This window comes from Dermacentor silvarum, chromosome 8, assembly GCF_013339745.2.
Source record: "Dermacentor silvarum isolate Dsil-2018 chromosome 8, BIME_Dsil_1.4, whole genome shotgun sequence".
NCBI lineage: Eukaryota > Metazoa > Arthropoda > Arachnida > Ixodida > Ixodidae > Dermacentor > Dermacentor silvarum.
Window position 1 is genome coordinate 67,032,560 of NC_051161.1, and position 72,089 is coordinate 67,104,648.

The 72,089-nt window shown below is 46.2% G+C and overlaps 3 protein-coding genes across 3 annotated transcripts; all 3 read left to right on the forward strand.

Annotated features, from left to right (window-relative positions):
* Positions 1–8,057: 8,057 nt before the first annotated feature.
* Positions 8,058–32,169, forward strand: LOC119462179 (glutathione hydrolase 1 proenzyme-like). Its single transcript, XM_049672863.1, has 10 exons — positions 8,058–8,128; positions 9,075–9,275; positions 15,724–15,846; positions 19,328–19,422; positions 21,016–21,211; positions 22,750–22,997; positions 25,647–25,969; positions 26,571–26,758; positions 28,818–29,088; positions 32,164–32,169. Exons 1-10 carry the CDS (start codon positions 8,058–8,060, stop codon positions 32,167–32,169), a joined length of 1,722 nt encoding a protein of 573 aa, XP_049528820.1.
* Positions 32,170–38,766: 6,597 nt separating this feature from the next.
* On the forward strand, positions 38,767–40,855 carry LOC125947661 (scoloptoxin SSD20-like). The gene is made up of 2 exons (XM_049672864.1): positions 38,767–38,941; positions 40,622–40,855. Exons 1-2 carry the CDS (start codon positions 38,810–38,812, stop codon positions 40,853–40,855), a joined length of 366 nt encoding a protein of 121 aa, XP_049528821.1. The 5' UTR covers positions 38,767–38,809.
* Positions 40,856–45,943: 5,088 nt separating this feature from the next.
* Positions 45,944–56,257, forward strand: LOC125947502 (uncharacterized). The gene is made up of 3 exons (XM_049672327.1): positions 45,944–45,985; positions 53,380–53,517; positions 54,345–56,257. The coding sequence occupies exons 1-3, from the start codon at positions 45,956–45,958 to the stop codon at positions 54,726–54,728; spliced, it is 552 nt and encodes a 183-aa protein (XP_049528284.1). The 5' UTR covers positions 45,944–45,955; the 3' UTR covers positions 54,729–56,257.
* Positions 56,258–72,089: the final 15,832 nt, after the last annotated feature.

The window sequence follows — 72,089 nt, forward strand, 5'->3', positions numbered from 1 at the left end:
TATCGCTTACACGAGACCCTATTTATCAGAAATCTATTTTTCCGGACTCCAGCACGAAATTGTGTCCCACCTGTAGCGTTAACGAAAATTTACACCGTTTTATTTGTATTTGCAGACTCTTTTCAACTTCAAGGGCTGCCTTCAGAAATTATCTAGACATGCAAAACGACATGCCACTTTTAGCTGCGCCGTGTTCTCCTTGAACTGCGCCCCACTAGGGTGCTTGTAAATCCCTGTGAGGTACAGGCCTTAATGTGAATCCGTAAATAACTTCTGTGTTAGTACACTTGTGTTAGTGTATGGGTTAGTGTGTGTGCCTTGCTTTTGTTTTTATATCACTCTTTTTCGTTAATCGCCAACCATATCCCCTCGAGTAGCGTGCCAAGCCTGTCGCTAGGCTCAGCGAACGTGATCATTATCATTAAGCTTTCGCTCTCGCTATCTCTGTCTCTCTGTTGTTCTTCCGCGTTATGCACTGTGGATATCTCTCATCAGACGATTCACTGCTATCGATGCGTAAGGCGTACGTGAAGGTGTTAATTTTCATTAGGCATTACAGCAGGAAGCGCTGTGAGAACCTGTGTATTGGGCGTGGTACGACAGACAGCGACGATGACAACTCCACGTACTGCAACGGTGCAACCAATAGAGTCAAGGGCCGATTAACAACTATCGCTTAATAGAAAAAGCACGAATGTAGCGCATAGGTGTATATCGCAGGCTCAATGAGGGCAGAGAAAGAAGTCCTTCCTATACTCCTCAAAGATTTCCTTTCAGAGCCTTCTTATTTCCTTTATTTCCTTGTTTTTCTTTCGCGCATCTTGCATAGTTCTCAATTCGTGCTGCCCGATTTGTTTCTTTGTCGTACCTGTAGCGCGCAGTTTGGTCTTCCTCGCGGCGCTTGCTTTTCGGCAATGCTGGAACTTTACTAGTGAAATTTAATTTCTATGGTCATTTTGCTTTGTCCACCCGATTCTTGGCCCTTCCGGCACGGTGATTATGAGCCATGAGATGAAAGGACGACGACGACGACGACGACGACGACGACGACGACGACCACCACCACCACCACCACCACCACCACAACAACAACAACAACAACAACAACAACAACAACAACAACAACAACAACAACAACAACAACTTCATGACTAACCCCAATCTTTCCACAGCAACCCATGTTTAAGAGAACGTGTTGATGCACATGGTGACACAACTTACAGGCTTACAACTTCTGTCTTTAGTGTGCAGTGTTAGTTTCATTATTTTATTTCTGATTTACCATTTTTTTCTTCTTTGCACGAGTAGTGTATCGGCCTTCGGTGTAACTGGTCCTATGCAGAAATGCTTTCCCATATTTTTATTTAGATGTAGAAGCACGGGAAGGTGAGTTACGTCATAGCCGGCTATCCTATATACCGCATTCATTACGCAAAAAATAATAATAAAAAAAAGAATGATACACACACGAACACAAGCGCACAAGGATTGTCTGATCTGAGGGCACGAGCACCAAAAGCACAGTTCAGTGCATGGTCGCTCATTACACAAGAGTGAATGAGCCCACGAAAGTCGCTTTTTCTTCGCTTAATAATGAATCAACAAAAAACAACAAACAACAACGACGACGACGACAGCTCTTGACTTTCTTTCCTCCTCCCCCACATGCAGGGTAGCCAATCGGGAACGACTACGGTTAACCTCCCCGCCTTTTCTTCTCTCTCTGTCTCTCGTGGCAGTTCAAATTCCAAGGTTAAAATAAGCCTATCCAAAATGTGACAGAAGCGCGGGCTTTCGCCGTCGCTCTCTTATGCCCACACGCCACAGCTCCACAAAACTCACCTCGCCAGGGCATTTCCTGAATCCTTCAAGAGACGCGAAAGCGCCAGCCCCAAGGGTCAGAGAATACTTCCAAGTTCTTCCGCTTTCAGTGACACAAAGAGAAAAGCAAGCAGCGCGCCGAGCCGACTGTCAGCGTTTCTTAGATTCACCGCACGTGAAGTCCTGCAGGCGGCAGGAACGATTTCGCGCGGTGTTTTGTATGATTTCAAAGAAACGGAGGGACTCTGAACTTCCGCATTGTTCGGTGCAGCACAGGCGCCCCGTTAATGATCCACAGATCGGGTGAACTACCGGCATCAGTCGCCCGACCAGCGGGTACGATTTGAAGTGTGGATAAAATGCAAGAGGTGCAGAAGAAAAAAAAAAGATGCCTGACTCCACTACGCCAACATTGCTGCTATGCATGCAAACGGGGATCATCGGATAACCTCATGTTTTGAGTTTTGCACGTTAAAGAACCCCAGGTGGTCAAAATTAATCCGGAGCCCTCCACTACGGCGTGCCTCATAATCAGAACTGGTTGTGGCACGTAAAACCCCAGAAAGAAGAAGAGTGTTGTCATCAGCGCCCAGGGTAAATGTATCAACAGGAGCAACAGCACGCACGCACGCGCACATGCGCACGCACGCACGCACGCACGCACGCACACACACACACACACATTACTGGAACTTCCTCAGAATATCCCAGTGGGTCTCTAGTGTGTATAACCTCGAGTTATTTTCGATAACTAATTTTGTTCGGAAGATATATTTTTGTAGCGCTAGCTACACTGGCCTAGCCAAGCCCGTTTCGCGCGGCACATCAAGAGCCGCGCTGCGCATGCACAAGGATCAGTGATGTCACACGGCTTGCGCACCGGAGCCACCGGAGCCGGCACCTCTCGCGCACTCCGCCGCCGCCGCGCGCGACTCACCGCAGCCGGTCTGCGCATTCCAGAGGAGTGACGTCGTAGCCGTGGTAGACGCACTGGCACCGGCGCGCGCTCGCTATGCAGTCGCCGTCTGACACTGCGCTGGAGCCGCTGCGCTTCTGACTGGCGTTTGCCAGTGTGGTATAGCCATGGAGAAGGAGAGCGCAAATGCTGCTCAACAGCGCAGAAGAACGGAGAAGCTTGACTCATCGGATCCCGAAGTAGTTGCCTGGCAATTAGCGGTTGAGCGTAGGAGACAACCAGGAAAGCTAAGAATAATCAGCTGAACCTTTGCTAACGCTACGTATATCCTGGCATAGCCGAGCTAAGCCACTGCAACTTTTTTTTCGTTTGCTCCCCATTCAGTTACGGTGAGGCGCGCGGCCGAGAGATGGCGCTACATGTGCTTTTTTCCTTTTCTCCTTTGTTGCTGTTTCTTTCTTTCTTTTTTCTTAGTCGGCTAGGGCACGCATGTCGTCCAACCGGTACAATGGATAAATTGGCCATAAGACGTCGTCGTCATCATTATTATCACCATCACCTAAATCCTGGGGATAAGTTTCACTTCTCCTTTCATAGCACTTTGACATTGCAACTAAGGTTGTGCAAGAGAGGTTTTAGCTACGTTTTGAGAATAAGCGGGTAAAATAGCGTGCCCAATCTGACTTCATATAGGTTATTTTTCATAACTTATGCTCGAAGTGAAGATTAGTCGCCCCTCTGCATGACGTTCGAAGCGCCGTAAAAGAGCCCACCGAAACACGCCGTCAAATATACGTACAGCTATTTGGACAGGAGGAACAGAAGGAAATTGACGAAGCGGTGGCGTCTTTCTGTTCTCTGTCCCTTCTGTTGTTTTGTGCCATGAGCTGTTACTCTACTGAACTTCAACATGTACCAACAGGCTGAAGTTAGCCTTCTTTTGTTGTCAAATAAACCATTCGATTCCATAAGAATGCTGCGAGAGTTGCTCGAGTGCTGAAAGCTTGATTTCGTCCGCGACAGCTACACAAGTAAAAAAAAAATTAAATACTCGAGTTTTACGTGCGAAAACCATGATATAGTTATGAGACACGCCGTATATAGTGGGGGACTCCGGATTAATTTCGATCACCTGGGGTTCCTTGTGCACCCAATTCTCGGTGCACGGGTGTTTTCGCATTTCTCCCCCATCGAAACGCGGCCGCCGTGGCCGGGATTTGCTACAGAACTGATGTTTCTACTGCCCGAAAATGCGTTTGAGCTAACACCGTGCATGTAATCCGCGACGTCGAGCTCAAGAGCCGCACTTTGAGACAAACATGAGGCGTCTGTCCAGGCAGAAGAACGGAGCTCATACACTCGCTAGCAGCTAACTATATATACACATACACAGAGCGAAGCTCATCGGCGAACGCTGCAGTGCAGTGCCGACTGTGGGAGGCCAATAGGCCAGCCGGAACTCGAGCGCGACAGGAACTTCCAGGTCGTGCCGGGGAGGCGTGGGATCACGAGGTCGGCTCGCGCACGATTCAATTTTGAGAGCAGCACGCGGGGTCTCACACCCGCCACTGCACAGCTACACCCTTCGCAAATGACGATCCGCTGGCTCGCTGCAGAAGCAAGAGATTGTGAGCAGAGTTGGGAGCCTGGTGTGGCTAGGGAAGGGAGAGCGGAGGGAACCGGATCACGACAGCGTGCGTGCGTGCGTGCGTGCGTGCGTGCGTGTGCGCGAGTGCGTGTTCATTTATGTGTTGTGTGTGTGTGTGTGTGTGAATGCGTAAGAAGAATAGTGACCGAGGGGCTTGATTTTATTAGTCATAACCACATAAAACCAACAGACAACGAAGCCAAGGAAAGCATCGGGGAAATTAAGTGTAGTTGAAATTGGAATGTAGAAAATAATGAAGAAAAGGGAAATGAAAGTGGACGAAAAGATAACTTGTCGCCGGCGGGAGCCGAACCCGCAACCTCCGCATTACGCGTGCGTTCCACTACCAATTGTGCTGCGGCGACGGCCATCAATTCGTCCACTAACTTGGGTATTTATGTTTACTAGATCTAGCCCTAGGAGTGTTAGCCAGCGCCACTCAGAACCATGGTGGGCGGATGTGGAATATCCTTTTTTTAGCCCGATGGCGTCACGATACACGTGATCTTGGGAGAGCAGGCACGTGGCTAATAAACCCTCGCATGCTACCTAATGACATCAAGGCTGCCAGATTCGAGACCGCATTGGAGACAGCTGTGGAAGAAGACGACGAACGCGAGAGCTGTGGCACGAGCGCGAGGGGCAGTATGGGAACGCTGGCATGATGAGAGGCATTGGAGCCAGCTGTGGAAGAAGGCGACGACGAACGCGAGAGCGGTGATGGTGGTGGTGGTGGAAAACGTTTATTATCTATATTATTACAGTTCATGTAGCCGCATGAGTAGAAGAGGAAGGGGTGTGAGCGGAGAAGACGAGAAAGAGAACGTTTTTTTTGCCTCTCTGAGGCTCGCCCTGAAGCCTGTTTAATAAACCCCGTTTTTCTCGCGTCGTAACAGTTTTGGTGGAAGGTGCGGGGTACTTGAAGTAACGACGCCAGTTATTCTTCGCCGGTGTCGTCACCTCACCGGACTACCACTTTTGCCTGTTAACATGTCCAAGGAAGGAGACGCTCAGGGACCGATGCCAGCCGCTCCTGGATCATTGCCTGCTGGTGCGTGGCGCTACTACCGAGAACCGCGGGTTTTCGCCGGGAAAGCAGGTGAAGATGTAGAAGAGTGGCTCAGGCATTACCAACGAGTAAGCAAGTCCAACCACTGGGACACTACCGACCAACTAACCAACGTTGTCTTCGCACTCACTGACACTGCCCTGATGTGGTTTGAGAATCACGAAGAATTATTAACGACGTGGGAACGTTTCGTTCATGACCTAAAGATATGCTTTGGCAACTCTGACGCAAAAAAGAAACGCGCAGAGCACACCATGGTACAGAGAGCACAGCTACAAGGTGAGACTTGCACTGCCTACATCGAGGAGATCTTGAAATTGTGCAAGCGAGCCAACGCAAGAATGTCCGAGGAAGGCAAGGTCGGGCACCTGCTCAAAGGCATAGCAGAGGACGTGTACAATTTCCTGATCGGCAAGGACAGTCTCGATTCAGTGTCTGATGTCATGAAGCACTGCCGTACGTTCGAGGCACTGAAGATGCGCCGAATAACGCCAGAGTTTGGCCGATTGGCCAATGTTGCCACTGTGACCAGTATAGATATGAGCTCTTCATTTGACCTGACTGCGACCATAAGACTGGACAGGCACAACGAGATGACACGTCGCCTGCCTGATGTCTCTGGTGCCTTCCTTTCGCAGCCCCGGCTATTTCGCCACCTTTGAATGCATGGCAACCGTCGGTCAACGTCGCGGATTTATCAGAGTACCGACGCGCACCGGCATCGAGAGGCCACTATTCTTCGGATGCCCCACTTGAAACTCGCTCTTGTTACGCCCGTTCCTCTGGACGCCCCACCACTGGAAATGCTCCGCGTTACGACCCATTCATTCGTCCTAGGCGTGCAGACGTGTCTGACAGTTCTGAAGACTACCGCACAAGCCGTCCGCTTCCGACATGCTACATCTGCGGCGTTCTTGGTCATATATCCCGTTTTTGTCCTCATCACCAAAGGCCTCGGTACGATCAACCTGCTTCCCCAGCACCCAACACCCAATGGCCTTCTATGGCGCAATCGCCTTCTAGCAGCAACATTTGGCCAAGGAAACTTCCGGAACCGCTCACACGCCTTCCTCTTTTACTCATGCGGCTACATTTCCTGCAATAATATATAAAGAGAGAGAAGTGGGGTCGGCCTTAAGGGCCGGTCCCTTACAAAATGTAGGAGGGGCACGAGTGCGAGGGGGAGTATGGGAACGCTGGCATGATGGGCGGCATTGGAGCCAGCTGTGGAAGAAGACGACGATGAACGCGGCAGCATTGACACGAACGCGAGGTAAAGTGGCACGAACGCGAGGAACGCGAGGCAGGTGGTAAAGACTACCGACGCTGCTCGACGAGTGTCCCGTTCTGATCTCGTCGAAAACCTCCGAGCCGCCCCCAGAGGCACCGGCAACAGTCTGAGTCACCAACGACGAGCGCGTTCGGTGCGAACACGGGCAAAACGCCGACGGCGTCGACAACAGTTCTGCGCGTTGCTGGTGCTGCTACATGTCCAAGTTTATACAGCTGATAAAACTACTATCCTTACTCCGTATAGCTGCTCTCTTACTAAGTTGCTATCGCAATCGATACTTCGCCTTTCGGGTGAAACTGCGACACTTTTACCGCCTCCGGTTATTTAACGCGCCCGTAAATCTAAATACACGAGCGTTTCTCGACGTAGCGTACCCGTTTTAGGTACGTTGACACCATCCTATGCCTACAAATTTCTTAATTTCGCCATATACCACCATATACTCTGTCGTCCTCGACTGCGCTTCATTTCCATGGGCCACCATTGTGTTAGTCTACCAGACCACAAGTTACTTGCTCGACGCATTATGTGACCGGCGAAGCTACATTTCTCACTCTTAATCTCAACTAAAATATCAGCTACACCCGTGAACTCTGTAATCCGTACAGCTGTTTTCCCGTATACGTCTTAGCATCACGCATATTGCTCTCCCTTCGAACGCCTGTACCGCGGTGATATTTCGCTGTAATTTTTTTAGTACCGAAGCTTGGACGTTACGGTTTTACGGATGTTAACAGCGCGGATGTTTCTTGTCACTCTCACGTCCATGCTCGAAGGCGTTTCGATTCGAAGGGAATGACGCTTTCTCAAAAAATTTTTTCTTTGGCTCTCTGATCACAAATGACCAACAATATTAGCAGCAGATGTTCTTTAATATATCCCTAAATTCATAACAGAGTTCATATAGTTAAGCTACTTTACTATGATTCTTCATTAATGTATACATTTAATGTGTTATATTTAATATGCAAACTCCGTTTCTATAGTGTATGTTTTTTCCTACTACCGCCCGATTCATGGCCCCCGTATACTGGGTCAAGGTATACTGGGCCTTTTTAAAGGTGCACGTGCCATGGACAATGTGGAAAAGAAAGCGAAGAAGAAGACGTCACATACGACAGACACGGACGCGATCCTGCAAGCCTCCCATAAAGAGTAGGTATTCCGAAGAGGACAGACCACCTTCTTCGGTTCGCGGTTGCGACACGACGTAACAGGACGTTTAGCGCCGATAAACTGCCTGACCTCCGAGAACACCGGCACAGGGGAAGAACCTGCGCGCTGCAGGCTGTAGCATCCTCCCGTCAACATGCGGCCTGAAGATGACGAGCACCATGAGACAGGGGAGAACGCAGAAGATTCGTCCAGGATTATAGCAGAGTACGTGCATGCATTTCCGTCATCCTGTGGCATTAAGAACGCCTGCCTCAAGTATTTTCTTTTCTGAACCACCTGCTTAACGAGTCTGCTATGTAAGGCATGTATGGAGTGGCTTAGTAATAACGTGCTGCTGGGTTAGGTGGTTTATGATTTAAGCTTGAGTTTAGCGCAAAATAAGACATAACGAGGAGGACAGGACAGGTGTGTGTCCTATACTTTTCATTCGTGTCCTCTTGTTCTTAATTTTCTTCGCTTTCTTAGCTATTTTGTTCTAAAACGGCGTAGCTTATATTGAAACGAGGGGCTCTTGTCTAACCTCTTTGCGCGCGCGTGCCCATAATGTACAGTCAGTCACAAAAGTTTACTGACCACAGGATATCAGAAAACGTTCAATTCCCGAGCAGTCTGTAGCAGTAGCCAGTAAAACTGTATACGACAGTGTTCTACGCATATGTTAGTCGAGGCCCGAATTGCAAATACCAGGCTTCGTTGTGAGGCTGCGGAGATATTCAGCTTTTTCTCAGATTTCGTGGTCTGTAATATCTTGTGGTTGATTGTATGTGTGACGACTTGTTCTCTTTTGCGCCGCCATCTTCGGCTCTTACGCACGTTATTATATAGGTGATCTGTATAGCAAAGCAAATTGCCCGTCTGTAAGCACTGCCTGGCGTCTTCGACGCTGCAAGCATGGACGTATTTATCAATCTTGCTGAAAAACAGAACGATCGTGCTTGTAGTTCCATTTCCAACCACTCTGAAAAGGTAAGAAAATAAACTGATGACGTACGCGACAGAAGCGACGATACCCTGGTACCACGTCTATCTTTGCACAGAATTCAATTTAGACGTTTCGAGAAAGTATTGCTCAGGAATTGGATATTCCAACAAGCATGCTGGACCTGCCGTATACATTTTGTTAAATCGTCGCTGATCGCGTGTCACGCAGAGCCATCCGCGCCCGACGACAGTTTCTGTACGGAACGGGTTCGGTGGTCGCTACCTTGTTGGGCTTGGTGTCGCTTGTGCTGTTCGTATTCTACTTCGCCGGCGGCGGCGCCAGGGAGCCGGACCCATCACTGTCCAGCCTGGGACAGTACAGCCGCTGGGCCGTCATCACCGACGTACCTGCGTGCAAGCACATACCAAGGTTGTATACAGATAGACGTGACAAGATGGCGCGACGTGGGTTTTAAGCGCGAGAAAGAGAAATTTTAGGCCGTTTTTGTGTGTGTGTGTGTTTTTTTTTTTTTTTTTGCCTTGCAGCCAGTGAACGAGTATAACTTAAGAAAGCAGGAGGGGTCCCGCCCAGATTATAGTCCCGCTGACGCGACTCGGCCCAGATCGAAGCGCGGGCTGCCACGTTCTCAATCGGCGGAGTCACCGGCCGTCCGGCTCATGACGTCAATCTAGAGCACGCTCCTAGTGGTGGGGGCTCGTGTGCATCCGCCTTTGAGGGGCAAATGCCGCTGTCTTCTAAAGCTGTACCCGACTACAGCTGCGTTGGAATAGCGAGATTTCCGATTCGAATTGAATCCGAATATTCGCGAACAGTAATTTCTGAATATCGAATCGAATTTCGAATATTTTCTTGTTCTTAACAAAACGAAACGAAATATGAAGTTCATGTGGAGTTCTTTAGGATAAAAAAAAAGAAAAAAAAAGAGGCTTATTCACGTTATCTGATACATGCACGCAATGCCATTCACAACAGGACATCCATGTCAATTGAGGAGTTTGTAAATGGGAAACAACTGTTTTCTGTTATCTGCTTTCTGTTATCATGGCTCTTTCGCAGAAGAAGCATTGGAAACAGACTTCACCTGAATCGATCTCTCGCCCTCGAGATTGTAGAATTGTAACCCCTTACATTGGAACCGATGTGAATATTCGACAATTTAGAATAGCGATTTCTCGATTCCGATCGAGTAGCAAAGACTATATCATTCAGCTTTTTCTAGGATTGCCCGCCCCGTGAACTTGTGACGCCACACGTACAAGTGAAACGGCTGACACTGTCCCCCTTACGGAGGCTTTCAAAGCACTGGCCGCTATCGACACTATCCAAGAACAGTGTTGTGATGTTGCTGTACATTTTGTGTCCGACGTGGCCCTCAAAGGAACAGAGTACAACAAATTTTAAGTTGTATTACTAAATTACGTTTGTGTAATAAAAGCCCGCAGATCCCACGCCCTGTGGGAATCGATGTTATGCGGCGAAGCAGTGTGCGGGGAGCCTACCAAGTTAACGAAACGACCATGAAAGCACCAAGACGTAGGCGGCTGTCACGCATGTCATGACATTCATGTCACAAGTTCCTCAGGAGTCGCTTTAGCTAGGCCTAAGGGACCTTAAGTCGATAGTCTTAATCGTGCTCATGACTATGACTTCGACCATCAACCTTTAGCTTTTCCTTCACTTAGCAAACACGTCCGAACCCATTTCAGTGGTTTTTGAGTGTTAATGTTTTCTCGCTGAGTCATTGTCATTTTTGCTGAGTCATGCTCAGGACTATGACTTCTACCACTATCCTTTAGTGCTTCCTTCACTTAGTACCCACGCCAGAACCTATTTCATTGGGTTCTGAGTGTTAATGTTTTCTCGCTATTCATTGTCATTTTTTTCTGAGTCATGCTCATGATTAGGTCTTCTAGCACCATCCTTTAGTGTTTCCTTCCCTTGGTACCCACGTCCGAATCCCTTTCAGTGGTTTTTGAATGTTAATGTTTTTTTCGCTGGGTCATCGTCATTTTAGGCGGCTGTTTCATGACCTACATAACACTTATGTCATGACATTCATGTTATGACCTATGATTTATGTTCGTCATGCACTGCTGTCATACAACGCCAATTTGGGTACCTACCAAGTTAACGAAACGGCGATAAGAGCACCAAGACGTAGGCAGCTGTTTCATGAACTACAAGACACATGTCATAATATTCACGTCATGACCTATCATTTATGTTCATCATACACTCTTGTCATACTATGCCAATTTTGGTAAATACCAAGTTAACGAAACGACCATGAGAGCACCACGACGTAGGCGGCTAGATAGATAGATACTGACAAAGTGGCGAAGATTCGCCAAGAAATGCTTCGCATTTAATAGTAAAGCGGTCACTCTTATTGTGAAACATGGCTTGCTAAGTCAGAGAAGAAGCAAAAAAAAAAAAAAAAAAGAGATACGACTCTTATTCTTGACTCGGTGTCTGCTAGTGGCACTCGCACCTCGGCGTTGGTGTACACTGATATAGGGCGGGAAACCAAACTTGGAGCAGTGAGCGAATGGGACACGCGGGAAACCGCCATGCACAGAGGAGCAGGCGAGGGAGCGTAAGGAGGGTGAGGAGGGCGCGACGCGTAGCCCCCTAGCGGACGGCGCATGAAGCGCACCTTACGCACCCCTCCGCCGCTGACGTGAGAGCATGTAACGGGCGACGGAGCAGGTGTGCGCCTGAGAGAAGCGATAGAGAAGGGCGTGACGTCTCCCCTCCGCTGTGTTAGGCAGGCGTTCACTCTGTGTCAGGTGGTCTGTAGCTCTAATCAGCTTGTTTTATGTTAATTAGCAATGAACGGGTACCCCTGGTTTAAGTGTGATGTCACTGATGACGTCACTTCTAGTCTTGGAGTTTCACGGCAACCTGTACTGATGCGGTGGGTATCTAAAGTGTACTATTGTGTGCTTTGGTATACGGCAAGTAAACTTTCCGTAATTGTCTCTAATTATTCCTGACACTTAATTAGCTCTTTACTGTACTAAACCTGTGCTCTGATATCTATCATCAAGCATAAGTAGAACCATTGATATCTACCTGTTTTTTTATTTTTTATAATTTATCTTTAATTTCGTCCCACCTCTGTGATAAACCGGAAGTCAGTCCCTAACCAGAAGTTGCTGCGCAATAAACAAGAATGCCACTCGGTGCTCGGGCCACTAAAACGAAATATGGCTGATGGCGCTTTCCTGACCTTGATGCACCGGCTGTGCATGACGTCATGTATCTTGATATCGTCTGTTGTTGTTTACTGAATGATGAGATCGTGGAAAGATGGGTCATCGAAGGGCCGGCTATCCCATTCATTTTAGAATTACAGCGACTAAGAAAAGTTAAAAAGAAGCAACGGCCCCAAAATCTTCAATATAGCACATATTTCTAGATGCGTGACGTCTCACTTGTTGTACCGACATTCATTTCTGCGCGCGAAATGAAAGAGGAAGGAAAAGTAATCTACATTTTTCTGCTCGATGTACCGGTGTTGGGCTGCTAAACACGAGGTCGCGGGATCAAATCCCGGCCACGGCGGCCGCATTTTGATGGGAGCGAAATGCGAAAACACCCATGTACTTGGATTTAGGTCCACGTTAAAGAACCCCAGATGGTCCAAATCTCCGGAGTCATTCACTACGGCGTGCCTCATAATAAGATCGTGGTTTTGGCACGTAAAACCCCGTAATTTAATGAATTTTTTGCTCAATGTACGAAAATATTATTTTTAGAGAACACCTTTTAAAGCTAATTCGCTGTTTATGTTTGGTGTCTAGCTCATGTGAGCGAAAGCGGTTCGTAGTTGGTGATAATAAAACCAGCATTGGTGCCCAAGGGCTAGCTTGAAGAAAAACACCTATAGAAGAGGCACCAAGTACTTGGATGACTGACCATTTTATTTTCCCCATTTACTACCTTCGCCTGACGAGTTTTCGTCGAACTATAGATTACGCAGTTTCATAGTCAGTATGTAGTATATGTGAGCCAATAATCTGAGTTGGAGTGCATACGGCAGGCATTACCAAATCCTGACTGGGAGCTAACCACTGTCGTTAAAAAGAAAAGTGTAGAATAATTGCATTCTACCGGTGCTAACATATGGGGCAGAAACTTGGAGGTTAACAAAGAAGCTCGAGAACAAGTTAAGGACCGCACAAAGAGCGATGGAACGAAAAATCTTAGGACAAACGTTAAGAGACAGGAAGAGAGCGGCGTGGATCAGAGAACAAACGGGGATAGCCGATATTCTAGTTGACATTAAGCGGAAGAAATGGAGCTGGGCAGGCCATGTAATGCGTAGGATGGATAACCGGTGGACCATTAGGGTTACAGAATGGATACCAAGAGAAGGGAAGCGCAGTCGAGGTCGGCAGAAAACCAGATGGGATGATGAAGTTAGGAAATTTGCAGGCGCAAGTTGGAATACGCTAGCGCAAGACAGGGGTAATTGGAGATCGCAGGGAGAGGCCTTCGTCCTGCAGTGGACATAAAATATAGGCTGATGATGATGATGATGATGATGATGATGATGATGAATCTGACTATATTGCAAGCAAGGTTTCCATGCTTGCAAAAACGAGGGACCCAACTGTCTGTGACACACCTTTACTTGACGTGACATTCGACACAGATAAAAGTTATCTTCACCACTTCAGCGCAGGACGTAGTTGGTGAAGAAAAATTTTTTATCTTTGCTGAATGTCCGCTTCTTCAGGTAATGCACCTGAGCGCATGCCCCGTGTGTTCAAAAACCAACAATTCTTTACCTAACAGTGCGACGTATAACCCTTTAAGGCCCAGTGATTCCAAATGGTATCATCAATTTTGTAGCTCAGTGGACAACCCCGGGTTAAAAAAAAAAAAAAAAAGTTGTTCTTACGCTACAACTCATATTTAGCCCTTGCTCTACATGTGCTGGCAAGGTGGTAGACTCAAGGAAGTGCAGCCACCTCTGAACGAAAAAATAAAGAACCGCACGCACTGTTCCCGCCATTCGCTGAGATCCCCTCTTCTTTTCACCGTGCAGCGGTACGACAATTATTTTTGTCTCGAACATTTGGATTTGGACTATTAGGTGCTATGCTATCCCTTCGCAGTAAATTTATTAGACGAAAAGTATTTGCGGGTACCAGAGAACTTTGCGAATCTTGATGATTCCAAATGGAATCATTGCGACGTAGCGGCCCCGACTACTCACGCGATACATTTTCGATTGACGTTACCTGACTGACTAAATCGCGTGTTTGTTCGCGCTCAAACGGCGTTTTCATGCCGTACTTGGCCATGTTTTGGGTGCGTGTTACCTGATGGATTATTATCGCGTCAGGAGCCTGTATTATTGGTGGAGCCTTGCGCTGTTGTGATTTTGTGCTGTTGATATGAGCTTATGCCATGTAGATAAACTTTTTTTTTTTTGGGGGGGGGGGGGGGGGAATCCCTCCGTAATACGCGAACATTTTCTTTCGGAACAGATGGCGACCATCAGCGCATGTGAGTTTTATTGGATAAAGAAGTCGAGAAGCTTGTGCTGATCCCTCGAGGTGACATTGATTCATCCGATGAAAAGAAACTAGAAAAAATAGAGAAGAATGTGCTCTTACTTCCGCATTCGGTGCGATAAAAGTGGCACACACATCTGCCTCAACAAAGAAAAAAATTTCTTTAAAAGTTTTATCTAAAATAGACTTTTCACGTATTGCTTGAAAGGACGCATTTCAAGTCCACAAGTCCCACTGATTCCATTCGGAATCATTTAATAAGTTTTGATTGAAAAGTGGGAGCACAGACTTTTTTTTTTTAGCTACCACGATTATGCACACCTCAAATTGTAAAGACCAATTTTTTACAATGAACAGAATTAATTTGGGCCTGAAAGGGATAACAATGCGTGCAGTGATGGATGATGATTTTACATAGTCATGTGTTCTTCTGTTTTTCGACATGTTTCCGTGTTCTCTCTGGTTTTCCGTTTTGTTCTTCGGAGCTCTGTATCTTACAAGTGTCACTTCAAAATAAACCACCCTAGTTTGAAGTTGAAACTCGTCGTCACGTGCTCTGGTTTCTGCGTCATTCTGCTTTAGACATTCGCGCTTCACGCAATTATGATGCAAGAAAAGCTAACCCGATCATTTACGTGACAAAATTATAATGAAAGCAGAAATTATCACACTGTCAACCGCGCACCAGTATGCCCTTACTCCCCCCCCCCCTCCCCTCTTTCCCGTTCACCATCTTTTTGATGAGGATCTCCTCCTTGATAAAATTCTGAAACCACCCCTGTGATCCACGCAATTAACAAAAAAGAAAAAATATCACCAGCCCTTCCCCTGTCGAGAAATTTGGGGTAAGCGAAGCTTTTCGTGTATGTATCTGAGCTTCCTGGTGGTTTTCTTTCTTTCTTTCTTTCTCTCTCTTTTTCGTTCTCTCGTTCTATCTCTCTTTATTTCTGTCTCTCTCTCTTTCTCTTTCTACCTTTCTATCTCTGTTTCTTGCTTTCTCCCTCTCTTTCTTTGTTTTTGTCCCTGGTATATGTGCCATTGAGCTTGAACCCTTTCTGCACTATCACCAGGATCGGCCCCACTTTTCAGCGTGACACCACCACCACCACCACTTGTGAGCCTATAAAGCTTCGCTTAAAATGACCTGGTCCAACCGAATGAAAAGAAACTGCACTTGCGCCATCACTAATAACCGCAGGGATTACAGCGCTTCTTCCTGCGTTTCGTTTGGCGCGCTAAAGTGTAGTATAGTAAATGGTTGACGCCAGCGTACTTGAATGGTGTTTGCCGTAATAGACTCGTGCTTTCACCGTCCACTATGCACGCAGGGAGGTGTATTCAAAGAACGGCACAATGGCTGACGCCGCCGTGGCTACCATGCTTTGCATGGGCGTCGTGCACCCGCACGCGTCGGGCATCGGCGGTGGATTCGTGGCGCTGTACTATCACAAGTGAGTACTTTCAACGTCGTTGAAAACAATGGCGCCCGAGCGTGATCAGCCCAGCCTCTATTTGGCAAATCCGAGCTGCTGCCTCTGTTTTCTTTTTTATTTTTTGTACCTACCATTCATAGTTGAGCTGCGCGTTACACGCGGGAGAAACAAAATGCTGGAATGACACAAACGAAGCTACGAAATTGGAAAATTCGTCGCACTGCTAAGTGTTCTGATTAGGTCGCTCGCAGAGCTCCCAAGTGGGTGCTCGTGTCGTTTCTTTCTTTTTTTTTTTTTTTCTTTTTTTTTTTTTTTTTTTTTTTTTGGGGGGGGGGGTCCGATGGTTTGATTTTGTTTCCTTAGGGGAGGTGGGAGTTATTGTGTAGAAGTGGCTCTGAAAGCAGTAATTGGGTGTGCCGTTCTCACCTTTATGAGCCCCCCCCCAACTGTCAAATTTATAGGTGGCAGATGTGTACAACTTCAGTACGGACGTATGGATAGATATTGTCGGAAATTAAACGGGTAACCTGAAACCTTTCATTATAATTGCTTTCAGCCAAATTTTTTTTCCACTGTATTTACTATATGTTTCTAACAAAGCTTGACCAACTCCTGAGGCTTGCACAAAATGCGAACTTCGTTTTAATTCAAGCGGGCAGTACAGTTTTGGACAATACACGGCGCTTATTCGTGATCGTTTTCAGGGAGATATCTGCTTGTTGGCCCCAGTTTACTCGGTCACCTATAATAACAGCGCGAACAGAAAACAAACAAGAACCTGCGGCACAGTCAAGACTTTCATACAGTTTGCAGCTTCGAACACATCAGTTTATTGGTGGTTATTTCAAAGGAAAGAATGGCGGAAAGTTCGAACGGGATTTTGGTTGTGGTATAATGGTATCGTGGGCAAAGTGATATACGTGTCATTGATTTTGTCCTGCATACTTGTATTCCGTACCCACGTTTCTTTCTTTGCATGGAGCTATGAGCGCGGACACAATCATGACCTAGATTCAAACATAAAAAAATAATAATAATAAGGAAGAAAAGCTGAGCAAATGGGAGCACTTTATCTCTGGAACTCGCCAAGCCCACGTCCATAGCGAGCTTAGCGAGTACCCCCACCCGAAAGAGTGATTCGAAATCTCCGTGAAGACATTCGGGACCCCAGCGTGCGTTTGCGTCGGCTGGTGATTACAGTAAAAAGATGTGGCCGTCGACAGAACGCTCATTCGCAATCCACAAGACCGCACAGAGTCACGCTATAGGTCTACTACCCTTTCACTTGTCTTTCTGGATTGTGATCGAATAAGAAATATACCTGCAACAAGAAAGAGCAGCTGCAGACGTGGCGCGAGCCCGTTCAGTGAATGGGCGCGCTTATTTCACACTGATCGAGTTTCACCGAGTGGCCACGCTTTCTCGAAAGCCCATTTCGGTGTTCCATTCGGTCCTTACGGCGAGTATAGCTGGCATGCGCAATCATTTCGATCTGGTTGTGCAGCACGCGGTTCACTTTTCGAGATAAGTTGAATCGATTCATTGTTTGGTACGATGATTTGTGAGGTAGTTAGCGCTCATAAGCGAGTCGAAAACATTTGACTGCAGCCATTTTCGCCACGGAATAAGAAAGGAAACGCTTTAAGCAGTTCGAAGCAGGGTAGTCAGCGCAACTCTTCGACGACGTGTCTTCTGGTGCCGTGTAGTTATGTCGTAAAATGTTATGCTATATTTATTGCTTCTTTAGGAACCGCGCACGCGTTATAGTCGCGGCCGAAAACTAAAACTGGCAGACAACCGCGGCCTCCTTGGGAATGGTAGTCCATGGCCGTGCGCGCCGTATAACTCGAAGATATGCTGATTTGCAGCCTTGCCTTTCGTTTTAAGATAAGCGGTGCTGGCTCAAGAATGTTGTCCACTTTCATCCGCTCCTTTTCTTGAAATTTAGACCGCGAGGAACTCTTTTGCTCCGGGTCTCGCATTATTATGAAGTCACTTGGCTCCAGTTCTCTGCTTCCTCCACAAGAAAGCCCTATTCCGATGGCCACACATTTGTCACACCTAATTAGCATTAGTGTTCCAAAAAAAAAAAAAAAAACGGTGATTACATGCCCTGTCAGAGCTGGACCGCTCCTTGCTCACGTTTTTCTTTCTTTTCTTTTTTTTTTTTTCACCGAGTGAACTGGTAATTTGTTGTTGAAGTGAATTACATGCAAATGAAAAACACTTCTCTGCTTGGCAGAAATAGTGCGAGGAAGGTGTGTGAGGCGCACCACAACTGAACGGTAATCTAGGGCAAAAAAAGAGGCCATATTGTGTTTTTCAGCGAAGCCATGCCCGATTGTAGACAGATATCAGTATATTATATATCCATAATTCCCACGGTGTTTGAACGACTGCAGCGCCCCCCCTTTTATATCTATAGTAATTATGGTAAGAAACTCTAGGGCAGGCAGTTACTCCCTCATAAAGGAGGTGAAAGGCACTCTCCACCAGGTGCCCCGATTCTCCGAGTTCTTGTCATTCAATTTCAATCACATCTGGTTACGTGGTGCTGCCGACAGATAGGCTGGTACAGAACGACGATATTTGTACAGCTGTATACACAGCCGTTCGCATCACTTATTGATTGAATATGGGAAATAAGTTGTGCAGGACGCCACTAAGGTGAAGGATGGTTCACGAAATGGAAAATGGCGATCCACTCGAATGTAGCACGAAGCTAAAGAGCAAATTCAATACGGGTTTCTCAGGAAGAAAGCGTCGCGGTGTGAGAACAATGTCCATGTTCCGGGCATCGAATCCGGAACCAACACCTTTCCGGGACGGTCGCTCCTGCTACCTGAGCTAACCAGGAGGCTAGGATATCGCACAGCGAGAGTGAATTAAAACGACAGAAGGTTGAGCTAGTTGGTAAGGATTCATAATGCAAAAAAAAAAAGGTAACGCGTGCAGACACGGACACAAGATAAGAGAAGTGGACAGCACACAAACGCCAAATGGCGTTTGTGTTGTCCACTTGTCTTCTCTTCTGTCCGTGTCTGCACGCGTTACCTTTTTTTTTTTTTTTGCATTATGAATATGAATTGTCCACTTCTCTTGTGAGAGTGAATTAATCGACAACTCGAAACGCATTGAAACTGAATTTTCTCTTTTATGATTGTCTGCTCAGCATAAAAATCTTATGCGTGGCCGCTATTATTATTATTATTATTATTATTATTATTATTATTATTATTATTATTATTATTATTATTATTATTATTATTATTATTATTATTATTATTATTATTATTATTATTATTATTATTATTATAGGCTATGTTATTTATTTTAATGTATTGCTGTTATTTATTTCTTTGTGGTTAGTGCTTAATTGTTTCGCTCAGCTCCGTCCTTACCTATTGTGCAGTCGTAATACAATTAACGAGCTCAGTGACGCTCCAACGCTACCACAGACAGCGAGGGCTATATACGCTCGTAATGTTTTCACATTCAGAATCACTAAACGAGCCCGCGTGCTGATTGCCACCGAGACTGCTCCCAAGTCTGCCCGCCGTGAGAACTTCACCGACAGCAAGGCACTGCGCAGCGGTGAGTGAGATCCTTTCACCGTAAGCTTGAGCAAAAAATTAAAAAAAAAGAAGAAAACACCAAAAGAACTGTGAAGATAAAAAAAAATGCTTCATTGTTCTCGAATCATAACCCCATTTGTTCGCTGTTGAGCTGACGTTCCAGCAAAAGCGCTGTCCTACGGTTATGTAAGGTCTCTCGTGGTCTCCTTTTTGCAAAAAATTAAATGACTTTGATGGTCACAACCACATGAAGGAACATACTCTGTCTGTTGTGTGCATACGGTTTTCTGCAATCAGGCTCCTGCAATTTCCTCCTTGCTCACGGCTGCTTTCAAGAAAGAGTGGATCCTTCATATTTGTATTCACACCTATAGGGGCTTCGTCGTAGGTCGCACAAGACATGGCGTGGTATTCTCGGGCGATCACTTTCGTAGTTTCACTTTCGCGAGATTTAGTGACACCCTGCACTGGACGTGTCCGCGTGTACGGCCGAGAAACTCCCTATATTTTGTCATAGGCGGCAGTGCCAAGAGCGCTGTCTGCTGGATTCACACGACGAACTGTATACCGTGGTCAAGCATGGCGTACTTCAGTGCCGCCGAACCCCGTTGGGGACAAGCTGTTATAGCGTCGCAATTAGTCGCTGCTCCGCCATGTCATGCTGCTCCTAATTAGCGATCGGGCCCATCGTACGTATTTTGTATGCGCATATTTGTTGTAGCACCACTAAGACGACGGTGCGTCGATTTATGTGCTAAATTCGGCCGAAGGGTGGTTCGTGTGGTTACCTGTTACCTAATTTTGGTCTGCGTAGGTGGATGCATAGGGGCATTAAAGGGGGGCGGGGCGTCGTTAGCTCTGTATTAGTGGAATTCAGCAGTGGGCAATACAATCGGATTCATAACGTTGATAGGATATCGGCGGCCGTAGGAAAAAAATTTACTTTAAAATTAACGGTGGTTACGAGGTCGTTACGGAGGATATAAGACTGTGTTTCTTAGCGTGCAGGTACAAATCTAAAGGGAGTGAATGCATTTAAGTCTCTGAGACTTCCCCCTTTGCTTTCTTGCGGATCTTGAACAACATAGTGAAATTGCCCTGAGGCAGTTGGAATTTGTCCTTCGAACAACCCGTGACCCAGTAAATATGACTGCCGTTTTTCTGCTGTCGCAAAGCAAGTTCTATATCGCCAGTCACTTATGCAACCATCATCATTATCATCATCACCACAATCATCATCATAATCTTCCTATTTACGTCCACTTCAGGACAACGGCCTCTACCAGCGATCTCCAATTACCCCTGTCTTGTGCCAGTTGACACCATCTTATGCATGCAAGTTTTCGCATTTCAAAACACCACCTTGTTCTCTGCCGTCCCCAACCCCGCCTCCCTCCTCTTGACACTCATTCTGTAATTCTAATAGAGCACCTCTTATCTGCCCTATGTACGCTTCACATCGGCAGCCCAACTATATGTCGTCCTCTTGACGTCAACTACATTGTCAGCTACCCGCGTTTGCTCTCTGATCCACACCACTGTCTTCCTTATCCAGACATGATCGTCCTTATTATATCGCCGTCATCATAAGAGCATCTGTGTTGACTGCCAGGCTGGAAGTCCGTGGGTGTACCCGCGGCGCTGTACGGCTACTACGCTCTACTCTCCGAGCTTGGCTCGACGTACCAGTGGGAGAAGTTGTTCGAGGTGGCCCACTACAAGGCTTCCGAGGGCGTCGACGTGGACGAGGGGCTGGCGAACGCCATCAAGTACATGGGCGAACAGATTAAGCGCGAGGACACGCTCAAGTAAGCAGCCATGCCATCCCCGGTGTCTCGAGAGAAAATGGAACCGATTGTTCTCTCGCGCGAGCAGATTGACGGCCAACTACAACAAAATTTCGGGCCAGCGAAAAAAAGTAAAGTTTATATAGTGTGTACACAGAGCAGGCCTCCGTGCGGAATTTAACGTTTGAAATATAAGTGGATGCGTCGCGAAAGGCTCGCAAAAGCAGATATCTTTAATACCAAAAGTAAAGAAAAGACGACGACGACGACGAAGAGGCGAGTATAGTAGCAATGCTCACTCATGTTATATTATAGTGCGTTTGGATGATGCCGCTACTTCAAGGAAGATGAACACTGGGTAATGCGTGCTGTAGTATGCAACGTAATTGGACAGTGTCACGTTTGGTAGACCTAGTACGTAGACGTCGTCGATGGCGCTGCTTCCTCTCGATGCGAACCATTATCAACCGTGATCAACCGTAATCCGGCGGCGTATGGCGCGGCCGCCCTATCTTGAAAGCGATCTGCGATGGGGGTAGAGTGCGCCGAGTGCTGATAGCTGCGTGTGCACTGTGTTCTCGCCGCTTAATTAGTTCACGTTGAAGCGAGAGGAAGCACGAAGGTAAATTCGCTCGGTGCTGCGGGCCCTATCTTTAAAGCGATAGTCTTACGTGACGGATGCGCAAAAGGACGGACGGATGGGTTCCCTCAATGGGTAGGCATAGAAATGGTTACAAATACAGAGCTCGTTGTAAAGATAGATGCTTTTTATTTCTTGCGACATTTTTTTCGCACCAACGGACATCAGAAATGGCGCGACAATCACTGTTCACTAAATCCACCAATTACATTCTCAATTACTTTAGGGAATTCGTTTCAATTGCAGATTTCAAGAGCCCGCGCTGTGAGTCACGTGTCTGTCGCATTATACTGCTGAGCACAAGTCGCAGGTTTCATTACCGGCCGTACGGGGCGCGATGCAAAAGCGCTACAGCGTGCCTTGATTTGAGTGCACCTTAAATATACATGTGTCACGTGAGCGCGCCAGTTTTCGTTATAGGCGAAATAAGCAGTAATGAAACGCGCAAATAATATTCAATCTTACTACCGCGTCGTACTACTCTCCCCCGTACGCATCTCGTTCTGTCTCTGTTAAACATCAATCATCCCCTTTGGTCCTCGCGACATCACTGCGTCGACATTTCACATTGTGCATTATATCATGAACTGTAGTTTGCATGTCGGTATAGCTTGTACGTGAACGGTGCCGTGCATACACATAAACATTGCGTGACAATAAAATTGTGGCATGCGCGGTTCACAGAGATCGCATGAGATAACACGTTGCGAAGGACAATAAATACAATCGTGCGTATCGTATTTAGTCTTACGGCGTTTAGTTAACCGCTTCAGGAAAGCTTCACTTCCTATATTGATTCAAACATGTGCGCATGAATTACGTGGCCCCCTTCTTTCTTTTTTTTTTTTTCGCCGCGCTGCGGCTTTCTCAATACTCCTTGGTTCTCTGTGCTTGCTTTGTCTACTCGAGACCACTGCAGGGGCAGCACAGCATCATCGTATGACGCTCGACCGCAAACACGCAGGCCCGTCTTCTGGAATACATACACTAAGGACCTGTACCGCGAAGGTCAACTACTACGGAATCCGCCTCTGTCTCGGACGCTCAAGACACTGTCCGAGAAAGGATTTAATACGTTCTACACGGTGACCAAAGAAAGGAACACCACTATAGGGGACGCCCTCATCCAAGATCTGACCGCCGGCGACGCTAGGGACTTCATAAGCGGTATGCATCTCCACATTTCTGGCAAACCCATATGACCAGTGTTGCCACAGATCCTAAAAAAAAAGTTATAGTAGATTTTTGCGTGAAAATTCTGTAGAGAACAGTAGCTTCGTTTCCGCTGGCAAAAGAGGTATCTTACACGTATAGTTTTTGCCGGCACACGATCCAGTGTTCATTGTTAGTTCTAGAATGCACCATCTGTGAAGCAGTAACGCAACACACGACGCACAGTGAATCTCAAACACCATAACTGTTGAAAAGGTGTCTAGTTCCGACCTTCAAGCCAGTCTGGAAGTGCCTCAGATGACGCCTCATGCGAGATGTCTGAAATGTTCAGTATTTTTGGCTCTGTGCTTAAACCTAAACATGAAATACATGGCCCATATGGCTCGTTCCTAATGCGCAGTAAAAGTGGATCGCGCTTTTGCAGTTAACTACAGAAAATGTAATATATTTCGTGCAAATTTGGAGAAAAAAGTGCAAAATTTTGTAAAAGTAGTAGATTTGGCTATTGTTTTTCTGGGATACGCCAATCAGTCGATTATCAAGCGTTATCACTGAATCACTAAAAATTAAAAAAAGAATGTCAATACACACAATGTCCCATTTCGCGCTGTCAAGCGTCATGGATCAACACCAATTAGCCCTATAGCAAGTACGCTATAGTCTATTGGCTTTCAGGAATCCCATAATACACGGCCACTAGAAGATTGCTTCACTAAACAGAAATTGGTGAACCGCAAGGCTAACGCTCATGTGCAATCATATTTCCACATGGAGCCTTCTTTATTGCTTTATTCGGATTCATTATAATGATGTCAGTTTTTCCGTCGAAAATTTATGCATCCTTGTTTCGAAATATATGCAAATTTTGACTCTGTCTACTTTTGGTTCAGTACAGTGCATGTACAGCGCAGGCAACGTAGTTTTCTTCTTTTTCCCGACAGATTGGAATACGATCTGCTTGTTTCTGCATACAATTTCGCAGGAAACCCACCTAGTTTTGATTTCTCGCAGAAAAATTTTGATTTCTCGTAGAAGTAATGACCGCCTCATTGAGTAATTTAGATCAAGGGTTAGAATTGTGCTGTCTGCCACAGGCAATATTTAAAAATTTGGTGCAGCTAAAAAACTTAGTGCCCTTCCACTCTGTGAAGAAGGACGACCAGCGAAGCTGTTGTGTTCTTCTAAAATTACGAAATTATATATATATATATATATATATATATATATATATATATATATTACTATACGAGTATATGTACAATTAGAGCATCAAGACAAAGACACCTTAATCGATCCTAATCGACCTTAATCCATCTTAATCAGACCTAATTTACCCTAATCCGATTTATTCCACCCTAATCAAGCTTAATCCTCCTTCATCCGCCTTAATTGGTGGATCGATGGGTAGACTGTGGCGTAATGGTCATCCATCAATGTTTTTGACACTTGTGTTAGGAACCTACATACATAGGCTACTGTGCGACGCACGCACTTTTGATCAGAACCTAGTCCATATACAGCTTCGCTGCAAAAAGCAACACATGGTATAGTGTGCATGCGGGCAAAGGTCATACCAGCAGCGGAAGGCAGTACGCTATCCCGCCTCCACAATCGTGCTGGTTCAGCGGTGCGTCCACTTGGCTTCGTCGTTTTTGCAGCCAAACGTACTCCGCGTCTCTGGAGACCTAACCTTCCGCGTGCGAGCGGCCCATGCGCCGTCGACAGCGGGTCAGCACGATGACGGCGGCGACAACGGCAACGGCGCGAATCGACCTCCAGTGTCCGTATAATTACTACTACAATAAAATACCCTTCATAGCTGGTTCTTAATAAGTAAGGGCGTGATGCAATAAGGACGTCTGTTTAGCGTAGCCCCTTCTTCTGTTTCCCAACTTCGTCTACGGCTTGCGCCAAAAAGTTTATTGCTAACACGCATTGCGTTAACTAGTCCGTCAATGCATCTTGCTGATGAAAACTGTGCTTCCTCACTGGTGAGAACAAACAGAATGGTTGTGTGCGACCAATGAGAGGGAGCGTCTTCAGACAGTGCGTGAGAGTGGGTGGGCTCGTATAAATGCATGATCCTGTGGCCTGCCTTTAGCACATATCGTACAGTGGTCAAGGCGAGATCACTCTAAAAAATGTTTACACCCGGCCCCAAGGGGTGTTGGCTTGTCCCATGGGTAACACCCCTACCTTTAGGAGTTTACAAAAATTTAGTGCTCGACAAATAGCTCTAAATATAGACGTGCGATGAGAAAAGGCGTGGATGAAAAACTCTGTAATAATTCTGACAACCTTGGATGGACAGACATGTCTAAGAAGAGAATTGAAAGCAATAGCTTCGAAACTTTGTTTAATGCATTTTTCGGGTCGTCTCTCGAAACTATCATCATTTTTTACTTGCCAGAAAAAGTCGGAGAAGAAGAGATACCTTCACTGGTCTCCACCAGCGTCTCGATCTTACATACCCGTTAAACGTGACGGTGTTAGCCGTGAAACAACCAAACACCCTTTATACTCCCACAAAGGTGTTAAAATGTTTAGAATGTAGTCAGGCGTCGTACTGTTCGCCCTGAAGTTTATGAGGAATACCCAGATGGTTTCTTGTTTATCGCTGTGCTTTTGTTGTAATCTCTGCAGAAGGTGCGCACGGCACCAGTTCTCTTGTGACCGGCACTGACCTGGGCAACTACCAGCCCGTTTGGAAGGACGCGCTACGCACAACGCTCCGCGGCGGACCCGCCGGCGACTTGACGATGTACACCGCGCCGCCGCCTACGGCCGGCGCCGTGCTCTCGTACATAATGAACGTCATGAACGTCAAGCGGATACGCGACGACCCGACGCGAAGCCAGCAGTACGCTATCACACTCGCCAACATGCACTACCTGGCCGAGACGTTCAAGTACGCGCTCCAGAAGCGCTCCAACCTCGGTGACGACGACTACGTCGACATACGGAAGGTATTAATGCACACTGTCTTCTCCGTCCGTCTGTAAACACTAAATAAGTTTACACTGATAATATCTTATTTCAAAACTCTATTGTTACAAATTTTGCGTTAAAGGGTTATTAGACGAGAAAATGAAGGTCAAAGTTCTATTTTTTTTCGCACCAAAATACGAGCGCCTGCACTTGCAGTGTAACACTACAGATCCCGAAGTATCTTCTCCGATTTCAGGCCGTCGTGGCTGCACCAAAAGTCTCCGAAACTTTTTGAAGTTCACTGTTTCAACCTGTTTATTAGGATACAATGTAGTCTATCCATAGAGATAACAAATTAAGCAGGCCCAAGCTTATGCCATCAAAATTCGTGACGTCACAGCGAACTATCTGATGCGGCAACTTCACGGCGGCGTCGCCACTTGTCATAGTTTGTACGTCTTTTCTCGTTTGCCAAGCCTCTTCTAACGACAGCAGTGGCGTTGTCGGTTTTGTATTAGGGTAATTTAGTGACGCAGCTCAAATATCTTTGTCTCTCTCTCTCTCTCTTCAGTGTACCTTTAAGGTCCTTGTACTTACGCACGCGCGTGAAGCGTATTTTGGTGTTTTATGATGCCGCAGGAGGTGCAGGATATGCTGTCCACGCACTACGCATCGGACACCTTCAACAACATACTGCCGGAAAGAGCGAGAAAGCCCGAGGACTACCTGCGCGGCGTCGTGGCGCAGTCTGACAAGGGCACCAGCAACCTCATCCTGTACTCGCCCTCTGGAGACGCGCTTGTCATCTCGAGCACACTTCACAACGCGTACGTTGCCAGCCTTCGCTTGTGCAAGTTTATCCACGCCCAAAGGTCAATGACATCTGAGCGCGTTCGCTGGCGCTCAGTTACATGATTACGCTAATACTTCGCTGCTTATAACTGGAGTTCGAGCAGCGAAATGTCCGAGTCGAATCGAATATGAATACTCAAGAAAGAACGATACACATTCGAAGCGAATGTTCAAGGTTTTCTCACTTCTATAGAAAGTAAAACGAAAGGTTCCGTGGAGTCTGTTTGTTAAAGAAACGAAACCAATAAATTAAATTAAATTAAGTTAAATTAAATTAAGGTGTTTTACGTGCCAAAAACACGATATGATTATAAAGCACGCCGTAGTGGGGGACTCCGGAATAATTTAGACCACCTGCCTTCATTTCGAAATTATATTTGAACAAATTCTGGTAGTCTTGCGGCACAACACCACGATCTAATTATGAGGCATGCCAGCCGCCGTGTACTCTACATTAACTTTGGCCACCTGGGGTTCTTTAACGTGCACTTAAATCTAAGTACACGGGTGTTTTCGCATTTCGCCGTCATCGAAATGCGGACGCCGCAGCCGGCATACGATCCCGCGACCTCGTGCTTAGCAGCCCAACACAAAAAATTATCATAGCTGATCAACAAGGAGATGTAACTCATTTGGGTAAAGGGACAACGAAGGCACGCCGATGCATCTCTCACCAACGTTTCTGAGATAGAAGACCTCCACCAGTTCACGTGCCACGGCATTCCTGCTTCTATGTAAGGAAATCGTGCTTGCTGTAGCTGTGGTTCCCACGTGCAAGATTTGCAGTGGTGCATAATACGTAAGCCGGTCCCATTATTAACTGACAAGGCGTACTTTCTCAAGCGATACACCGCCCTGTCTGTCCGATGCACACCTTTCCACAACGTAAAGGGACATAACCCAGACAGAACATTTCGAGAAGCACCTTATACGTACTTCTTGTTACACTCCGCGCCTTTCTTTACCGCTGACACGCGAGCACACATTCGTGATAGTTCGTGATAGCATCTGAGAACAGCACCTGTACATCATATTTTGATGCCATAATCTTCAAGAAATTGGCCGCTTTGTGAAAATCTGGAATGTCTGTCGGGCGCGTTCTTTATTCCTTCCCCCTTTTTTTTTGCTAGTACAGTGATTTTGGATGTTAAACGCCATAGCTTAATCAACCCAATCAATGGATGGTCAGTCCTGCTTTTATTGCATTCCTACGTCTGAGAGCCCAAAACACACGGACAGAGAAACAGAGCGGAACATATACAGCGCTCTGGTGTGGCGTTCAGCTTTCTGCCTGTTTGTTTTTGGGCACTTGAATTTAAGAATCAATCAATCAATCAATCAATCTGAACAGCATTTGCGGCACCACCAAGGCGGCGGTGCCACGTTTGATCCGAGGAAACTGCCGAGCTCCCTTTCTAAAGAACCCACACGTAGTGCCTAACTGCATGAAAATCCGTACCCATTTAGAAACAACGATACCAGTATGTATTCCCCTACATCTATACACGCTATACTCTCACCAATTTTGCCTTGCAACATCATCATCATTCGTTTTTACGTCAGCTGCAGAACAAAAGCCTCCCCCATTGATCTCTAACTACACCTTTCTGGCGCTATTAGATACTATTGTATGCCTACAAATTTCTTAATTTCCTCACACAACCGATACATATAGTTCTCCGCCGTCCTCGAGTGCGCTTCGCTTCCCTTGGTACTCATTAAGCAACTTTAATAGAATATTGGTTATCTTTCCTACACATTACATGCTCTGCCCAACTCCACTTTTTCCTCTTATTGCCAACTAAAATATCGGCCAGCTTCGTTTACTCTACTCCACACCGCTGTCTATTTATCTATTAACATGACGCCTATCATTTTTCATTCCATCCCTCGTTTCCCGATCTTTAGCATCTTCTCAAGCTTCTTTGTTAACCTAAAAATTTCTGCCCCATATGTTAGTATCGGTAGAATGGAATGATTCTACAGTTGCCTTCAATACGCGGGCCCTTATTGACGGAAGGGGCCACCCCACAGGTTCGGCAGCTTGCGCATGTCACGCCAGACGGGCGTTCTGCTCAACAACGCGCTGACCGACTTCAGCGATCTGGACATGGCGACTCGGGTGGTGGACACCAGCGGGAGCGACAGCGAAGTGTCCGAGAGCGACGCCCGGCGCGCCAATAGCATGGCGCCCTTCAAGCGGCCCGTGACCTCCATGTCTCCGATGCTGGTGCTCGGACCAAACGGGTCGCTGATGGCACTCGCCGGTTCCGGGGGACTGCGCATTCCCACGAGCATGGCCCAGGTTTGTTTTCACTTGCCTGGATTCAGGATGGCTTGTTTCCGAGCTAGTTGTTTTAGGGTCACGGTGAATGTCTTGCAGCGCAGAAAAGGCTAACTATAGATAGACACTTACATCCAGTGGATGGATTCTGGAGTTTTACGTGCTAAAATCGCGATTTGATTATGAGGCACGCCGTATAGTGGGGGGTACCGGATTGATTTTGATCGCCATGGGATCTTTAACGTGCCCACAATGCACGCATATATCCAGTCAAAACGCCCTCACTTTGTGGTCTCAATAACGTACTGAATACTGATATATTTGCTAATGAAGTAACATTTGTTACAGAGGCTTTGTAATAATAATTTATTTACTGCGAATGTCGGCCCCCTCATTCACTCGGGTCATCGTGACGCACGGAAGAAAACATAAAGGGAAAAGCAGGAATGGGACTGTTTCAGTAACTGCTGCACATATACTCAAGACAGAATATTTGCACGAGGAAGGCAGCAAGTGTTAATCGAGGTATTCTGGAACAGTTGGTTTGCGGGCCGACATGGGAGAACTCGGCAAAGTCACGCGAACGAGAGTAACGGTCCACTGAGAATATATACATGGCGATTAGGTCGGTATATAATTCGTACAGCTGGCACATTTCAGCGAGCACTCTTTTAAAACAGGCACATCTCGAGTTATTTATTAGAGGCTCGGCGGCGTCGTGACAGATTCAAATACGTGTTTTTTTTTTATTTACCGTGGGAAGGCTAGGTATTGACAAAGATAGGCACAGTGCTGGGCGATTCACACGCGACAATCGTCACTCTCGCTGATGTCCACCACCCGAGTCGCCACGTCCAGGTGGCTGAAGTCGGTCACTGGCGGGCGCGGGGGAACCGAGCTGATGCATTGTGGTATATGATAAAATTGAGGGCCTTTGTGACGCATTCATGTGGACCCCCCTAAGCGATCACCCAGCGCTCACTGGGGGCGCAAAAAAGCATCGCCGTCACCACGCGGGCCGATTATCGCGCTTGAATAGCTGAGCACTGTACATCGAGTCGATAACATGGTGCCCCAGACACTCCCGGCATTCAAATGAACTGAGGGAATGCGCAAGTAAAACGAACGGCATTAAAAAAGCTCGTTCTTTCCGCACGCTGCGGTGGGCCGCAAAAACAGTTGAATGTATTAATGCGCAGTCATTAAATCCGTAATGGGTGGGCAATCTTAACACCTATATTTTTTTTCTTGGATTGTTATCTCGTCCCAGGCATCGGCTACACTTCTCCGCTCTCTATCGCTCAAGTGTTCCGCGCATATTATTATTATTATTATTATTATTATTATTATTATTATTATTATTATTATTATTATTATTATTATTATTATTATTATTTGCAAATAATGTATTTCAGTTGTTTCAAATGTATTTGATCTACCGTTTTCTGGGCAATTACTACATTGTTTCTTGCCTCTCTTTACGTGAATTGTATTAATATTGACACGGAACAGCCACCACAGCGTGGCTGTACTGAGGAGAAGGAAGACCACGTGTTCCCGCTTGGTATAGCGTCGCCATTTTGGCCTCTGTTAGCTTCCCTGTAAATAAATTGTAAATAGCCTTGGGCATCAGCTACACGTAACATTATTAATACACACTTCCTTTTTCACACTTCCTTTTTTCTTTTTCTCTTTTCACTGAATTACCCACTCCTGCCTATGGCCCGTCAGGGCCATAGGAAATATTTACTTTTGAATTAAGTAAATATGGACGTCCGCAGTATGAAGCAATCATCAGGTAATACAAAAAATAAATGAAAAAAAAAAAAGCCGCATGCCCTTCTGAAGTGGTCGCACTAGTAAACTCGGCACCGTTCGGAACGCGCATGGGTCGCTCGCTGGGGTGGTCCGTCCCGTGAAAAGTATGTCACGACGCGGCAGCTCTTAAGGGGGAAGGGCAGCCACCATATTCACTCGCAAGATAGGTCGAGCAAACGAAACCAGTCATCAGTCACTCTATCAAGGTGCTGCGGTTGCGCCGACGAGTGAAAGAGAGAATCACAGACCACGGCAAAAGTTTTCCCGCGAGGCTCCTAATGTATCTATCTACCTTCCGCACGCGGAAATGTCCTGCGAGTCAATCTCAGCGGGAGCTCCAAATGTTAGGGAAGTGTGTGCGGCCGCACGCTTTTGTTGATACTTCGTGTCAGTGTACGGTCTCCTTAAGATACAGTTTGTTGGGTCTCAATTGCTACGGGAGAAAAAAAAAAAAGTACTGCGCGTCGCTTTGCGAAGGGATCTTTAAGACCGCCCTTCGGGCACGCAACCCTCTTTCGAACTGGAAAGCAACAGTTTGAACTCTACGACGTGTGTGCCCCAGTGCACTTTGAGATAAATGCCTCCCACGAGAGAGTTGTGGCGCGATGTTTCCCGGCGTCTATATCGCATCGCCTGATGAGGACTTCGGAACACACGAGGCAAACGTACCTGTGATACATTGTGCGGGGCCACTGGCGCTTCTTTTCTTTGCGTGATGTCCTTTTTGATGTCTGTTTTGTATGCGAACACACTGCGTGGACCAGGAAAGCGAAGTACTAGACCTGCTTCCGCCATAATGTCCGACGACTTACCTGTGTTCTTCACGATATTATAATTTTTTTTAGTCTCGTCTTTTTGTTGTTGCTTTAAAGCGTGCGGGCGTCACTTAAAGCGGGCCGCTTATATATCTTGGACGCGGTATATAGCCGCTGTGCGCCTCCAGTAGGGGCGCCACTGAAATCCTCCTAGCAGTAACTTTCAGAACCGCGGACGGGAGACGGCGCGAAGCCGGTGTTCAGTTTGTGCACCAAGGGTGGCAGAAGTCCGAGGCTATACGATTTTCCGTCTGTACATTTCGAAGAAGATTATTTCTACTGTGGCAGGGTCCACACAGGAAACGCACTCCGTACGGGAGGGCACCGGCTTCCGATGTGACTACTTGAGATGTCCCAGCCCGCATACGCGCTTATGTACGAGCGCAGCTTTCCCCAGACAAGCGTGACAGTGCCCGGCTATATGAATGCAACGCATCGCTTCATAAATCTTGCAATTGCCCAGCCATGACTTGCTGGAATTATTTAGCAGTCATTATCAGCTTGATGTAGCCCTGCGACGAATCTGCGCACTGGAAAGAACGACAGCAGCCGTGTATTTGTGTCCGACGTATATAGTGCCCGGAATTTTCAATCCCGCAAAAAAAAAAAAGTCACTTTTCAGCAAGATGTAATGTGAACTTGCTGGTTTTTACGGAGATATATAGTCTAATGGTGCGCATTTTACAATAATACTGCACTTCACAAACCACTCATTTCGCCACTCGGTATGGGCTTGAACGCTGACTCCATAGCATTCCGCTTTGAGGATGAGGTCGTGGATTCGATATCGGCCTCAGCGGCGGAATGCAAAATGTTAATCTGGAGTCCTCCACAATTAGGCGCCTCATAATCACATCACGGATCTGACCCGCATAGCTCCAGAGCCTGGTATAATTAATTTTAATAGCTGCCTCAGATGCATATCTTACAGAAGGCAGTAAGAAGCCACGGCTGCTAATTTGCGCCTTCAGTGCTTTATAAAGACGGAGATGTCAACAATAACCACCGCTTACTATAACTATAGAAACAAGAATACCAATTTAAAATTACAAGCGATTCAATGCACGAAATCGCATCATGATATATGATCTCTGAATTCGTACATATTGTGAAAGTGACCGCGTGAATTGATTATTTATGAAAGCGAAATTCAATCCTGCACAAGAATGAAACAAGACGAGAAGGCGACATGATGCGCCGACTGCGTCAGGAAAAGGGTGCCGTGTCATTTCCCGCTAGTTTTCGCGTGTATCACGTAAATGCCTGTCGGCTACAAGCGGTCGCATTCGTCAATGCGACGCGAAGCCTAACTCAGGACGTAGCCTATAGTTGAGGATTCTACACGCACACTCCAATACCAGTCGCGCGCCTCTTCAACGAACGCCTCTACAACGAAGTGACTTTTATAACGAAGGAATAATTATGTCCCGATTCTATTGTGAGCTGCGCGGTACGCCACCATTACAACGAAGAGACCTGCGTAACGAATGATTTGGGATGCCCCAAGCGCTTCGTTATACAGGCGTTCGACTGCATACCGCGCGCAACAAGAACGCGTGAATAAAAATACGGCTATAAGGCCTGTTTCACACGTTGCGACTGGAACGAAAAAAAATCGGTGCGGTCGCATGCGTCGCAATGCGATTTTCAGAGAGCTCCTTTCAAACGAATGCGATTTCAACGATGCGGCCTAGTGCGACGCCCAGGGTTGCTATTTTTTTTAGTTTAGTTGCAGTTTTCCGACTTTGTTGAACGATAGACATTTCCCAACAAACTCCATAACTAAACCAAACCACGAAGAAGCTATTGAGGCAATTTCGAAGGATCTTCTTCCTTCCTTATTTATGATTTTTTTTTAATGCTGGCATCCAAAAATTGCACCGGTCGCTGCGACATGCGATAAAGGCAGTTGCATCTGCCTTTAGCCCCTACATCCCAGACAATGAATTGTCCAAATAAAGCATTACCAAATAACAGCTTACGCTGTAAAACGATGGCGGACCAAGTTTGGCCAGCCAGACCAAGTTCGCGAGTTCGAATTACTGCGAACGTGGGGAGTGTTACCGATCAGTCAGCGTTTGACACAATTTGGTGTAGTTCCAAACTACTATAGTGGCCAAATTGCGGCATATGTGAAACCACGCAGCAGGCACTTTTCGAGTGTGTTACCACAACGGGTTTGTGGCAGATGACCAAACACGCCTGTGAATCGAGTTAGAGCTCGCGCACATCATCCAAGGGAACGCGGTCTGTTTGCTCCAGTTAGTCGTCTAGGTCGTACTTTTTTTGCAATTTGGCAACGCCATTGTCTGGCGGAAGCGCGGCACGAACCACAACGCGCCACATTTTCGGGCACGGCAGAGAATCCGGCCAATTATAACGTAATACCTAGCTGAACAACTTAGATACAAATGCTGAAGATGAGTTTCCAAGGCAACGACACACCCGTTTTTAATGCGAAGCATTCTGTGCCTCATTCTTGACACTTTGCGCTAGGTAGGTTCCTGTATCGCCTCATTTTAATAAAAGAAAATGTGTAACCACCGGTAGAATTGAACACCCACCGTATAGGCCACAGCATCCCGGTGCTCTAACCATTAGGTACAGATCGCACACTCACTTCTCACTCAACGCTTGCGTCCCGTGCCACTTTCTCTTCTTTTCTTTTTTTTTTTTTCCTCGTGAAAGCTCGAGCTTTGAGGCGCTGTGTTAGGCTGCACTATTTCCGGGATCGGCCATCTTTCCCCAGCACTTTCCTCTTAGCAACTACGCTGCGTAGAAAGTGTGCGACGTACCGACTTCATGATCGCCCAAGATAATCATGTTTTAACGTTTCTTCGCCGGATTAGAAATGCCCATAATCGTTTCAATATACACTACATGACATGGACATAGGTGCGTAGGATTGTATGACGCTTAGTCGCAGATCACGTCACATTCCACGTTTCTCTCACTATAGCCCGTTGAGTACTTATGTACAACCAAACCATCGGCATGTATAAATTCCCTTCGAAGGGCCTCAATACAAATGGTGCTGTTGCCGCCATGCGATCGCTTTCATCGTGGTCGTCGTCAGACTCACGATCCCAAACACTACTCGATTTACAAAAGCATGTTGATCCATCTGGTCTCGCCTTGCTGGATAGCCAAGCACCTGTTAAATGTTTCGCATAACACCGATTCGCACAGCGCGTGAAATCTGTATGACTTCTTTTTTTTCAGAGTTTCAAGTCACAGGATAGTATTCCCAATATAGCTCTATTAATAACCCTGCTTTAGCATTCCTTCAGTGCGTGTAACCTGCCAAGCGTAGTACCGTTTCCCGTCTGACTATTGTTAGATCGTCGCAGTAATTAGTCTAGGAAACCAGCATGGAATTGTTACTAGTATGTATGTAACTATGATATTTTTAAAAGTATTTTTGTGTAAATAAAATTCCCCTTTAGTAAAGCGTTGCATCGGGTTGAATAACCGAAAGTTGTTTACAAACTATGTTGGGCGGGTAAAAGTGTCAAAGCGATCACCACCTAACCTCTATTCTAAGGCACCAAATTATGTGTTACAGATGCATTGCAAAAAAAAAAAAAGATGAATCAAAGTTGTATGCCAATCTGAGCAACTGATACATCAAAAGCGGCGAAGCTTTACGGAACTGACGTTTGGGCCCGAGTAGGTGTTGCTTAATTCATGTTCAATTTTTTGCCCATGCGGTGGCCTCAATTTCTGTCATTAAGTCACAAATCTTCATATGTTTAACGTCGAAACGGAAATGCAGAAGTAAATTGCGTGGGCGTCCTTGTGTCGGTCGAGACTGATACGCATGGAAGCCTGATTGGGTTGATAACGTATACCTAGTATGACCGTGTCGACAGTGGTTTGTAACGCATGCGTCGGCGATGCGGATAAGATGATTGACTACAGCAGAAGTGCGCCCATTCGTTTGCGGCGTAAATGCCGAAGCACCCTGTGTCAGCCGCATCCATCGGAGATAAACACGCTTGCGAATTCAGAAAATCCTTGCTAATAATCCAAATTTTTTTACTAAAGCAATGAACGGGGCTAGTTGGTGGACGTTCATGATTGTATTGCGCTTAGTATTACACTGACGGGAGAACTAAAGAACGAACATGAAAGAACAAAAAGTGGACGTACCTGGCGTAGTCTGCGATTTTTCGTCTGTTTCAGTAAATCAGTCAGCCGTCGTGGCCCAGGAAACCGCCAGCAGACAGTAACTGCTACTTTTAACGCATGCTGCATGGTTCAAATAACTGACCTGCAACAACAACTAGCGTGAGTTTGCCATCCTTAGTGCGATGTCGTGCCCGAACTGAAGTGCGGGCAGCTGCTTTTTGTGTCCATCGCCAGTCGCCTCAGTCACTGTTGAAGTAGACCCGGGTTGCCAGATAGGCCTGTGGCTTTCATCCAGAACCGGCAACCGGTACGGTGGGATAGACCATGACAGGCTGGTTGACAGGCGGTTTTCGTTTCCAATCGTGAAAAGCTGAGAAGACCACACCTGTCCTTATTCCGGTTCCTGCCATTTCTTCGCTATTACTTATGATGACAGATGAGTTCTCTGGCGTTTGTCATCTGTGAAATGCCTTTGTGATAGCTGTTTAAAGGCTAAGAAAGCGGCAGCAAATAATACTAAAAACTGCGCTGAACCAGTGAAGATACTCCTTTTTCTTATAGAGTCGTATTAACATCAAAACTGCAGTTTGTTTCTTTCTTTTTCTGTCTGAATGGATTTATTGCAGCATTTCTTCCCTGCGAATCAACATTTAAAAATTCAGAACAGGCTCCGCAAGCAAATTATTATTTTCATTTTGTTGTTCTGTATTCTAATTAGTCGTTTCGATTTTGTATTGCCCAATACGGACTCCCGGGGGGACGTAACAAGCCGGTGGTGGCAGAGCAGCTAATTTCGTGCGCCCAGCGGAACCTATCCAGCGGTATTGAGACAAAGTGCCGCCATAAATTGCAGTATATCCAACGAATCATGAAAACTAAAGAAAGAAGGGCATTGTTTTTTGAATACCAAACTTTACACAAAAATGTTCGCCCAAGGCACCTGGCTAAAGTCGGCAAAAAAGTAAAATTAAATATCCATAAAAAATGAACAGGAGTGCTACGCTTTGACTGCAGATCCTAATGCACTATAAACAAATGGCCAAATGCCGAAGGAAAACCTACCGCGAGGCGTCAGACATCGCAGACAGTGAAATATTTTTTTTTACAATGGAAAATACTGTCAGGTTGGTCTTAGCTACTGTGTTCTAGCCGGCTACTCAACGTTTGGGTATCAGGAAAGGGAAACAAAAGAAGGACAAGCAAATGAACAAAAGATAAAAGTAGATGCGCTTGAATAAAGAAACTAGAAGCACTTATTATATTGGCATATCCAATTGCGTATCCAGTTAACTATCTGTAAAAAAATTCCTCAATGGCCTTCATGGCATGGCATGCAAGGCATTTTGACTGAATACCTATAAGGAGGCTTTCAGAAAGTACTCGGTTGTCGACATGTACCAAAGATGCAGTCATTGATCCTCTCTCTCGCAAGTACAGCGGCCATGCATATTGCCTCGGAGGAGACTTTGCGGACTGTGTCTCTCCCTCCGCGGAAATTTGCGAGAGAGAGAGAGACTGTAGCGAGGACGAGGTGTTACTTTCTGCAACCTTGAGGCTGTGTGGTCCAGCGCGAAGCAACACGAGGGACACAGAGAAACGAGGGCAAGCGCTTTCTCTGTGTCCCTCGTCTTGCTTCGCGCTGCACCACACAGCCTCATGGAAAACCAACTATCTCAAATCATCACCTTTCCAAGTTACTTTCTGCAACTATTGAGGGAGCCCGGCTTGGCGGCTTGGGGAAGGGAAGGGGGACATAAAGGGGGAAGAAGAGAGAGAGAAGGTCGATATTGACACGTATACATGTTTATCTTTCATCGGTGGCCGCTTTCCACCGGCTAACAAATGTTAAACGCTATCGCTCGGCGCAGGACGCGCCTGTATCGGAAGTTTCTAGAACGTTATCGATGCTTCTTTCCGTTGCCTGTTTTCACCGACGCTTATGTTATCTGACTGTATGACCGACGCGAATTGTCTAGAACTTTCTGGAAGACCCGCGGGCATCAGGGATTAATCTGGAACATTCGATGACTCAGGTATAAAAGCCGACGCGTTTCGCCGCTGATCAGATTTTCGACGATCGCCGACTGTGTGTTCGCCGCTATCGTTGTGCTTCGAGTGTAGCTTGCTTTTGTGGGCACAGGTTCGCCCAATAAACAACCAGTTTCGTCATACACAGTTTTACGACTGTTTACTTCAGCGTCACTACTACGTGACAATATGGTCACGCAGCCCATGGTTGCCAGCGGCAGGCAGGCGTGCATTTACAAGTTAGGCACCAGCCCAGTGTCCTCCAGGAACTGAAGGAGGTGCCTGAAGTTGGAGTTGTAGAGCCTGCCGGGGTACAACTGTGGCGATGCCGAGACAGCAGGAAGGCCCAGGCAGCGAAACGATGCGTAGAGAGGAACCCTCTTCTAGGAGTAAGCGGGGCAAAAACAATGCAGGCGCTCAATTGTCTCGGCCTCGCCGCATGCTGAGCAGGCCGCGGGGGATGGAGCCAGGCCCTTGCCGTAGCTCCGGGACGCCGTCCAGGACCAGCTGATCGGGAGGCGCAGCAGGAGAGACTACTCCTGCCTTGTGAGGCCGCGATCAGGAAGGGGGGCGTATGGGAGAACAGCTGACGATGCACTGGTTTGGGTGGAGGTCCGTAAGGCACCGCTGTGACGTGTGACTTGCACACTCGAAGGTCGTTACAGCGGTACTGACCGGTGCAGTGGACTGGTGGGCTTCCTTTGCCCGAACATCCACCTCCTCGTTGCCCTGGACGCCGACATCGGAAGGGAACCACTGCAGCGATAGTCCCAGGCCACTCGAAACAAGGGCGTGAAGCTTGTCCGCCATTACGAAAGGCGATCTTTACATGAGATGTGCGTTAAGTAGCGTTATCACGCTGCCTTACTTTTAACGATAAGCGACCTTTCATATGAATTCCCATTTTCAAAGTTTAAGGTTGCCGGACGATCCATTTAACACAGAGGCGTATGGCACATCCTTATCAGGTGGCGATCCGTGTCCTCTGGGAGAAAAAGAACATCAAGAAGGCCATCGACTACCCTCGCATCCACACGGACTTGCTTAGCGGGACCATCTTCTACGAGCCGTCCATGCCAGAAGTAAGAGTCGCCCGCTTGGTGAACGCGTCTCCGTACTAAGATTCTTTGTAAGCTGCCAGAAAACGTTTCGTTAGCAGGCTTTCTTGCAGGGCGCGAAACTGGCGGTCTTGAAGAGCGTGTTGTTGTTTAGGCTGTGACTGTTGCCTCTACATTTTTATGTAACGCGCACGTACTGCCTTATTTAAGACAAGGTTGTCTTTCGCGAGTTCCGACCAACTTGGGGTTCGTGGGATCAGGGTATCTAATCCCTTCCGCTTCTTAAATTACACAGTCTGAGGGTTTCTAGTGCACGTTGGACAAAGGGAAAGGCGTCAAAATTAAGCTTGCAACAAAAAAGAATCGCCAAGTACTGTTATTAGTATTATTATTACAGGTGTCTCGGCGCACGCGCTCTTTCTCTCTCTCTAGTTACCGTAGCCTCGTCGATGCTTCTAGACGGCTAGACTCCGTTGGTCGCGTCGGCTCTTTGAGGCGTATGCGCTCTCCCCCTCTGTTGAAGCTGCTGCGGGGCCGGCGTGCTTCTTTCGCTGGCTTCCGTGACACGCGGCGCGCGCTTTGATTACGGGCTCCTTTCTGACAAGGACACTAAAGAGTAAGATGAGCTGTAAGTTACCCTTCTTCAACGGTAAAGAAGCCATTATTACCTTGAGAAGAGGCCCGGTAAGCCAGAAAGAAACGCAAGAAATAGAGACGGGTGGCGACGCTTGCTTGAAGTTCCCGCACCAACCAGCGCGCCGTGACGTAATTTTGAAGGTGTCTGCTCGGGTATAATTAACCTTTACTGCGAAGCTGTTATAGGTTAAGTTCAAGGAGATTACGTCCGTATAAATCCGGAAGTGTAGTGTACAACAATTTCACACACGTCGCGCCACCTCGTGGAGTCATGAAAACGCCGGGTTGGCGGCGTTCTCAAACTTAGGATTGTAAAAAAGTGGGCATTACACTGCGCTTTTCGCCGTATCTTACTTTTTCTTCACCATTACGTGACGTAGGTGTCCCTGGCGACCACGTGAGCACGTTAGCGCTTGTGTGCGCGCCGCGATTGGCGTAGCCGTCTTTAATAAACCGCTTTGGCGGTACGGTGATCGCGACTGTGTACGTTCCCCCTGCAACGCCTACGAAAGACATCGAAACGTTCATGATAGACACGTTCGGTTGGGTGATACCCAACCACGATACGCCCATTCTCAACGTGGGGCAATATCCACTACAGCAGACCCACTATAGTCACAGCTTCGCTGACGTCCATCTTCACAGCAGTGGAAGGGCTCTGAATATTTTTTTCTTAATCGAATAATATGGACCACATAAAATTAAAAAAAAACATGGAAAGAAATGAGCAAATTTAAAGACTTTTACCTGGACGCACCAAACCAAAGGAAAAGAAATAAATAAAAGACGACTTCGAAATTCCCGATGTCACAATGACGTATACGGGCCTAGAATTTTGGCGCGAACATTCAGAAAAATGGAACATTGATTTTTTGTTTTCTCTTCGAATAATCAACTTATTAACTGGAAATCGGTGAAAATAAAGTTCCTGAGATACTTGATCAATGTAGACTTATTTATAATATTTCTCAGTATAGTGGTCTCTTTAAACTATTAATGATTCCGATGTGTAAAAAAATTAGCGCCATTTTTTTTTTTTTTTTTGTATCGTACAACGGCTCCTTCCAGAAAATGATGCAGAAGCTTCAACAGAAGAACCACACCCTGGTAAAGGAGAGCGGGGAGCTGGGCATGTTGGACCGCTACTCTTTCGTCACCGGCCTCACGCACGTCGATGGCCTCATCGAGACCAACTACGACTACCGCAGCAAGGTTGGCGGCTCGGACGGCGATTCGCCCGGCAACCTGACCGCCCACTGCCCACCCCCGGGAACTGGGTGCACTTCTGCGCCGTTCCCTTAGGCCTCACTATAGCAGAAAGCCCACGTGTTTGTTTCCTTTGTTTTGTATTTTTCTCCTGCGTGCCATGTTTTGTTGTTATTCCTTGTATTTGCCTTTTTTTTGCGTTCGCTTACTTAAGTATTTCAGTTCTTCCTGCTTTAACTGGCAAAAAAAAAAAAAACGCACAGGACTGATGTTCTTGCGGTTCTTTACGCCGAGTAGTGCTTCTCTTATGGTCTATCCCTCAAGCCTTCGCGTGAGTTTTTGCCCAGGCATTTTTATTTTGGTTGTTTCTCATTTTGCTTGTTAACGCGTCTTTCTATTTATCTCTCTCGATCTTTATTAGGTTGGGCCGATTTATTTTTGACCACGCGACACCTCTGTCTTCGTGTTTCCACGAGCTAGCCAATCGAACTCTTATATAAGCACTGGCTTTCATTCAACTTTTATATTGCGTACCTTGCGTTTAGCATTGCATCGCGTCCTACATGCCTAAGACTTTTCTGTTCGTCGGAAAATCCCGAAACTTGAATCTTTGCGATCATTCTACCTATATTTAATTCCCTTGGCTTCGTGGGGACATTTCCCGTGCTGATATTCTCGTGTCGTAATCTGGCGTTTGTTCTGATTTGCATACCTTGTACCTTGTGCTGCTGCAAGCAATGTGTCCTTTTATGTGAAGGCATAGTCTGTCATAGCAACGGTAAGATTAGCGGCTGCAACAGATCAAGTAACTTGCGTCACCTGATTAAACAAATTGTTTTGTAAGGCGTCCATAACTCAAAGCACATGTCAGAAACGTCGTGGAAGAGGGCTGTCTGCAACAGAGTAAATCGCCGCATCAGCTTCTATGCTTCCTAGCTTATTTAAAGTAAGTGTAATGTAGTGGAAACCATGTGATACGCATGAATTCATCTAGTAATGCCATGTAATCTCATATACTTCAAGGAATTCCACTTCGTTCCAGAAATCTTTCTGGAAGGAAACATGGGCTAACTATAACGTGACATCCCACATAAAACTTCTATGAGGCAATGTGATTTTATAGGATTGTTGAATAGGAAGCTTATCGGGCTCATTCGACTATAATACAGTAGCAATCAAGGTCAACCAAGGCCGTGTGGAGTTTGGAGCAGATAATATTGCGCAGTCGTTCACCACGTCCTTCGTGAAGGAGAATGTTGACAAAGACGCGGATGTACGAGGGTAAGTCAAACATTATCCACAATGTAGCTATACATTTTATTGCAATATAAACAGGAAACTCGTGTTAACATCATTTTTCAATATAGTCCCCTTGCTTTTGAACGCACTTGGTCCATAGTTGCACAAGCTTCCTGATGCCCTCAGAAAAGAAGGTTCTCGGCTGAGCAGCGAGCCACGCTTGCACCACACCCTTCACTTCTTGGTCCGAGGTGAACCGATGGCCCCTTAATGCCTCTTTGGGTGGACCAAACAAGTGGTAGTCAAAGGGGCAAGATCACGACTATACGGAGGATTAGCCATTACTTCAAACATGAGTTTTCTGAGCGTTTCTGCAGTGTGGGCAGCAGTATGTGGACGGGCATTGTCGTGCAACAGCACAACACCTTTCGACAGTAGTCCTCGGCGTTTGCTCCGAATTGCAGGGTTTAGCCTGTCAATCAGCATATCACTGTAACGCGCACTGTTTATTGTTGTGCCAATATCCTGATAATGATCCAGTACTGGGCCTTGTGCGTCCAGAAAAACGGTAAGCGTCAGTTTTCCTGCGGACGGTTTGGTTTTGAACTTTTTCTTGCTGGGCGATTGTGGACGTTTCGATTCTATACTCTACCGTTTACTCTCCGCCTCGTAATGATGGATCCGTGTTTCGTCACCAGTGATGATTCTGTCTAAGAAGCCGTCACGTTCGTTACCATAGCGATGCAAATGTGTTTGGCAGATGTCCAAGCACGTTTGTTTATGCAACACTGTGAGTTGTTTTGGGACCCATCTTACACAGACTTTATGAAACCCAAGTCTGTTCTGGATGATTTTGTAGGCAGAACCATGACTAATTTGCAGATGATGTGCCACTTCATCAATAGTCAATCGTCTAACAGAACCATGTCACGTGCACGCTCAATGTTGTTGTCATTTGTGGCCGCAAATGGTCGTCCGGCTCCTTCTTCATGCGCAAAATTTGTGCGACCATTTTTGAATTTTTCAATTGATTCGTAGACACTCCGTTGCTGCAAGACACCGTTCCCGTATTGTGCCGAAAGTCTTTGATGGCTTGCGGCCCCTGATACACCTTCCGACCACAAGAACCGGATCACTGCTCGTTGTTCCTCTTTGGTGCAAACTTCTAATGGAGCGGCCATGATCTATCTACAGCAAAGGGAAGACAAATGGAGGAATTAGGATCAAACTTTCATAGCATGACCACAAGAGCATAACAATTATATAAACGGGACACAGGTCAGTACGAACAATGCAAGAAGAGTTATGTCAAAATTGCGGATAATTTGTTTTTACTTACTCTCGTATAACGAAGTAAGGTAGAAAGATGGGCGACTTGCAAAGGATGCATACTTATTAGTCAGCGCGAAAATAACTGTGTTCTGCTGAACCTCTGTCTTCAGTTGTTTTCGCGCTGACCAATAAGTATGTATAACGAATCCACAGGATCCCAGCTTCATCCTGTCATTACATCGCGAGCCTGCACGGACTTTGTGGCCCTTATGCATCGTTCCTTGCGCATTGGTCGCGGCGAAATCGACGAAGATTTAATGCAACTCCGGCCTTGCTATTTGTGCACGCGATACGAGCTGGCCAAACGTTATACATAAAGGGCGAACCTCGCCGAGGTGTATAGACTAATGCGTTTACTCGCCGGAAGCGGAAGGCTTCTTCCGGACTATTATCCTAAACAAGGGAAGCGCATGTGGTATTCTCCGCGGGGTCATTAATTCCGTGGAGATCAATGGCGCTGTTTCAAGGAAAGCGCTTTCTACCCGCGCGCACGCACGCTGCTTCCTGCTTTCGATGTTGGGGGACCCGCTGGTCATGAGGGTTAAAGTTCGTGCCTAATCTGTCCTCGGCGAGGCGGCAGCGAAAAAGCTTTGAAAGCGACTGACCCGACTCACTCCTCCTGCACACTGCTTCCTCTTCAAGAGGAAGGGCGAAATCCGCGTGAAATTGAAGCGCCGGTGAGGGCATGGCGATTGGAGCGACTATGCGCTCTCACGCAGAATTCGAGCGTGCGGTGGCAAGCGATTTTGAGCTGGAATTTTTTTTTATACGGACTCTGATGCGGCTACTGCGTCATCAATGACCAATAAATGCTGAATGAAGCGGAGTGTCAGTGGCATGTAGGTGTGTGTGTGCGTAGGAGGGGGAGGAGTGGCGCGTTCGGGACGGCTGAGCAAAGATCTCGTAGTAGTACTTGCTGTTGGGTTAGTTGGTGAATGTCGAACAAAATTGAATTTAGCTCCAGAAACGTGATCACAGAGAGGGGAGTGCATAAAGACAGGACTAGCGTTTGTCCAGCCTTTTTTGTCCTCCCTCTTCCTGAGCAATGCTTAATCGTTGCCTGGCACCGTTTGCGTATGTTAAAGTGTTAATCACGAGCCACCATATGCACTAATCAAATATCGAAGGGTTGATAATACAGCGTCCAGTCATCGGTGTCACAAAGCGATATGAAAGGCTGAGCCTTAGTCGCGTGCAATAGTTGTTCACAAAAGTGAAATCGGAGTTTGGGTCGATAACATATAACCTTCGGGGAGCGCTCCATCTATTTTCGTCTGAAATCAATGCGGCGGACATTGACCTTGGCATTTTCATTTGTACAGTTGAATGCAAAAAATAAGATTAGTTTTCATTTGGGACAACTGAAAATCGTTTCTTAGCTGCGAAGTTTTTTCTACAGACCATGTCAAAGCGTCCATGCCAGTTTAAACAAATTCATTTGGTTACAGATGCTGCGATTTCTGACCTTGAGTCGACGTGCATTCCTGGATAAAGTCATAGCTCTCCGAGATCACAAAGAAACTTTCAAGAACAACATAAACTTTGCATGAAATCTACTCCACTGGGCCGATACGCACAATACACCTTGGGCTCTCACCACGTGCCGTCCTTAGCGGCCAGGATGCGCGCCCACTACCTTTCCTAAGAACAAAGTAGGGGCTGGCTACATCTTCTTGCAGGAATACCCACCAGTCACTTTTTCACGTCCATTTTCGATAGTTGCGGTATTGTGCAGTGGAGCACGTTCATTCTGACCTCGTACGTGCAAAGTAAACTCACTTCATCAATCAAGCCTGCGAGCACATCTCGAAACTTGAGTCACATAAAAGACAAAATGCTTCTCCCGCAATGAGTTCACGGCACTCCATTTTCTTAGCGTATTGCACAAGGGAGCATATCCCCGATCTCGGCACGTTGTATTACACAGAAGATAAAACGAGCCTTTCCAACGGCACTTTGCGTGGCATGCTCCGCCCCGAACTCACTTCCTGTTCTAGAAGCAGCTTCTCTTTTGTCGTTCTGCTCTGAATGAAGAAAGTTAAAAACAAAGGAAAGAGGTCTCGCCCCGTCTCGGGCCAGCTGGCGCGCTTTCTAAATCTGGACACAGTTATAGAGAACTCGCTCGAAAGCAGTAGGAATTGTCGAGCCCAATTCTTCGCGCCCATAGTGTGTTTGCGTGAGCGTGTGTGCGTAGCCCGTGTAACGTGGACGCTTTGCGTGGCAGCGATGCGCTTGAGCAACGCCAAAAGCGGTGGTACGGGGCAGCACCATCGGCAAAGGCAGGGACTTCTGGGAGCCTTCATCGTTCAAGGCCTTGGCGCCTTTACACCGCGCCGCCTTTTAAAAAAAAGGAAGAAACGCAACAATGGCTAAAAAGTAACCAGTTTGAAGAGATATATGTCTGGAACGTAACGTAGAAAGAACTAAGCGCCACTGTCCAGTCGTTCCCGTAGCTTCTCGGCGAAGCCTTCCAATGGGAGAGAAACACTTAAATGAGTGGCAGACACGTGTTTGCTGCTTGACGTCACCGGTGACATGGTCAGTATATAAGGAACGATGTCGCATGGCCCGGCCGGCTTGCACAGATGACCGCTGACGAGAGTTCGTGCTGCAGGATTCCAAAACATGGTTCGGACAGCGGCGACGAGTGGTCTGGTACGTATACAAAGCCGTCGCTTACAAAAGCATGGGTGAAAATAGATATTTTTTTTTTTTAATCAGGATGCAGGGGTGACGCGCTGCGTTGTATGTGCAGTTTACTCGGTGGCGGTAACCGGCAGTCTCGCGAGCCGCTTTGTTGCACGCTGTACTTTCTTTAGAGTGTCTTTGAGCCGCGTAAGCATGAGAAAGAACGCTCACAACTGAAACTGAAGCTGCCAGTTGGAACGGGCCCGGTGCAACGGGACCGCGGGTCTGCAAAAACCTACAGGACAGCTGCTTGCCTTGTCCCGTGCCTGATTGAGTGTATACATATGTTGAGATTTGTTGTTCGGCTAGCTGGCTCACTGCGGTGAATGGAAGACGCAGTACAACATACATAGCCGAGGGCGAACGAGGGGGGCAGGCACGAACTGGCTCAAACTTTCAACTGCTTCATTGCTCCCGGAATCTGCGCCAGCTAGTGCCCATTCCTTCGTTCTTCCTTGACTATGTTGCGCTGTATCTTTCCTTCAGCACATGTACTCGACTCGACAAGCTTTGGTCATAGCAGCCCCACGAATCCCAAGTTAACCAAACATGCTGTCACTTGCGCTCTGTGGGAAGCCATCAGTGTCTGCTTTAATTAAGTAGGGTACTTCCCGTGTAAAAAGATATATATATATATATATATATATATATATATATATATAGCTATCTGGCAGAGTAACATACAGCGCCGCAGCATATCTACGATCGGAAGGCTCGGCAACACGTCGAGTATTGTTTCATTGCTCGCAATTATCAGTGGCATCGGATGCGTGAGTTCCCATGAAGAAGCTGGTGAGCCGAGCGATACTGCGGAGGCAAAACGACCATCGACCTTGCCAACGCATTGGCTGGCACTTCGTATGCCTGCAAGGCGCGTTCGATGCCTTGATAACTATGCTCATGAGCCCGCGCACCATTTATATGTTGTCAGGCGAAGGCGAAAATGTTGCTGCGTTCCTCCAGCGATAATCTTCTTTCCTTTCTCTGCTGTGTTGCTATCCATCGGAGTAGATTACTTTGGGCAAATAAGGCCACCAACGATGGGGTTGTGTGTACAGTAGGCGTACGGCTGATGGCGCAACGACCTGCTTTAACAGAAGAAACATCCATCTGCGTTCAAATTCGAACAGAGTTCAACAGCTTTAGTCTACACTTTATAGCTTAGCTTCTGAGATATTTGTGCACTATATTTAAGAGATTATAAAAGAAGTGGCCAATAAACATTAAGCGCAAGTAAACAAGCATCTTGGCAGGTCGAGTCTCTGCTCACTGTCTCTCTAACCTACAGCAATAGCTGCCAAGAATAAGTCACAAAAGCTTTGTGGCGTACATCGCAGGCATTATTATCATGTTTAACCTCTTCGTCTTTACGTAGCAGAAGCAGCCTAAAAAGTCGGTCGGTACCTACCACAAAAATCGAACCTATAGGGCGCTTCGTGACGTGGAAACCGTCACATCATCGTAGTTGTTGTAGTCGTCACCTCCCTTTGTAATCGTCTTTATCGTCATTCTTATCGTTGCACTTATCGTCGTACTTGTTTGCAGTCAGTCAACGTACTCTGCATGACTGACACGTTAAGTTGCGGTGTTTCGAAAATGGTGACGAAGCAATGACCTCGCAAATGGCTAACTTTTCCGACATTAAAGTTTTTCTCTCAAGCAGCACGCTGAAGCCCCTCGAACAATTATACGCAGGTTTTCTGCAAACTCTTCGTAAGAGAAGTCGCAGAAAATCAAATGCTGCGAATACGAGGTGTGTTCAAGAAGAAACCAAACTTTTGCTATAACAGCGTTATTGCTTATTGCACAACATTCTAAGCAGTGCCCCCCTCAAAGTAGTCCCCTCTACTGGCAATACACTGTTTCCATCATTTCTTCCATTTATGGAAAGCCTCCTGCAACGCACTTTCTGGGATTGCACGCAGGTCTCGTATCGCATTGTCCTGAATCTCCTGTATGGTGTGGAGACGACGTCCTTTCAACGCTGTTTTATGTTTTGAAAACCGGAATAAGTCTGTTGGGGCTAGTTATGGAGAATACCGTAGATGGGGCACAGCGGGAGTGTGATGTTTTTTTTTTTACATAGATGCGGACAAGGAACGACGAGGCTACCGGCGCATTCTCGTGATGCAACACCGAAGTCTGATTTTCCCACAATTCAGGCTTCTTAGTACGCACAGCATCCCCCAAACGCGCTAGAATTCCCTGGTAAACTTCCTTGTTTACTCTCTGAACACGTTGTACAAATTCCTCATGAACAATGCATTCGCAGTCAAAAAGCACAGCCAACACCACTTGATCTTTAACCCACTCATGCATGCTTTTTTGGACGAGGAGACCCTTTGCTCACACGCTGCGACGACTGAACCTTCGTTTCAATAGCATAGCCATAAACCCATAAATGTCTCCGTGAACGTTTTGCCAAGTTTGTAGCAAAATTTCACACACACACGTTGTTCTTCATTTGTCACTTTGGCACTAATGCGACGGACAGCTTGCACGTGGTCACTTCAGCGGCTGTAACTCTCCAACTAATGGTCAGAGCGAAACGTGGCAAATCACACTTTGTTGTATAAACCTGCCGCTACGTGCGCTCAGTAGGCGCAGCGCGCTTCCTCTGCCGGTTGGCCGCGCTGTTTCAAAAGTTCGGTTTCTTTTAAATGCGCAAGCATTTTTATGGTTACCCAACGAGAAAACTGCGAGCGTCCGTCCATCCTCCGCGTAAGAGCCAGCCGTGGAAAAAGACGACAACGAACGCGCGAGCAGTGGAACGAGCGCGTCTTTGCGACCACGTGACGTGTGTAATCAGGCACGCACTAGGCACACCTTTAGTGAGCTAGAACTGAGTAGCAGCCGTGGTTTTGGATCGGAACCTGGCGCCGCCAACTGCAGTAGTTTGCTTACCTCAGCAGTTCACATTGCGCCGCTTTCTTCAGTAGTTCGTGTCGCCGCAGGGCTGTCGCATTTACCGTAATGGCGGCAAGTCGACCGCAACCGCCGAGTGCTGCTAGCAATCAACTGCTAGCTGAACACTGCTAGCACTCAGTGTGATCACTCAACACCACGTCATTACGACAAAATGCTTACGCATCATTCAGATAACTTCCTGAGAAGATTCTACGTAAATTTTGAACACACCTAGTACAGCCTAAATCCACGAAGGCTGTATTACTATAGAGAAAATGACCACTACGAGCGGCGATCACGGAAAGTTGCGATGCAATGTCCGACGAGGATTGAAGACACGCCTTTCGTCGTCCCCAGCAGTTTGAGGACGCACTCGCACAACAAAAATTGCAAGCAGAGAAGAGTATAGAAACAGTTGAAAGGCCGGGCAAAGAACAAGCCTTTCAACATCGACAACGACGAAAAATAGAGAGAGAGTGACGGCGTAGGCCGGACAATTAAGGAGCCCTGACAAAAGGTAAGGTGCACGCGTGAGAACGCTTTTACCTCTAGAATACCCCGTACACGAATAATAAAAAGAAGATTGCGATCTCAAGGGACACGGACCGTTCAGCGTGTTGACTCCGGTGAATAGCGATTCGGCCTAACGGACGCTCGCAGCAACGACAGAGGTATGGGCAAAGTTCGCGACCCTTGAGCAATATTCTCATCTGCAACTCCGAAACACTGCGCTCGCGCTGACTCAAACAAAAGGCGATGCGCCGGATGGCCGCTGTACAAAAAGAATACCGAAGGAACCCTTTGAAAGTCAAACAATCTCGCGTGACCGACGTTCTTTTCCTTTCTTTTTGTTCCTTTTTCTTTTCTTTTTTTTTCTTTTTTCTTTTTGAAACGCTCGCGGAGACCATTTTCGAGCACCTCGCGTTGTTCGACTATTCGTGTCAAGGCGTGTATTTTTCGCAGAGATTCTCAGGTGCCATTTCCTACACATGCCAAATTCCGGCATATTGCCAAATTGCGCTATGGATGTTGGTGTGTTAAGCCAACATCCAGAGGCTGCAACGGCACTTTGAGCCAGTCGTCAATAGCGAGAAAGCGAGTTTGACAATATGGCGAAATTTGTCAGTTTGGGAGTCGGCGCAAGCTGTATGCCTGGGTCGTCTGATCCGGCGCTCTCTTATACGGCTAACTTTCTCCAGTGCCATTGATGAGCGCTCACTAACGGATACGCGAGTGACGCCTTCGATGCGAGCGCCGTTTTTACCAGGCAATGGCGATGCCAAAGAAAAGGTGCCAGTCTTGCGGAATAAGCGCCCGACGGAAGAATTGCCTCCAACTATAGTATAAGGTATCGTAGCCAAATCGCAGCTTAAACGGGCAAAAGGTGTTCTGCTTGGAACTTCGCAATAACCTTGATCGCGTAGGCTTACCATGCATTGGAGGGTTAGCTTCTTCCTGCCTTCCCTGTAATAAATTGTCTGCGTAGTCTCGCAGCAGCGCATATCCTTGCTATTAAGTGCACACGTTCTTATGAAACGGAGAGTTGTCACGCACCTGATCGTAAAGTAACGTTAAGAGGAAAATCGCACATGGGTTCCTATCTACAAAAAGAAATATGGTGCGTACACAAAGAAAAAAAAAAAGGTGTGTTGTAGCTACAGGCGGGTTTATCCTGGTGATCGAGGCCGGCAGTTGTTCTGCCTCAGCATCTCTTTCACTGTCACTGAGGTATTTGCCACACACCGAAGAGTCCAGTGTCTCTTAGAAATGTATAACAAGGCATGGAGCTTCCTTTCGGGCCGTAACGTATCCTTCCGGAAATATAAGGCATTGAAGACTCGATCTGGAATGCCTTTCTCTTGTAAGTTGTCAAGTATAGAGCGTCCGATATACCACGGTATAGCTTGAGCACGACCGCATGGAGTGTTCGATATTCCCCGCCTGCACAAAGCGACGCTCGTGCGATGTGCACGAAGTACTACTACACATCGGAGAATTGGTACGTCCCGTCTTGAATAACCATGCTGCGGTATGTGCAGAACCTGTACCTATTCGATGCAGTAGTGAAGTTTCCACTTGACGGAACCGCCTGGTTACGCAAAGCGCATGTGACGGAAGCCAAAGCGATACAAAGTGGGCACGGATGTCCGTTTTTCGGCCTTCTTGTAAGGATTCTGCAACACACATGGCGCTGCAAAGTTTTTCTTAGATGGGGTAGCCTCGGTAGTGGTATTTTACCGCCTTACGTAGTGTAAGGCGATAAAATACCACTGCCGATTTGTTCTGCACGTGACTTTTATTACACACCTTAGACAGCTTTCCCTGAAAATTACCGTTAAGAGTGGTAGTGGAGGGCCTGTAGGTCAATTTCACTGCACAGTAAAAAAAATTAAATTATGGGGTTTTACGTGCCAAAACCAGTTCTGATTATGAGGCACGCCGTAGTGGGGGACTCCGGAAATTTGGACCACCTGGGGTTCTTTAACGTGCACCTAAATCTAAGTACACGGGTGTTTTCGCATTTCGCCCCTATCGAAATGCGGCCGCCGTGGCTCACTGCATAGTAGACTAGTTTAAAACTTTATGACGCAGATTTTACTTCAAAAAGGCTACACGAGCCTCCACGTAAGCTGTGCGCTTCTGAGGCGTGTGGCGTTCGCTCACGCATGACACACTGCAGAGCATTCTGCAGTCGCCATACGCTGCATTAAAGGATAAAATCCGCTTTCAGTATTTTGCTGACGCGCTGAATAAATAGCTCTGCGTTTTGTCGCTGCGAATTGTCGCTGCGCAGCGACAATTCGCTGTTGAAAATCCGTCCTTCGAGAAATACTCGCGAAAGCACGCTGACGGTGACATTGCGGCAACTTGGAGTTCTCTTGGCTCACTTGTCGCGTCTTTTCGACAGGGACTATGTGTAGTGACGAAAGCCAGTGGAGCAGTGCCTGAAGCTTGTGTTTTCTACTGTATCTTTTTTTTTTTCTTTTTTTTTTTTGCATAGGCTGGGTCTGATTGTCGCTTGCAGTGTTGTTCTTTCGACGTTTGCACCATAGTCGGTTCTGTGTTTCGTCTCTTCACTCGCTATTTTTCTTTGCCGGTTCTTGCCTTTTCAAAAGAGCGGGCGTGGTGTGCGTTTCAGAAGACCGTTACGCAGCCCCTGCGCTTCTCACCTGATGTCGCTTTGAAAGGCAGGTCATGGGTGGAGATGTACCGAGTCCCGTATCCGCCCTTCATTCATCACCTTGCCTATATGTAAATGCGATTGCATTCGCGTCATCTATCGGTTCGTGTATGCGATGGTTGTTTTGTGGCTAACTTCACTTCCGGCATGCGACAAACAAGCAAACAAACAGAAAAAGAATCATACAAACAAACATTACACATGGTAAACCGATGAGCGAGTCAATTCATAGTCATAAGAATCAGAAATGAGTAAATAAAAATTAAACAACGATAAAAACACAAAAACAATGAAATGGTGAACGAGACCGACCATTAATCCAATATGTTCCCGTGTCTCTGTTAAAGTTCGTGCTCGTTTGACCGTCATAGGACATACAGGACCACTGCTCATGAACTGTATGGCAAGCTGTGGTTTATCGCTCGGATTATTCTTTATAATGAAAAGTGCTCCTTTTTAGTAGCATAACCTGTACAAGACTTCCTTCAAACGGGAAGAGTAGGCAAAGGTGTTTTAGCGTCTTCTTGTGTTGTGGGTCTTCTAGCTTCTGCGTAGCAGATTTCTCATATATTTTGGAGAACTTTCTATGGCTAATAATAGCTTCTGGACTATTCCGACACCGAAACAACACAGAATAATTTGAGCATTTGACTATCGGAACAATATTCATAGTACTTGCTACACCTTTTTTTTTCTTTTTTATATGTTCCGCCCCATACCGTTCTATGGCTTTCACTTCAAATATCCACATCTAACGGATGTGTACCTTTCTTTTCTTAAAAAAAGAGACGACTAGTTCCTTATCGACATTTCCTCTAATTGCAACACTATTCAGCCATATATAGCCCTCTGTCTTGGATCCTCGACAGCGTCCTGCTCTAATTTCGTGAGGTACGGCATTAATTCGCCTTCATTTCAGATTAGACCTGCTTTGGTTCCTTGTCAATGCGTATCTTCGCAAACAATAATGAGGCTATTCCCTTTACACGGCTTGCAAGCAGCCTATCGACATTACCTATATACGCCGTTTGGGCATACAGCGCACACGCCGACCTGGACGCACGAATCGTGTTATCGGTCGTTCCGGGATTTAATTCAGCAGGGAGATACAAGGCTTCACAGTTATTCATAGGCTTATTGTCCCTATTACGACTGGAAAAAAACAAAATAAAAAAAGAAGACTGCTGCGCTTGAACATAAAAGTTGTAGTTGTGATTATGATGATGGCACTAGTAGTGGATCTGTTATATAGAAGTTGTTCCTACACCCACAGCAGCAGCTGGTCATCAGCGCAACCCTGCTGTCCCTGGCATCACTGGGCTGCGCAGGGGCGTTGCCTCTGATGTCCCACTACGACCCGTTGATTGCAGAAGAAAGCCAGCCGCAGGAGCAGCAGCAGCTGTCGATTGCGGTAAGCTGTATCTTTCGAATTCGTATGAAAGAGCTGCGCGAGCAAAAAGTGTATATATAATATATACAAAACCAAAAGAACACAAACACGGAAGCTAGAATAAATGTTACCTTGTTTTGTTTCAGTTGAGGTGCATCAAGAGAATTTAATTGGTAAAAGAGGCATGCCTCTACGCCATAATTATTGTCGAAAACACAATGTCGCCGTGGTGTACAGGCTGTATGTATACCTAAGAAAGCGTTACACAAAGGCTATTTGTCCATTATCCAAGGTGCTTGCCGGAGTTCAAGAATTTATCAATGCATAAATATGAAATAGTCGCTGAGTGTGTGTGCGCTCTGAGAGAAAGTATGCAAACCATTCTAATCCGCGGTCAGTGTTGTATTTATCTTAATGAATAAAAACAACCCGCGTTCAGAACACCAGCAACGATTGACTTTTGAAAGGGACATGACATTCACCCGTCTTATAGCACAAAGCTGCAAAGGCAACCCATACGGGTTTCTCATGAAGAAAGCTTCATATTTGCAGAGCCATTCGTCCTTGTCCGGGTGGATGTCAACACTTCCCTTTCATGAACGTCCCTCCACCGGGGTTTTCTCATAACTGATTTGCCAATACTTCCTTTTTTTTTTTTTGCTTTTAAACGCGTACCTCTATAACTGGCTCGTAAGAGGGGACTAACACCGAGTGGTGCATGTCATTTAAATGCAGTGTACGCGCCCATAATACCGGGGCAAGCGCGCCGTATCCTAGAGTGCTCACTTAATGCGCCCCCATGAAATCACGCCAAAGCCAACCAAACTGTTTCACTCTTCTTTCCGCAGCCTTTCGTAGTGACAGCACCAATGACCCAACAAGGGCGCGAAAGACAGCCAGACACTTCTGACGAACAGCAAGAACTGCCGGCGCTCGCCGTACGACATGGGCCGCAGTACAGCGGGCTGCCCACATCGCAGCCAGCCAAGAGGCACGCTCACCAAGAGCCAGTGAGAGCAGTCATTCCACAGCCGACACGCTACCAGCAGTCACCGGCCACAGCGGAGGCATCGTACGCACCATCAGGATCGGCACGGCACGCAGACCTGCAAGGGTCCGCCACCGGCTACGGCCACCAGGCCGAAGGCTACCTCGACATGGGTGCTTACTCAAGCGGCTACGGTGCCTTCGGCTGGTACGCCGATTACCCAGTCGGCGGAGGGTATCACTGAGCCCGAGTGAGACATTTGCGTAGTCAAGGAGCACAGGAGGCACGCGTCAATATCTTGGCAAATATCTCTAAAGATTGCACAGCTGCCTTAGTTCTTCACAAGAAAATCGGCAAAAGATTTCAGTTGACATTAAGAGAAAGCAAATGAAGCTGGGTGGGCCAAGTAATGTGAAGGGCAGACGACCGATGATCTATTATAGTTACAGAGCGGATGACAAGGGAAGGGAAGCGTGCACAGTCGCACACGCTTAGATAATTAGGTGGTGTAATGAAATTTGGAAATTTGCAGGCATAAGACGGGGCCAGACGATCCAGAAAATGGGTAATTGGAGATCGTTGGAAGAGGCTTTCATCCTGCAGCCGACATAAATAGGCTGATGATGATGATGATGATGATGGGCTAGACTGTGTCAGGATAGACTGATGAATTACGTACCTGGGATTTTGAGTGTCTTACGGTTAGCTTAACGGTAAACCATAGTGCGTCGGAAAATTAAAGCGTGCAAGGCGGCGCCAGTTTGTGCATTTCCTGGAAGTTTCTCTTTGCGATGTCATAGAATGTGGCTAATGACTACCAAGAACTGCTTGATTTCTTAATGACAAAATAATTTTTAAAAAGCAACGTAACCACGTAGAAATACAACCAACCAAACAAAAACAAATAGCCAGCCTGGAAAAACCTACATAAGAGATCAACATATGTCTTTTAAAAGACTCCAGAATTTGCAAATGGAGCTCGGTATTACGCCAATGCTGCCGTGGGTCCGACGTGTGAGAGATTGCTGGACATAAGTTCCGCGCTCGATCGGGCTTTTCTTCACCTAATTTTTCAACTGCATAATCCCGACAACAAGGAGGGTCCTAAGAATGTAATGCCTGGTAATGCTACCAGTCCGACCTGCTTTAACGTTTGGCTTCACTGCCGAACTCTTTAAGTGTAAAGTGCTAAAGCACGTCAAAGGGGCTACATCTCGTGGGGGTTGCTAGTGGGTTTGTATACAGTAAATGCAGTGAGATTATGTAGGCAGATTTGACGCTGCTTCCTGCCACGACTTTTGATATCACTAGTAAATATTTTTTAAGACTGCCTAACATGTATTAGCAGGCGTCCAAAGAACGACTACGGAGCAACTTGAGAGAGGGGAGCTTCCAATAGTTCTATAGTGTCTGTCGAAACATTTCACAAGCAGATGCCGAGAGAATTATGTTTATAGAGATGTCAACTTCTATTTCTCCTTCGCTTTTCTCTATATTAAGTAATGTAATCTTTTTTTTAATCGCATCTTATACCATTGCGCCATCCAATATGCACAAGTTCAAATGACACTAACGTGGTGATTGTTCAGGACTATGAGCACACAAATTGATGGGAGGATGAAAGCACCGAAAAACTGAAAGATTAATTCATAAGAATGAGGAGATGAGTATTGCATGAAAGCTCACATTTTATTCAACAGAAACCGGTATCTGAATACGCAAGATCACGAGTCGCGAGCTTTTGTAAAATATGCACATTTGTTTCACATGAATGTTTCGCGCTGTTTAAATAAAAACGATGTCGTTATGCAGTGCTTTTTTGTGGATTATTTTGGCGTTGCGCTGCTGAGCACGAGGTCGCGGGATCGAATCCCGGCCGCGGCGCCCGCATTTTGATGGAGGTGAAATGCAAAAGCGCCTGTGTGCTTGCAAGTGTAGCACACGTTAAAGAACCCCAGGTGGTCAAAATTAATCCGGAGCCCTCCACTACGGCGTGCCTCATAATCAGAACTGGTTTTGGCACGTAAAACCCCAAAAAGAAGATGTTTGTGGATTATTTATGCTCGTGATTGAGCCCATCGCGCAGTTGTCATTTGGGCGCTCAGCGCTGTAATTTAGAGCGCGACACACGCCTCCTCGTTAGCGCTTCAACTGAGGGTGATGAGGTTAATCAGCAGCTGCACTTATTTTGATCTAGTTTTGAAACGGAAGTCGAAAAACAACGTGCTGAAAGTTTAGAAAACGACCATTTACCAGCAATTTCAAAAACCTTTAAATAAAACATCAATAATGATAATAACAGAAGAGAAGAGAGAAAGAAAAGAAAAGCACTTAACCACTGTTCGCCGTCTGCTCCGCAATGTCACTTAGCTGCGCAGCAAAGCCCTCGCAAAGTTTTGTCGCGGTACATTTCAATGCCGTCAGGAGCTCTTGCCGAACCAATTAAAGTATTGACGAAGCAACCGAAGGAGGAACACGTAAGCTTACTAAACAATACATTTCCCATGCGACGGCTTTTAGGATTTCAAAGCTTTCAATATAGTAACCGTGCATTTGCACGATCTAAAATTGCGCCTAAGCAGGTGCCGCCACCTCTCGAAAGATGACGCTATTACGTGCCACGCGTTTCCTCGCACCGTTTACAGATGGCGAGAACAAAACTGCTCGTGCTTTTTTTGAAGCGGTGTGTGAACCGAAACTTGACGTGCACTTGGAATTAGAATTGAATCCTAACAATTGCAATTCACCGATGCTCGTTGAGAAGTTTGAATTCGATATGCGGTATCATTTACTTATAGCTCGTAATACTCGGCTACGACCGAACTATATTCTTATGATGATTGTAAAGTTGCCTGCCTGGTAAAAGCCCAAACCGCATTCACGCGATTTTGTGCGCGACGGCGACGAGCGACGGCTTCGAGCGACGAAACAGGCCGTCGCGCGAACAGATCGCTTGGTCTTTTCGCTCAATCGCTCGGTTCTAGAAATCTAGAATTCGTCGCTCGTCGCCCGGAAGTGCTATGAGCGACTAGCCAATAGCGCGAAGCCGGAACTGGATATACATCAGTCAAGTACTACCGATTGTCGCACGGAACGAGCAAACGACTAGATTTTGATACGTGCAAGGATAATAACGTAGTGCAAGACCTTTAAAATATTTATGCTGCTCTTTACACAAAAACACATCACTTAAATTAATAAAGCAAGCGTCACGCAAGCAGCGTACTGGCACCTCACTGGCAACCTGAAGTGCCCGTTGTTAAGTCAGTCTTTCCCGAAGTACTTTGTACTACATAAAGTGCTTCAACGGAGACGACAGTCATGCTCGGAGGAAACGATTTGTGAGCGAGCGTATCCTCGTAGGACCTCTTATCGATTATAAATTAATATGCACATTGCCTTCAAGCATACCACCTAACTCTCCCAAAGTTTTCATAAAGTTTACGATGTTGACTCGTTTTACGATTATACGAATGTCGCGTGGTGTTTACGAAAAATAGTGTTCGCGAAAACGTTTCGCTCGTCGGTCTCTGAGATTTCTGTTAAATGTCTTCTGTCTCTGAAAGGACGCAAGAGGAGTACTTGCTTCGAGCAAGCAGACAAGTTCCTGTAGAAAGCGAAATCAGCAACAACAAATTTGTTAAAAAAGGCAGTATGATCTTAAAAACTGTGTTGCTTGTCAGTCTTTGCTTTTTCAAGTTTTGATGCTGCTTGCGTGTGCCGTCTGCAGAGAAATTATTGCTAATAAAGTACGTATTTACACCTCAAAAGGCGTTCGCTCAGGGCAAGCTTTATAAATATATGGCGGCCCCGATGACGTCAGTACCTGCCTCCTATAGCGTGAGCCAACATTAAAGTCCAGGATGTAGCATCAGTAGGCCAACCTGCCGTAACACAATGCCCACACCTTGAACTATGTGTTTAGACAAAAAGGCGGTTTTTACGGCAAGAAATACAAGGAGACGGTCACTTTCACCGCGTACTTGGAGACGCTGCCTTCATCATCTATCTGTGGTAGTTATAAAAAAAATAAAAGAAAAGTTTACTCACGCGGGATCTCCAACGGCTTAAAGCTCCTCAGGAGCTCAATAAAGTTCTTGACTGACTGACGTTCGTAACATACGAGTCGGTAATAAGAACAGACTTGAAAAGTGCTTATGTTCCGGAGCTCTCTGCGGGTCTTAGGATGATATGACCCAATTAATATTTTGTAAATATTTTCTTCTAATTAAGTTGAAGTCTACTTGCGAGATACATTTAGAAAAGCAATTGCAACGTTGACCAGTTACAGCTGACAGCTCGAGCCCAAGGGACAGTTCCTCATCTTCGTAGGGGTGCTCGCGCGCATCTTCCGAGAGAACCACACCATATACATGCAGTAATAGTTTGCAAACCGGATCAATGAAGCTTCGAGCCAAAACAACTTCAACATTTGTAGAGCCCCACATACATAGTGCATATCTGTTTCCACTTCCTATAACGCATCGCAGCGAGCCAGCCATCCTAATATTCAACGTGTACCTGATCTCTCCGAGTTTTAAATTATTGCTCATTTAGAAGATGTTGCCCTATTGAGATGAAGTGCACTAAAAAACAGCATGACATGTACTGAAGGAGGTAAATAACAGGCTATGACTTTCACTTGAGCCGTCACTTAAGCGAAACTAGATCAGACGCCGAGTCCGCATCTCCCGAAAGTACGCCTTAAATGAATTGGTAAATATTGAATATTAGTAATAGCGCAATTTTAGGTTACCTATAGCGACACTTGAGAATACTTGGGAGTAACGCGTTCCTATATCAAGGCGGACCTCATCGCGGTACATTTTTGAGCGAGCTGCGAGGATATGTACAGAAGCCTTTCACAGATGCTTCACTGCTTACTTCTTTCTATCATCATCATCATCATCATCATCATCATCATCATCATCATCATCATCATCATCGCCCTATATTTATGTCCACTGCAGGACGAAGGTCTCTTCCTGCGATCTCCAATTACCCCTGTCTAGCGCTAGCCGATTCAGCTTGCGCCTGCACATTTCCTAACTTCATCACCCATTTAGTTTTCTGCCGTCCGCGACTGCGCTTCCCTTCACTTGGTATCCATTCTGTAACTCTAATGATCCACCGGTTATCCATCCTACGCAGTACATGGCCTGCCCAGCTCCATTTTTTTTCGCTTAATGTCGATTAGAATATCGGCTATCCCCGTCTGCCCTCTGATCCACACCGCTCTCTTCCTGTCTCTCAACGTTACGTACGAACATTTTTCGTTCCATTGCTCTTTGTGCGGTCCTCAACTTGTTCTCGAGCTTCTTTGTTAACCTCCAAGTTTCTACCCCATATGTTAGCACCGGTAGAATGCAATGATTCTACACTTTTATTTTCAACGACAATGGTAAGCTCGCAGTCAGGATTTGGCAATGCCTGCCGTATGCACTCCAACCCAATTTTATTCTTTTGTAAATTTCCTTCATGGGATCAGGGTCCCCTGTAAGCAATTGACCTAGATAAGCGTACTCTTTTACAGACTCTAGAGGCTGACTGGCGACCCTGAATTCTTGTTCTCTTGCCAATCTTTGTCTTCTGCATATTATTCGTCCTATCATATTCGTCCTATCAATGCGGGGTAATTCTGAATAGAGAGAATATTCCTTTGGGCTATTGTTGTCTGTCACTTATCACTTATGCTAGTAGTATGACAATTAAAGGTAGGCGTCGTCGGCGTGTATTGATAGTCTGACTGTACTGCACGTTTTTTTTTTTTTTTTTTATAAATCATGGGGTAGACGAGCCGTTTCCACTTTGAATAACATGAGAGACAGTATACTGCCCTGCGGCACACCCCTCTCGTGATTTTCCTCGAAATACTCAACCATGCCTCTTTAAATCATATCCTCTGGGACTGCAGGGAAGACCCTCCCCCTCCCCCATATTTCCTGGCCGCTGTGAGGCATCGCCTGGTAGCCACCCCTCACTAAGCCAAATTCATGAAATAAAGTTCTTTCTTCCGCCTCCTCAACGATACCCCTTACTTCACTTGCACTGACGGGCCACTGTAGATCGTGTGAACAAATCGGTGACGATGCCCTGCTACCCACTGATGGTCACAAGATGACAAAATATTAAACATTGGAACACACAGTCTTACGCTTTGCAAACATCAACTTGAAAGCCGTACGTGCCCTTGAATGTTGTGCCCATGAGGGTATGTGCCCTTCAGAGTTAAAATGCCGTATGTGCCTTTGTGTTTATGTGCCTTGCCAAACATGATATTACCTGGGGCATTCAGGCACTGACGAAAGCTGGTCATACATGTTGGAAGAGCCTTGAAATTCTCAAGCCACATGTGAGCCAAAGACCGACAAGCTTCTCCATCGGTTTCGCAAGAGGCACAAAATGAGAGATATCGCTCGATAGGATGTCAGCTTTGTCCTGTCTTTATCAGGCTTCAGCCCCCACACAACCCAACCCGTCTTCAGTGATGAAGGTACGTTTCCTGTCTCCTTGGCATAGTTCAAATACTCTAGAAGGCTTCTACTAAGTTACTCAGACAAGTTGAAAATCCTCAATGCCGATCTCATAGGGCTGCTACTTCATTTCAGAAAACATCGCATTGCTTTAGTGGCAGACATCGTAAAAGAGTTTCTGCATATAAGCATCAGCAGCACAGACCGAGACGCTTTCTGCTACCTGTGGTCGGAGAAAGCCCAGGTCAACCGTTGTGTAACGTTGGCATCTAGCGTATGACCATAGTACCAATCGGCACGACCTGTAGTCCCTTTCTTTTGGCGGCGACCATCCGGCATCATCTTGAGGAAATGTCTGTTTACCCCGAAACTACCTAAAGGTTGTGGGGTCCCATATATGTTGACATTTTAGCAGGAGCGGACTCCGTCAAAGTAGCGTCCAAGATGCGGTCAGAAGCCGCCGAGATATTCGCGAGTGCATCTATGAAGCTACACAAGTAGGCTTTGAATGACCCACTCGTTCTTGGCACACAATCTACGCAACCTCCGGAGTTACCTTTCGTGTAGCTGGCAGGAGTGCTGAAAGTCCTGGGATTGGTATGGCATCCTGACACCGACGTACTGTCGTTTAGTGCGGGAAACGCTATGGAGTTTGCACAACAAAGGACCGATACTAAGCGGTTCATGCTACAGACAACATCTCGCCTATATGCTCTCTCGGCATGCTGACCCCTTTCGCAATAAGGATGAAGATCTCTTGGCAAAAACTTTGGAGGAAAGGTGTTGACTCGGAAGAACAGCTGCCACTGGACGCTCCACACGAATGGTTCGAGAACTTCCACAAATCTGTGATATTGAAATTTCCCAGTTATACCGACATGGGAGTATATAGACTTGGCGACAAATACGCACTGCATTTTTTTTCACTGACGTCAGTAATTCAGCCTACGGCACCGTATTTCGCAGTAGGAAATACCAACGACAAAATTTCACCGATAGTCTTTGGTCCAGTCCAGGGTCGCACGTCTCAGCAAAAATGTACGAGTAAGTGCGTCAAGCGCTAGCTGAGGACATAACATCAGTGCAATTTTGGAATAACTCAATGATTGCACTGTACAGTATTACCGGGAATCCTAATACATGAAAAGGCTCCATTGGCCATAGGGTAACGGAGATTCAGAGCAAAATGGACATCATATTGTGGGGGCATTGCCCTGGAAAGCAGAACCCTGCTGATTTTTTTTTTTTTGACAAGATAAGTTTCGGCCCCTCAATTAACAATAAACTCAGTCTGGTGGACATAACCCCATGGGCTTAACTGTGAAGAGAATTGCATGGCCACCACACCGTAGAGTAAACTCCACCGATCTTCCACCGAGTGTCACGGAGGAACGTCCTCATCGGGCACTATCCTTGCAAATCATCATGCAAACCGAACCACCAATTATAGACATGCACAAATATCGCTCTCTTGCGCGCCTTCACCATGTTACAGCTTGGACACTACGATTTGCCTCGAAGGTGAAACGGAAAAGTGTGTCCCGGGGAGCCCTGAATGCAGAAGATATACAAGCCGGTGAACTGTACTGGATAACGAAGGTTCAAATTAGCGCATTTTCGCAAGAAACTTACCTCGTCTCTAAAGGAGCTCAGCATGTGAAGGATTCAACACTTCGGGACGTGACCTGCTTCCTCGACAACGGAGTTCTACGGGTAGCAGGACACCTGCAATTTGGCAAGAAGTCCTCGGATGAAATACACCCACTGGTCTTCCCAAAGGACCCCTACTACTGCGAGCTCCTCGTCATGCAGCACCATCGGCAACTTCTTCATGCAGGAGTTCGGGATACACTTGCACAAATAAGGGAAATATTTTGGATATTACGAGGACGGCAGCTAGTCAAAAATGTCAGAGGATGCACCGTGTGCCGACGCTACAACGTCAGACCGAAGTAACTGCACCGTTACCACATAAAAAAGCGACCGCTTCGGAACACTTTCAAGTAACGGGACTAGATTTCGCCGGCCCCCTCTACGTTAAACATCTAGATGACTACGCCAAAGTGTACATTTGCCTGTTCACGTGCGCCGTGATTATATAGAGCTGTTCACCTCGAACTAGTCGAACACATGACCACCACAAGCTTTCTCAACGCTTTCCGACGTTTTGTGTAGCGGCGTGGACTTCCTTCTCTTATATATTCAGACAACGCCTTAGCGTTGAAGAAGAGCAACATAGAGCTTTCGAGACAGCGGCAATCATTGAGAAACGAAGAAGTTTGAAAGTGCATCGCTAACGATCATATAAACTAGAAATTTATCACCGACCATGCACCGTGGTGGGGCGGTTTTTACGAGAGACTTATCAGGTCTGTAAAGCTTACATTGAAGAAGTACGTAGGAAAAGGTTCTCCTTAGGGAGAAACAGCTACAAACAACCTTAACTGAAGCAGAAACTGTGATCGATTCCCGGCCAATTACATAAGTTTATAGCGACTGTCTAGATCTGGAACCTCTTTCCCCGTCTCAATTTCTCATTAGAAGGCGAGTATCTGCACTTCCCGAACTAACACTCGGCGATATCACAGCAGATTAACGCCAGAGACTGCCCACGTGGGAACAACGAGAAAGAACGAGAATAACTTTCTGGGAGCGTTGATTGAAAGACTACTTGGAGTGAAGAACTAATGCCCAGCTCCAAGTCGGCGACTTCGTTCGACAGAATTAAGAAAGGCGACCTCGCCCTTCTACAAGAGTACAGCAAGCCCCGGCAACTATGGAACATTGTTCGAATAGATCAGCTCAATAGAGGAAGGGATGGCAAGACAAGATTCCGCATCTTGAGACTACCGGTGGACCGCTGTCTGGCGTGCTCCCCTGAAAGTTCCGCCTTCTATTTTTTTTTTGTTTATTTTTATTATTGTGGCAGCGTTCGCTCCTTCAAAAGCTCGCGAAACTCTAAAAAAACTCACCAAGTCGTGGGCGAACAATCAAATGTGACTTCCCCTGCGGTACGTGGGAGGCGTTAATGATCTACAAGTTTTCGCCGATGGGACTTGTAGCCCAAGTTGGCAAACCTTGTTTTCCGCGACTAAGTGCCAGGGCATTGCGATGCGTCCAAAATGGGTGGGTGGGGAGCGCAACGTCCAGCGCGAGCCCAGCGGAGGTCGCAATTGCAACGCTACGAAACCACTTGTGCTGTAGTCACTACGGTTTCTTTACTCATATTGGCGGCGTCAAAAGCCACAATGCTACTTAGGGGCAGCTACAGCTGAAAAGGCCCTTTCTCTTACAATAAACTCTTCGGCGAAACCGCACCAAACTCTTCGCAACACAAGCCCATTTACATTGTTTATTAGTATTTTACATTTATTTTATTTATTTTTTTACTTGAGAGGGAAGCGAGAGAACTCGCCATGTAGCAGTATAAAATCTATGCCAGGTGCATTTTAGCTTCGAACAAAAGTCACTTTAGCATCCGCTAAAGAGGATGAAGGCGAAAGCTTGCGCGCTCACGAGACATTAATTAAATTGCTTGACATTCTCATTCGAATGCGTTGTTACTTCCAATTACTTGTTTTCTCCAACCAAAGGTCATGGGTTCGAGTGTCTTAATTAACTATACCCTAATTGACTGTGCCTTAATTAACTTCTCCCTAATTAACACCAGAGTTGGAGGGTACCACTTCCACCAAATGTCGTGGGTATTAGTGTCTTAATTAACTCTATCTTAATTAGCTGCACCCTAATTAACTGTGCCTTAAGTAATACCAAAATTCGTGGGTTAGACTCCCACCAAATGTTGATTCGAGTGCCCTAATTAACTTTATTTTAATTACGCGTTAATTAACACCAACGGTCACTGGTTAGACTCCCATGAATGGTGGTGGGTTCGAGTGCCTTAATTAACGATCTTAATTAAGGTATAGTTAATTAGGACACTCGAACCCACGACCTTTGTTGTTGGCCTGCACCATGGTGGGACCAACACAAGGTGGCACCATGAATTTTGGTGCGATAACGCCAGACGTCAGATTTTTCGAACTATGAGCCATCTAAGCTTTTCGCATTAATAAATCTAAAGCCAATAAAGGTGTTAGCCTCTCTCGTCCGTTCTTTTTTTTTTTTTTTTTTGCTTCGCATTCGGCGGTTGGTGATCACACTTTCACCACCGATTTAAAGCCACCGATGCAATGCGCACTTTTGTTGCCGAACGGCTTCTGCGTGTAGTTGCTTTAAACTCACATGCTGTCACGGAAAAGCTTTGTAGCGTTGGAAGGTTTAGATGGTGTGGTAGCTCACTCGCTCTATATATACTACAGCTACAGGTGCGCTGGTTAATAGCTCTTCCACGAATTATGCCATAAGACAACAAACGATACATATCCTCGCTACAACAAATGTAAGCCTTCAAGAAGCGTTCGGCTATTCGCTTACGCTGACAACGATCGTCGATAGTTTCTGCACATGTTAAGAGGAAAAAAAAAACGCCGACAATTACGATACTCTCTAATGCAAAATTTGAGCGCAGCTCTATACGTGTTTTCATTTCGCGATATAGTGAGGCAAATACGTTGAGAGAGACATGTAGCACAGTCGGCAATCGTCGTATATCTGATCTGCGGGTCAAGTGCGTTAGCTTTTATACATGACTCGTCGAAGGTTCCAGTGTAATCGCTGGTGCCGCTTGGCTTCCAGAAAGTACTACACAATTCGCGTCGCGCATACAATCCGGTTACAAAACAATTGCAAACCATGACAGTCGAAACAAGCGCGAACAAGACCAAACCAAGCAAGCCAAACAAGCGCGAGCGAGAGCTGACGCGAGCAGACGATAGTACGAAACTAGCGGCCCGGCTGAGACCAGATACGAGTACGCATCGAGCGGTCGGGCGGGTCCGCATGAAAAAAGTTTCCCGCACGCATGACACTGAAGGGGCCGCTCTCATTGGTCTCCGCCGTTCGCGGCTCGCGTCTCACCTTTCGCTGTCGTGCTCGTTGGCTCGGTTACGCCGCCGCCGACGTTCGCCGCAGGAACGGGCCATTAAGAGCTACGCTCTATAAATGTAATCCATCCAATCCAAAGTGAGTGTAGTACCCTATGGCCCCCGTATTCACAAACGCTCCTCGACTCGACCCTGCATTCGAAACGCTCCTTGAGTGAAGGAAAACCCGAACGTTTTACTCGAGAATCTCAAGGTTGCCCCACAGCTACCTTGAATCGCACTTCAAGTGCTGTTAGTGCGTAACCATAGTTGCCGTGTGATCTGTCGCTCGCCTCTACGGCCTTCTCCGATGGACGCCAGTTGCCTCCGTAGGTGTTCTTTCGAGAACCATGTTGCTCATTTTCAACGGCGTCGTTTTACGGACCGGTGAAATCCTCCGGAGCGCTTCAGCAACGGCATAATTCTTCTGCAGTGCCGAGACAGGTTGGCCAGGCCGTCAAGTAAACCGTCAGCTAGTGCAGCGATCTGTCGTCTTATTCCGTGCATGAGCCAGTTGATGACCTGAATACGGGCATTTTTCGTGCGAGTACTCCAAAACTACCATTGGCGACAGTGCTTTTACTTGGTTCTGGCGGCTGATCGCACAAAGCCGCACCAGTTCAATCAAGCACATGGTGCGATAGATTACAACTGCGGCGGACTTCGAACCACCCAAAAGAAAACAACTGCGGAAATTCCTGCCATTAGTGGATGGATCGTCTGTGTGTTTGCTGCATGCGGATCTGGTTCGAGCGCTGGCCTGAGCGGCTTGTGCTCGGGTCACTAGCGTCACTGACTACGCTAATCCAAGATGGCAAAGCACACCACAGCAGGGCGAGCTTCTCTATGAACGAGCAGGTGCGATCAATTTGTAGCAGATAGTTACTCAAGACAACACCAAGATTGTACAGTATTTTTTGTACAGGAAGCGTGCAGTCGGTGGTATTTAAAGTCATGAGCAATAATTACGTGACCTTCTGTTCAAAAAACCCAGTTTATTTAGCTTACTAAATAATAACAACAATACAACAATTCAACTGAACTAAATAATAAACAATAACAACAATACAACTGAGCATAGTTCTTGAACATCACATTATGTTTCATTGCGATAACGAATGCTGTACCAACGAGATAGCTCCACGGACAATGCTAGCGAATGGTAGCAGGTATTTATGTCCGATATCTTTGCTGCGAACATTCCAGCCACTTGTGGATGCATTATGCGAGCGTTAGATATCTGTATGCCGGTCTAGCTGCACAAGCGCCAGGCCAACCTAAAAATGTTTCTTTGCGAAGATAAACGAAACGCGTCTATGCTAATAAAAAAAGTGTTCTGGAACAGAAAATAAATTTTTAGCGAATGTATTTACTACGAAAAGTAAACTAAAAAAACGAATATAATACCTAAGACAGTTTTGATGTGTCTTAACATAGTGTATGTTTATCACTATCTCCTTCTCTTATGCAGGAATCAAGCTGCGAACACAAGCACGCAGAGTAACTGTCTTTCCAAGTCTGTTGTATTTGCTGCGCTTGCATTGATGTACAAGTGGGGAAGAGCTCCAGTTATGTCCTGTTGCACTGCAGTCGTTGTCGCACTATTCTGGCTGGGACGTCTATCTCCTTTCCGATGTGCTGCCAGCTCAAACCTCACCATCAAAAGCCTTTTTGACTGCATGCATTTGCCTTCAAAGACACCTTGTAGATGAAGTATTTGTACGTTTCATCCAGGTTTTCTTTCGTCAGCTATATTTAATACATATTTGGAGGACTCTTAAGTGTCGCCTTTAGGAGTGGAACGCGATAGCATTCAAAGATCCCTGACTGCTTCTCACGCTTCCCGGCAACTGCAGCGTATGTAACCGTAACGTAACCGTAATATGTACTAGGAAACGCTGGCAGCGAACACTATGAACGAAGGCGAGCATTCTGGTGGAAACGCGGCCTCTTGCGTGGGCCGATCCCGGAGGTCACGCACAGCTGCGCCAAAAAATGACATTTTCAAGTTTCTGTTATTGTTTCGCACTTTTAATATTTCAGTCTGAGAATATTTAACAGATAAGGCATGCGCTCTCAATGTTTTTTTTTTGTTTTTTTATGACATTTCTCTGTGGGCTGTCATTCTCAAAGTTCCGAGGAATAACGCTTTCAAGAATGTAAGACAAGGTATGAACAACTTTAGGGATTGAATGGTGTGGCAATATAACCCGCATATGCCGCATTTCCTATAGCAAGGCATGACATAAATATACCTAAATATATAGAAAAATTTTCGCTCACTGAAAGATCCGCCGGCGCCGGCGCTAAAACCAAATTTTCTGCGACACGGGGCCCTTAACGCTGTCGCGTTAAAACTGCACATATCCCCAATCATTTCTGCTCAATCCAAGTGTCAATATCTAATGCGATAAATGAAAATTATCGGCGCTTTCTTGTGTTCTGAAAGGATTGCAAAAAACATCATGCACTCTGATCCTACAAACACAAGCAGTAGTATGCTACAGCTGACAAAGATATTCTAGAGTATAACACCAGTCGTGTTCTAGACCGTAGCCTGTTGGGTGTAGGCATCCGACGGTATGCAGCAGTAAATCCTTGTGGAAAATATGCTGCTTCTGCTCTGGCTCTAGCTTCAGCTTAAGATGAAATATGAAGGTCGGACCAATAAATTTATTTCATTGGATTCGGATGACAGTTGGTTCACATGGGGCTTGAAGTTCAGCAATTGACCGAGGAAGAAAAAGCAGGACAGTATAGCATGTCTTGTGAGACCAAAGGTTGACGCAGAACGTCACAATAGTGATGCTGAAAAATTCAGTATAGTAATCATTACCACAATTACTTCAGGAAAGCTGATATCAATAATGGAAAAGTATGGCTTAATTTCATAACTTAGGCTTGCTCATGCGAAATTAATTTCGGCATAGCACCAAATACCAAAGTGCTGACTACAAATGCTACCAACTGGCTGCATACAAATTATGGACAGTAAGAAAGCTGACGTTCAAACTGAAGCACATTATGGGCAACTGTTTACTTCACCCATAATTACCATGCTTATGATCTTCAAAACAAGAATATAATAAGTCTGTTGAAGAGGCACAAACTATTAATTTTTTTTTCATAATGGAATAGCTGTTTCATGTTTGTGGTTCTAAATACCATGGTGTCCATTTCGCCATTTTGTCAATGTGAAGAGACGTAACAGCGGTATTATTAAACAGTTTACGAAAATAAGCCCCAATTAATTATCAAGACTAGTGAAGCCCTTCTGCAGCAGCTAAGTTTTACCAGGGACACTAGATGGCACAATTCAAACAGGCAGGCACTATATTCATTTATACTTCCAGGTCGGCCACAAACCTATTTGCGCAGCACAGACGTTGATTTTTTTGATCAGCTGGTCGTTCAAATACCTACATGCTGCAGCAGAACGCCCAAAATTTAATGTACACAGGGCGCTCGTGCGCTAAGCAAGTTCAGAATGCATAGGCAACCAAAACTAAAAGATATAGCACAACTAAAGAAATGTAGCTGTTGCTGTTGCAGTTTGGCTGTTGCAATTTGTGAAACGTGCAATAGATGTCGCTACATAGCACATTGAAAAAAAGTAAGTCAATTAAAAAAAAAAAAAAAAACACTAGTGGTGGTAGTCAACTCCTGACCAGTGAATATTCGGCGGATTAAAACCTTGCGTAACGTATATGTGCAATCCGGAAGCAAGCACTGGAAATGCGCGTATCAGTGCTGGTTCACTGACCATATGGGCTACAAATTAACCAAACCTGCTAACAACCACGGCTTCGTAAACAAAGTACAAGAAACAAAAACGCTTATTTTCTTTAGCCTGGCTGAGATAAGCACTCAACCATACGAATTCTGCCGCGTGTATAATAAACTGCTTCTTCTCCACTAAAAGATTTCTTACGCGATACTGGAATGATCATTGGAAACAGGCTCGAGGGGTATCTTCTGCATTTCTGTTTGTGCAAAGAGGAACCAGTAACAAACTGTCGTGCCGAATCTCTCACAAGCTGCAATTCGCAAGAAAAAGGTTTGGCGCAGGCTTATGCTGCCTCCAGTGTTTTACGTTCCCTTGCAAGCAGCTGGCGCGAGCAATTTAACTGGAGCCAGTCGTACTTGCAGATATCGGCAATGTTTTATCAACAGTGTGGTGGCGACTTCACTAAAAACGCATCAACTTAATGAGCTTCGACGCAAAAATGTCTAACTCACCCATATTTTCCGTCCTTTGGTTGCTCCGATAAATTAGAAAGCTCTCAGCAGCACTTGGTCTTGAAGGTAAACAAATTAGCACATCGGTTGTTTGATCCGTTGTCTCCTTCGATCCTTCTAAGTCAATCCGGCTCGGTCACAATACACACACGGACATTATTGGCCATAATAACCCCGATCAACAACCGAAACGTGAATCACAAATTAAGCACATGTAAACAAACAGCAGCAGACAGCGGCCGCAAAGGCCGCAAATATGCGGCTAGCCATGCGCCATGCTCTCAGCGCTCTCGGCTGATTGATTGATTGATTCTGGGGTTTTACGTGCCAGAACCAGTTCTGGTTATGAGGCACGCCGCAGTGGAGGGCTCCGGATTAATTTGGACCACCTGGGGTTCGTTGGGGCACGTTGGAAGAATATGAGATGTGTATGAACTGACCCACAAGCGATAAAGATAACTCACTAATGTTGCGTGCTTTGTAGCGCAGATGGCGCGGGAGAGCAGGGTCCATCCGTTGGAGTCCCACCGGCTTGGCGTATGCGCATTAGCAAAGCACACCCACGTATATAAGTAATATAACGCGTACCGAAGCTTATTTTCCTGCAGTATATTTCTTTTCTTAGAGTGCTAGTTGTACTGTTTATGCTGAGAAACACGTTCAAGCGAATGTGAGCGCGTATAAATGGGGCATAAAAAAAAAGAAACCTAAGTATCCAGGCGGCTGCTACACTTGCCGGTTGTAGTACGTTAATTTACCCCTTATGTAGTAACGACAACCGCCAAATAAAGCTAGAAACACAAATTCGAAACAGCGAGTAGCCTATGCTAGACGCTTAGACAAATGACGTGCAGTGTCGGGGAATTGCAGAAAGACCGATTCCTACACATATCAGTGTAACACCCAGACGCGTACGCCGTCTCTGGCGTGATGTTGTGCTGCTGCTGGGCAAGGCAAAGAGCATCCTTTTTCTTTCTTTCTTTCTTTTTTTTTTTTTAGGGGGGGGGGGGGGGGGTTGTAACTGCCAAATCTATGGTTCTTTCACTGTTTGCGCTTAATAGCGGCTCCCGCAGAATAAATACCTCCAAGGAACCTGATCGGCCTTTATTTATTTTCTCATTCTCATTCTTTATTTGTTTCTTTCTGCACAAAGTACAGATGAAGGTCTTATGCCCGTAATATACCCCGTATTGTTGCGTAGATTTGAACACCTGCATACTGGGAAACCCGCCTTCGCTATTCTAAAGGCATTGTTTCAATTGTCTCCTGTAATTAGTTATGAACAATTAAGTGCCCGTCATCAACCAAGCTGAGAATTTTCATTTTTCCTAGCCACCATCGCATTGAACTTTTTTTTTAATTATGCACAGCTAGTCACGCGGTTTCTAGGAGCGTCAGCCTGTCGTTACGAAGTTGTGACCACGTAGCAATGAAAGTAGCCCGTTCAGGCATGTTCCTTACCTATATGACAAAGAATGTATTCACGATAACGAAAGTAATATAAGCAGTATTCAAACAACTTATGTGAGTTGGATGCGACGACGTACAACCGCCAAGTCGCCTGTTTGTTTCGGGTGACCCACGAAAGTACAGCTACTTGTGTTTACTGAACAGAGATAACATAACCGTTATGCAGATGGTCCCAGCGTGCGGATACTATGTACAATGTACAACATGTACAAGAACATATTATTAGTGCGGTAAAACATAGCAAAATACCTTTATGCATTGTAACAGTATACTAGATTGTGCTGCCTGCGCTGTCAATTCATTGCTTGAAAGGTGCTTGGTGCTCAAAATGCTTTTCGCAGACGTTGTCTGTCGGCTGCGTGAATCGATCGTTCCTCGGAATTGCGCGCACTGTTCAGAGGACCATTGTCTTTCGGTGCAAAAAGCTACAGGAATCTT

What these genes read in the sequence shown, in the direction of transcription:
- LOC119462179 (XM_049672863.1), top strand. Translation starts at nt 8,058, where the DNA reads ATGCGGCCTGAAGATGACGAGCACCATGAGACAGGGGAGAACGCAGAA. An exon ending in GTGGCGCTGTACTATCACAA is followed by an intron (nt 15,847 to 19,327) that starts GTGAGTACTTTC and finishes TTTCACATTCAG; the next exon opens with AATCACTAAACGAGCCCGCG. An exon ending in TCGAGCACACTTCACAACGC is followed by an intron (nt 26,759 to 28,817) that starts GTACGTTGCCAG and finishes GCCACCCCACAG; the next exon opens with GTTCGGCAGCTTGCGCATGT.
- LOC125947661 (XM_049672864.1), top strand. Translation starts at nt 38,810, where the DNA reads ATGGCACATCCTTATCAGGTGGCGATCCGTGTCCTCTGGGAGAAAAAG. An exon ending in ACGAGCCGTCCATGCCAGAA is followed by an intron (nt 38,942 to 40,621) that starts GTAAGAGTCGCC and finishes GGCTCCTTCCAG; the next exon opens with AAAATGATGCAGAAGCTTCA.
- LOC125947502 (XM_049672327.1), top strand. Translation starts at nt 45,956, where the DNA reads ATGGTTCGGACAGCGGCGACGAGTGGTCTG. An exon ending in CAGCGGCGACGAGTGGTCTG is followed by an intron (nt 45,986 to 53,379) that starts GTACGTATACAA and finishes CTACACCCACAG; the next exon opens with CAGCAGCTGGTCATCAGCGC. An exon ending in AGCAGCAGCTGTCGATTGCG is followed by an intron (nt 53,518 to 54,344) that starts GTAAGCTGTATC and finishes TTCTTTCCGCAG; the next exon opens with CCTTTCGTAGTGACAGCACC.